Here is a 72,089-nt window from a genome sequence, read left to right on the forward strand (position 1 = left end):
CGTTTGCCATACAGCGATGGCACTGTTCGGCTGCCTCAGAGGCTTACTTTGTACTCGAAGGGCATAATACTGATTCCAGCTGTTTGTAACCAAGCCTCCAACTTCAGAAAGAAATGACACTAAGAAACAAATATCTAAAAACAATAAGTCTGCTGGGGTTGAGTACAATATTTACAGAAAACAAAAGAAAACAAAGAAAAACAGAACAAATACAAAGTTGGAAAAGACGTCAGTGAAATCAGCCACATCCTAATCATCCATAAGTCTGAATATACATGATTTAAATCCACAATTCACAGCTGTTTAGAGGCAAAAAAACTGTCCCCTGCTTTTTTTAACAGGATCAGTATGACTATCATTTCCATCATTATCATTTTACTCATCAGTGTCTCTTTTATTCTCTATTTAGTCTCGTTTACTTTATCCAAAGTAAGGGTGATCGCTTTGGAAGTTGTAGTCTGGACACACTTTCTGAACCAGCTTATAATCAATGCTGAAGAAAGAGATGAAGATGCAGATCACCTTGAAAGGTTTAGCACAAAGCCAAGCAGCGTGGGACTGGGTGTGCTCTGTGAAGCAGGTCTGAGACGGATCATACAGGCAGGGTTTGGATTTCTTGGATCTGTTGGTTTTCTCGTACTCAACCCGACAGTTTAAGGTCTTTGCCTCTTTTGGATCGATGGTGGACTGCTGTGTCTCCTGGATCTGGACGTCCTGCTGGGTGTGGGGGTGCAGATGATGCTGCTGAAGGACCTCAAACTCAACCACTTTGGTTGGTGGCACGATACTGACCGACACATTCCCCAGGCTGGAGGAGTTGTGGCGAAAATAAACAGTAAAAGTCCCATTGATGTGGTCCACAATCTTCCCTGTCACCAACAGGCTGAACTTCACGGTCTTGACATTGAAGTAGAAGTCCCCCCAGCCAAAGATTTTCTTGGTCTTCATGGCTGTCTTTAGTGCAGGTTTACGCTTGGAGCGGTAGCCTGTCTGATCCACTAGCAGGGACTGGTTCCGGGCCAGCTCATAAGGGCTATAGGAACTGTACGGGGGTGGCTTGGATTTCACCGGTATCTGATCGATCGGTGTGGAGAAGATGGTTTGGTACGGCGGCTTAACTACTCCTCCAACGGTGCCTCCGCCCATGCCGTATGGAAGAGTCTTCATCACCGCCCCCACTGGGCCCAGATCTGAGAAGTCCACTTGCCTCTCCAACCCTTGGACCTGCAGAAGAGACAAAGAACAATCAAATTTTACTGACAGTGTAACTGACAATGCTGTACTTTGCCTTTTCATGTCTTTTTCTACCAGACAGACCTTTCAAAAACACAACAGCATCCATCCATCCATCCATTTAACCCAGCTCCTACTACCATAGTTCCAAGTTTTTAGGAATTGTAATTCATTCTTACAAATGCTACTCACTCATATCTATATTTTCATGTCTCAAACTATAATGCCAAGCTCCGCATATACCGAGAATGTTTTGAGTTTTAAGTTAGATTTAGTTTTACTGCATGTTTGCCTAAAAACCAAAAACCTTTTAGCTATTCTTTGTCAAGAACAGCATCCTGTAAAATAGGACTCCATTCATATTAGATGAGTGCCAAACAGCTGATTGACTGAGAAACTGATCAAGTGTCAGGACCCCACTAAAAAATGTCAAATTGAAAGTGATTTGGAGGGGATTCAGTCTGGGAAGGATAAGTATTTACAGTCTTGGAGCAGTTATTGGATTTGGTGCATTTCTCAGAGGTATTTAATATTAAATAGTGGCTGCCACATCACTCCTGTTCCCTGTGCTGGCTAAATGCTACAATATAGAACTCTAAGTATGGAACCAACGGCTTGCAACTAGTCCTCGGCTGACTTTGTATCTTCATTTTTAAAGAGGTAAAGACAGAGATCAGAGGTGCTACAGTTTATTCTTTGTTCTGTCAAATGAAAAGTAAATACACATAATGTGATATAATTCAAATGTGTCCAATTTCAATTTGCACTCGTTGTTAAAATTATAAATATTTCAAAGGTCACTCTTTGGTAGCATTCATGTTTACCTCCCACAAGTTTTCTTTTTCTACGAGCATCCTAGTTGTTAGATGTTGCTACGTTTCATGTCCTGAATTCAAGAGAAAAAATAGATCTATTTTTGTTAACACACTTTAATTTTGTTGTCAGTGTTGCCACAGAGAGCAAAACAACTCTACATGTAAGGTAATGGATGTGAGCCTTTGTTTGTGCAGACAGCTTTCTGCCTTTAATCCACAGCCTAGGTGGTTATTCACAGGGCTGATTGACTAGAAATCTTGCTCTGCTCTCTTATATGTCTCATCAATCACATCACTGCCATGCTCCTATCCATATGCACATATGTACACACACACACACACACACACACACACACACACACACACACACACACACACACACACACAGACTTTGAGCTTGAAGCTGTCATGAAGTGACAGTGCCAAGTATTACAACTATTCAGAGGGGTTACATGCGCTTCCCCTGAGGCTGCATTTGGATGGAGTTTAAAAAACTATTCTCCCAGTTGATAAACAACACCAACCCAAAAAACAGAGGTACAGGATCACATCTTTGTGTCTAGTTAGGCTGGGACATTTTCTGTCTTCCTTCATTCGTATCCAATGCAGTGGGACCAGCAGCTTTATGCCTGCCTCATCTTTCATCAACCTCCGACCTAAAAACAACTACATATTGCTGCAGATGCAAAACAATAGCACTTATATAGATTCTGATATATTCCATGCTTGAGGCTGTTGTGATTTGGTGATATATATATAATTGAATTAAACTGAAATGAATTTAATTAACATGCCCGCAGAGCTGATTTTTAAGTAGATTGATTGAAGAGCAAATAAACGGTAGTGTATCGACTGCTCCAGGATGAACTTATAAAAGAAGAAAGCTTTAGATGAATGACCAGTGACTGGGATAATGTCTAACTGCAGATTTTCAACAGACCCCAATTCCCTCTGGTGCACTGACAGCAGGCATGTGCAGAGGTCTTGCAATTTTAAGTCTGTGAATAGATGATGTGAGCTGACTTTGGCATTGACAGGTAGAAACAAGCTACAGTTGATGGCAGAAAAACATCAGAATATGTACAGCAACAAAGCCTGTGTACAGTGCATGCAATATGGGGACTTCCTGTGAATGCGCTGTCAGCAGTGCTGTCAGCTAACTCCATGTGTTGCCATCTGTCAGGCTAACACTCTGCTGGTGCAGTCCTAATCATTACTCAAGCTTGTGGCCCAGAGTTTAAACAAGCACAATCATCATAATCCAGAAACTTCAGCGGCAACATCTCACCATGAACCTCAACCTAACCTTCAGGGTCAGCTGTACGAAGTTTTAAAGTGATTTTATTCTGGGGGGGGGGGGGTCTGAGGCTGACATAAGTCCTTCTGAAGGGGGAAAAGCAACTGTACATAGTCAGCAACTTTAACAAGTGTCGATCGAGTGAAAAAGATGAGTACAGAGAAAGGCCCTCTTCTTCTGTGGCATGAAAATAATAAAATGCCAACACAAACCAATAAATAGATGGACTTTTTATTAGCATGAATATGAAATTTTTTGTGCTTGACAGTAAATCAGTTTAAAGGGTGAGGATATGTTAGAATAAATATCAGATATTTTCAGGCTGCCGCACTCAGTGAAAGATTTGAGAAATAAACCTTCATGCTTTTCTTCCTCCTCAGTGCCTATTCAGTTAAGTTACAATGAGTCAGAAGTAACTTTTAGAGCAATAGCCAGAGGGGCACTGCTGAAGTGATGAAGAGGTGCTGAAGCTAAAAGCACACAGGTGCGCACACACAACTAAAAAGTAGTCACTCTTTCAGCTTATGATTTCGATTTGAATGGAACTTAGAGTTGTAAGTGGTAGCCAACCCTGGGTAAATTATATAGTTTGTGATTTTTTCATTGAAAAGACGTTTTTGCAAATGTTTCAGTGTCGGGAACTCACAAAATAGTTGTCAGGTCATAAGTAACTCATAAGTGAGGCCAGAGAATGGCATTATTAGCCACCTGGCAATTTTAGAACTTTGTGGGTTGACCAGGTATCAGCAAATTATGGATTTCAATGTCAGAAAAGAAAGTGAAACTCCCACAAGAAGACAATAACCCCTAGCAGACTAGAAAATTCACCAAAAATACCTCAAGAAATGCAAGCTGAAGCTTTTGAAGTGGTCGTCAGCGTCAACTGACTTAAACATGATTGAAAATCTGTGGGAAGAACTCTGTGAAAGACAGAAAAGATATCTCTTGAAACCGAGAAGATGAAAACTCCTTAAATCAAGAACTGAATGACTCTAAGCCAGTTACATATGTGTGTGTGTATCTATCTATATCTATCTATTTATATATCTATAAGTTTTGTTAATCATTCTTTAACAATTCCTTGTTAAAGATTGCCAACAATTGCAACGACAACCACCACCCAATGTAAGGGTTATGCTACAGCATCCCTAAATTAACAGTATTTGTAATTACCGAAATACAACAGTAATGGTAAATCCACCGCAATGCATGAGTTCTTTAATCCAAATTATATTTTTAATACTAGAATATAATTAGTGTGTTTAGCTTTGAATTTTCAAATGTACAGTTTTACAGAAAAAACAAAAAACCCCAGAAAAAAATAGTTATTGTTTGATTAAGATCCCAAATTACAGTCATTCACTTGGATTCCTGAACAGAAAAATTTGTTTTAGTGGTTGAATGTTATGCTTGATTAATTTCTGACTTCTCAGAGAGGTCCAGGGTGCCGACTCAAATTGGAGCACTGGAGCATATGACAGGTGGACTCGTAAATTTGTTAAGCACTGTATCTGATCAAATATAAGCTTGTATGCATGAAAAAGTGTGGCCATCTACTAAAGAGACTGACTGCCATCCCCACAGCCCCACAGCTGGCTAAAAATGAATCTAGGTGCAGCTAGCTGGGAGAACACAAAATTGTGGATGACAGCTAGTTTTACGTTGTACTTTAAAAGAAACACATGCATCACTCGTCTACCAAAGTAGCTACATAACTCCGAGGTTGTATTTCTTATTCTCACGTTATATCTGAGCCACTGTTGTCAAGAAAAAACAACTCCATTAACACACACAGTCAGACTTGGGGACTTTTACAGCTTTCCAGCAAACTTAACATGACTCAAAAGGAACATTTCCGTATAAACCTGACTCAGGGGTTGGTGTGAGTCCCCTCTTTTTCAGAGGGAAGCTTTTACACGCTTCAACATGGCATTAGTGTTTCCTCCAATTAGGGATGGGACTCCTGTTTGGTTGTATGCTGCAGGAAATCACAGCAGAGCACAGCATAAGTATTGTGGTGAGCTTATACATATGTATGATCCAGACAACTCAATAACAGCACAATCACAGAAAGAACAATCAGATTACAGCGCTCGGGAGATAAAGGGAGATAGTGAAGAAAATGTTATTAGTGGAGAAGTGAGATGAGGAGAGGAGAGAGTAAGAAGATCTTGTACATTTTCTAGGAATAGGGAACATTAATCATCTTTAAATTTCATTTGGAGGTTCATATGAGCAAAAAGCAACCCTTAGTTGCTGCGTAGATGGAAGGCCTCCAACCTACCTTAAAGTCCATACAAGAATGAAATGTAGGAATTTGTTCAATGAGGAGATTATCAATGCGGCTGAGACAAAACTGACAGACAAAGCGATGAGACACATCTACAGGCAGGTAGAGAAGGCTGTAGTGAGGGAAAGAAAGACTATGTGATGAGAGGCTTCACACTACCCTATTAAATAAGGTCAGATGAGCTCTACAGTTGACTGCTTAAACCTGTTATATTACATGTCACCACAATTAAGATCTCTTTTCATCATTAGGGAAGCTTTAGATCAATGCCAGCACTTCTCCCTCTGCTCCCCCTTTCTTTTGCACTCTCTGTCTATCGGTTATCTGATCTTCTGTCTGCAGTTTGCTCACTCTCACATTCATCCATAACTTCCACACCTTCCTGATAGCAAGAGTATTCAGAGGAAATGAACCATGCTCCCCGGCTCCTCAGCCCACACCCGACTCCCTCTCCTGCCTCACGCTCTCCCATTCTTCCCCCGAGGACAGATGTGAAGATGAGAGCTGCTTGTCTCTGAGCTCTCTCCCAGGCTTGTTCCTTTGTTTAATTGGAGTTTTATTGGTGACAATCAATTCATTTCTATCTGCGCTCCAGGCTGCATTGATCTGCTGTCACACAGGAGAGTCAAATGTACAGTTCCCCTCCCACAGCACTACAAACCACAGGCTCTGATGCCAGCTACTGATTGTTTTTTCTTAACTTTCTGTTTCAAGTGCCTTAAAAGTAGTTATCTCATTTTTCTTCAAGAAGACTTGGAAAAGCTGCAAAATGTTAACTGAGGACAATAAGATGTAAAGCTGAATGCAGATCTTTTTTTTTTTTTTAACTTTGAAGTTCCTATTTATCCTAAATGCACCTTCACCATTTCTGAAAAAGGCAAATGCCATCAATCTGTGCTTGTGGAAAGCGAAGGATCTTGCAGTAAAAAAGTTCTCTTTTTGTAGTTTCGAACTTCAAAGATGAAATTTGTAGACATTTCTGTTCATCCACCACTGCATTCTGAAATATGCCGGAAAACCCTGAAAGGGTAAGGCCTTTCATTTCTCAGATGACCCTGACATCTTTGAAACAGTTCAAGCAAAAGGAAATCTGAGTGTCAGAGTCCTGTTTAGGAAAATCTCGACAGATTATAAGCTGTTACATTAGTTTGGTTCGCTTCATCATAGCTGATGTATGAACACCTTCATCTGAAGAAGGCTGTGCCTTTAAAATGAAGGGCGGTATTTGAACTGTCCCGTTTTACTGTGCTAATGCATGCATTTAACAGTAACAAGTCCAAAGTGATCAGAGCATGCATTCTCCCAGCACCCCTGCCATTTTGTTTTCTTCCTCGCTGCGTTGCAAAGCGAGGTGAGAAAATAGCTCAGAGGTTGCAGTACTTAACAAAACAGTCGTATCGCCGCTCTCATAACTCTGAATCAGCCGAACCAAACACAGTGATGGATGGTGACAGTATCTTAGCACAAATTCTTTAGGAAGTCAAGACACACCTGAACACACAGCACAACTAAATGGAAGATGATGTGTGTGTTCTCAGCTGATACATCTGTACAATAATGACAAAAGCAGTTTAAATACTGGAGAAGAGTTTTGTACTCAGTTGATGTGATTTAATAATATTTATTTTTTAATATAGGCAACCTAAGAAATACACCTGCCTGATGCATGTATGGTGTTATTTCATACAGCTGTGCATATAAAAAGGCAGATTCACAAGCGTTTGTGCTTGTGTGATTCAATGATTACTTTAAGGTGCTTTCTTCACATAAAGAGTTATTCTTTGATTAAATTTGAAAGTTTTTGTGACTGATGGAGTAATTAAATGTCACTGACAAAACATAGGATATAACAAACTGATTTTGGACATTACTGACTTAAGGCTGACTGGATCCTTCCCTTCAACTATGCCTCCTCAGAATTATCCAGTTACTGTGATGTTTTTTTAGTGATAGATAATAATCAAAAAAACACAAATCAAAAACTGATGTGGAAAAATCCCCTCAAGGGATGTCACAATATACTGATAGTTTATGATGTTTTTGAGTGAAATGTTCTCAGCACATATGATAACATCACACATTGCAGTGTTGTGCTTTTGTCATGCATCTGAATATTTATGAATATGAACTCAGACGTTTAATTGATTTAAAAAAAAAAAAGTAAAAAAGGTTACACATGAATTCGAGTAATAACATTATTACAACTTTTTCGGATAAAAAAAATCACAAAAATGTGATGAATTCTTTTGTGCAGGTCAACTTATGTAACTGCATCTTTTCGTCCTTATTCACAGCTTGTGTTATTTTTCAGGTCATATTTGTAGCATTATTATGCCTTATTTTATAAACCAGTCTGTGGTGCAGTGTTAGATGTTGCTGCTTCTAGTAAAAGGAGCAAGATGTGGAGTCTGGGGCATTTACAGTGCGTTGAAATGACATAAAAGATGCCTGCCGGAAGACAGGAATTATAATTTGCATCTGTTATGAATATGATGCTTAGAAATATAAGATGTGGATAAAAAGAAACATCTCTGAGAACGGATGGAAGTTTGATGACAGAGTAGTAATTGAGCTACGTGTAGACTGAGAATAAAATAAAGCTGAACTGAACATATCCGATGGTGGTAGTGTGGTACTGTAGCTCAGACGTGCTCAGTTTTTAACAGCAGTCACGCTGCACTGTTTTAACAATAATCATACTACAAAAAAAGAAACTTTTTAACTTTTAGCCTCCCACTCCCTGCCCCCCCCCTCCAAAAAAATGAGAGAGCTGAAAATGACATTTAATTACAAAAAGCAAAATAAAGCCAGGAGGAAAAAAGATAAACCAGTAGGGGAAAAATGGAGCAAGAGACTGTTGAGAGAGAGAGACAGAGAGGAAGAGGGGGGAAGAAGAGGGGGAAAAAAGCAGTAAAAGCGATTTTGCAGTCCACTGGTGTCGTTGGATTATCATGAAAATGAAAGCTACTGAGTCAGGGAGTATCAGGGAGCAAGGAAATGGAGCTGAGACAGATAACACAGCAAGGGAGAAAAAGAAAAAGAATAAGAGAATGAGTGTAGAGAAAGCAGAGAGGTCTGTAAGACAATATGAGGCGAAAGTGCAAAGAGAGAAAAGGTAAAAAGACAATATATATACGACACAGAGTGAGATTATGAGTGCAATAAGACAAAAATGAGAAACACTTCACCCCATAGAGATAATCAGAGGTTTCTTGAGAAGTAATATCTGTAATATTGTTTCAAGAAGACCAGCTCAGTTCTGAAAAAAATCACTTGAAGAAGAAATAAAGTATTTTTCCATATTTCAGACTAAATTTAATAAGCATTTTAGTTCATCATCAGCTTTAAAGAATCTGTATTTTTTAGTGTGTAGAAAATAAGGTAAATAAAAACAAGGTTTAGTTTCAAGGAAGAAAGAAAGAGATGCTACTCTACCATTTGATGTCTATATTAGAGGATTTATGAGGGTATTGAATGCTGGCTTAAGTGTAATATGCCGACAATATTGCAAAATATTGCAGATGTGCTAAAATTAGACTAAGGGGGAAATGTAGAAAACTACAATGTCTCACAGTTATGGGAATTTCAGGTTTGTTTTATTGTCTTGGCACAACAAGGCAACTTTAGAACTTCCAACTGTTGTATATTGAGACATATTTTTACACAATTAATTAACATTTTAATTTAACCAAGTCAGCCAGCGTGAGTGGGAGTTCAATTGCTTGAAAAACTGGCCAGTCATTTTTTTTTCACCAAGCAAGCAGAAGATCTACAACAAAAACCCAGCGGTGAAAGAAAGGTCATTAGAGGTCAGGCAGCTTGTTAGACAACACATCCATGTGTCTGCATGTACTTTTCTTTACAAAAAAAAGCATAAAAACAAACAGAGAAAATAAAAAAATATAAACAGAACATCAAATATCTTGCAGTGGACCCATCATGTACAAATATGTGCATGTATTCAAGCAAATGAAACATTATTTGGAAAGAAATTGCTGTATTTTTGGTTTTTGAAGACTGAGATTACAAGGCCAAACATATTCTCATATTTTTGCAGTAAATAAGAGGCTCCATTTGGCTTACGATCCTTTTGACTATTACTCGTTCAATACAGTTAAACATTACACCTGCAACAGCAAAGCCTCACCTGAAGCTTCTTTATTTGCATCATAATCTAAATCCACCTGTCACTCTTATCTGTGTATTCCAAAGATAAATATTGCTGTCCAGTGATTTATAAATTCAGCAAGGCCGGCTACAACGACAAACTGAAATAATTATGTTCTTCTTACATTTGGAACGACATACCTCTTGTTATAGCACATGGGACTAAAAATAGCCTTTGCAACCACAGAGATTACCACATTAAATAAACAACGTTGCTCTTGTTAACACAGTCTTTTGCAAAACGCATTATGGTACTATATTAAATCAGGAGACTCCACAGTGACTGGCTAAGTATCAGCCACTGCCAAATAAACATACAATGCTAACAAAACACTGGGCATCGCTGCCAGCATTGTATGTAAGTGCTTTCATTCAAGTATGTTTAAGCAGTGCTGCTACAGCCAAATCGGTTTTAGTTGTTTTTCAGTTGCATTTAATCTTCATCACGTAACTACTCCCACAGGAAACAGAATCTATGTGCTGCTGTAGACCTCCAGAAAACCTTTGTTTTATTTATTACCCCCGCCAAGGAGGTTATGTTTTTGGTAGCGTTTGTGTGCGTTCCTGCGTGCCTGTCAATCTGTCTGTAAACACAATAGCTCAAAAAGTTTTGAATGAATTCTGATAAAACTTTGTAGGGGTGTAGAGTTGCGTTAACAATCTACCAAAATTTGACTTACATCCTCCAAGGTCTTAAAGGTCAACTTAATGATTTAGAATAATCCTTTAATTGTGCCACAAGGGGAAATTTGGGTGTACAAGCAGCAAGAAAGACACGTATACAAACAAACAGTACACAAGACACACAACAGAAACCTACGCAATTTTTACATATTTACATCAAGGACAATTATTGGTTGAAAACAAAAAGTCTTACAACTTAGAATCATGATTGTTTCAAGTGTAGTGTGTATTGTCAGGATATAGAAAGTAGATTTCACATAACAGCAAATATGACCTCTGACCTCTCCTTCAAGGTCGATAGATTGACCTGAAGGTCAAAGTGATAATAATGCTATATAGAACTATTTAAAACTATGTATGGGATCCTAAATAATACGTTACTTTGTCCTGCTCGCCTCTTCTTTAAGGTCGAATAAGGTCAAACTTTCATAAAATGTCTTTCATCCTTAAAACTATGTTTAAAATTCTACTGCCTTTGTTTGTCTTGGCAACATTTAGGAAATGATTTAGGTACATTCAGGCATATAGCAATTCTAAATGTCCCATTATAGTTTGCATCCAAATATCATGTTACATTTGACCTCTGCTCTCACTTTTACATTTTACACCTGCCTCTCTTTTAAGTTAACCCAAAAAATGCATTCTTTTTTACCACACTATAAACTTCTTAAAGTACATTTAAAAAGAAGAAAGAAAACAAATTGAATCTGTACAAAATATGATACTGCTCCCTTAAGCGTAAACACTGCCCAGAGAGTGAGTTGCCTTGGCAGAGCTTTGTGCTCTCTCTGTGGTTAGTTAAGATTAGCTAATACAACTATAATATTAAAAGTTTTGTGGATACGTAAATTACTTTCAAGTGCTCAGAAACTCAGAAAATCATCCACATATATAATTACAAACATGAAAAACTAAAAAGTAACCAGGGGTCTGTAAAGGAGGAGTTAGGAAAATGAAAGTTAAAAGTTTGAAAAACTCAGAGGCAATTGTTCATTCCATGCACTAATGTCTTATCTCTGTGGTCTTCCTCTTCACCTCCTGCTTGGAAGTTTGTTATTAAGCCAGTAAGGTATAGGTAAGTCAAATTTTATTTATATAGCACCTTTCATAATAAATATCACAAAGTACATCACAACAAAAATGGAAAGAAATAACAAAATTCAAGATCTTTTGTCTGATATATCCACTAACCTTACACCTCAGAAAGGTCAGGAACTTTCCTGAACAAAAGATAACTAATTGTACTTTTCTTAACTTCACTATATGCCGAAACCACGTCAACCTTGTCTCTCTAACTTATTTTCCAAAACGTGTGACCTGAGCTGTCCTGCTGATGCACTCATTTTTAATCCTGTTCCTCCTGGGCAATCCCAGTGAAGACCTTTACATCTTCAACTCTGCCACCTTCAACTCGACCTGCTGTGCAAGCAGCAGAAACATTTCAAAAACGTTTGCTTAACTTATCATTTTTATCTTACATCCAAGTAGCAACAGTTTAAGATGAATGCTGTGTCTCAAGTCCACACTTAGTACTTTTTGAGTGCACAAAAAGGGAAAAACCTGCGGCTAAATGAAGCTCATTGGATGGTGTACTCATAATGGTAAAAACAAACAAAAAAACTGCCATTTCTTACCATCTATGGTTGTCATCTTGGCTACAGAGAGGAAGCAGAGAGGCCACCAAACAATTTCCAGACAGTAAGAGAAGAATTCACTCTTGATTCCTATGATAGCTAGCATGCTAACTGACAGTGGCAGTTAGCATAAAGCACACATGCTACATACAGAATGTTGTAGCACTGTTTTTTTAAACTTTTTCTTTTTTAATCTTATGTGTTAAAATAGTCATCATCACCGCAGAAGGACTTAGCACGGTGTGGTCCGAGGATTGACAAGTCAGAGCAACGCTCACGGTCAAATCTCTATTTCATCTTGCTGTGTTCAATTTTTGGCAGCACGAACATGTCAAAAAGCATTTAGCGCACTATGGGAAACGTCCAAATAGAGAGACTAGCAAGTTCAAACAACTATCAAATCTTTTTAAGAAAAGACTAAAAAGATTTGGTGAAATTTTACTCTAACTTGAAGGGATTTGAAAGCATTACAGCTGTATTATTATTTATTATTAATAAAATTAATTTGATTTGCTTCAAAGGGCAGTTTATATGTTTTAATGTGCAGTTTTCCTTTTATTAACAGAAGAAGTAGAAATTAAAAATATTGGAAGTATTGAACAAAAAGAAATATCAGCTGTGGTTACTTCTTTCTACACAGTCTGTTGGACAATGATGACGAATTTTAGTGAGGTTAAGGTCACTCATTGTGTTTAAACCTTCCTTGGTCAATGCATAAGAATCGTTACAAAACAACTAAAATATAGATTAGTTAGAAAAGACCTAAGACAGCAAAAACAAACTTTACTGGACAAAGATAACTAATTGTGATTTCTTAAAATCTTTCCTTTTTGCAATTTACCACAAGCTTACAATACCTTTAAAACTAACTTACAAAACAGGATGCTGAAAACACTGCTAATGTCCCATTTGTTGCATTCAGTATATTTACAGTATTGCTCTACGAAGTTTACCAAAAGTTAAAATGCAGGAAGATGACACGAAACACAATTTATCTATGAAGCCATTAGAAAACTTCCCACTGAAGGGCCAGACTTCAGGAGTCATATTTGTCCACTTTTGTTCCCTCTATCTTACTGATCACATCAGATCAACATGCTGAAGTGTTTTTGTCTGGCTTGCTGGGTGGGCACACTCCCTTCATGTCTCCACTGATGCAACCGCACCACCTGATCAATCACCCAAAGCAGGTCTTTGGGGACACATCTTAAAGGAAGGGGGGGGGGACAGAAGAGCATGGTGTCATCAGCAGAGAAGGGGTGCCTTGTTTGCATGCAAGATGCTGGGTAATGCATCAAAAGATGACAGCTTCCCCATTCTTCCTTAAATAAGAATGGTGAGACTCTTGCTGGCTGTGGTTTAACTTTAATCATTCATCTAAATAACTGTTGCAGAAGTCTGCTGCAGGAGGGGCTGCATCGCCAAGCAGGCTGCCATGGGCGTGGAGAATATGAGAACTGACGTTGTACTCCTGGATTTCTCATTTGTAAATGTGTAAACATATATTTGACTCAGATTGGAAAAGCACTAAAGTTCCCCCCCCCCCCCCACGCTCCTCCCCTCCCTTGCAGATTTATGTATTGGAAGAGTTTGAAATTCATCGAGATTAGGTTCGGAGGAGGGCTCTGTCGCAACGAGCGACATGTTGAGCAGCTAAGTGACAGTGATTGATGCCCTCTGTGTTTCACAACTTATCAAGCGCATATACACACACTCTCTGCAAACAGATAAACAGCAAAAACACCGGAGATAAATAAAGAATCAAACGAACACAGGGGACTGGCAAAGAAAAAAAACCCCAACTTATCTGCATAATGAATAGACGAGATGGAGGAAAACAGAGAGAAGAGCGGCAGAGATTCCCAGCGGGTGAAACTGAGCTTGGGAGATGTCAGTTGGGAAGAGGTACAGGGACACATGGGCTTGTGACGACTCCGACAAGTCACCCAGGCGGCAAAATAAAGCCCGGCTTCCTCAGATTTGTTTCCAATGCTCATCAGTAGGAGAGCTGGATGACGGATGGACTGGCACTGGGCGCAACGCGAGCGTGTCAAAGTTACTCACCATAATAAAGACCTGCTCTTTTTCCTTTCCATTCGCCTTCCCTTTTTTTCTCCCCTCAATCCCTTTGCAGTCCTGCTGCCTACAACCAATTTCATTTCATTTTAAGCTGCCTTCATTTGTGTCTTATGCTTGTTCTATGTGCTTTTCCACTAATTTGCAGCATTTCGGGTATTGAAGTTGGTACATTCGCATGGTTGCTAATAAATATAATGCCACAATCATTTCCTCCCTTCTTTTGTTCTTATTCTTTTTTATCCATTACCTTCTACCTGCTTCCTTTCTTTCATTTATACCTGGATGGATCTTAATTTCTGTTATGCCATCTTTCTGCTAGCTACAGTTTCATTTTTTGGTTGTTTTTCTATCTGAAAAAAATTCCTTTGTTACCTCAATATTTAAAGAAAATCATAAAATTAAAATTTCTTTAGCATATGTCTCTAGTTTTGATTTGATTCTTTAGTTTCTAGTTTTTTCTTTAGTTCCTTTAGTCATTTTATCTTTGATTCAAACCTTGTTCATGTCACCGTTTGCCTTGTTTTACCACCAGCCCACAGTCCTCTCATATTCCTTGATTTCCTTTTTCCCTTATCCTTACACTGCTGCTTTCCTTCTTTGACAGTTCATCATTTACATCCATCTATCCATGATGAGATTATGAAAGTCTTCTGGTACTGTACTTTATTTTTCCTTTTTTTTCCACTTCTATCCTTAATGTTTTCCTTGCCACTTTTTTTGCCCTCACTTTCTTCTTTTTCCTTATCACACCCTCTATCTTTTCATCCAATCACTCATCATTAAGCTCATGATCAGATCTGTGAATTATCCTTAATTTCCTTAAGCTCTCGCCTTTTTTCCATCCATTCATTCCTCCTAAAGTTCCTCATTCCATTCTCCATAACTGCTTTTTTCCCAATACATTTCCACTTATCATCGACTACAAATGAACACAATCCTTGCTCAGTTCCATCTTTCCATCCTGCTCCTTTTCTTTTTCTCATCCCTCGATTTGAACATTACCTTTTGACTCAAAATGGTGATCAATGAATGTACTGCTAAAGATCACTCAACCTGAAGTATATTTAAAGTATTGAATAAAACAAACGTATTACAAAATATGATGGAAATTCTTTCTGTGATTTGAACAATGTTAAATTACAGCACGGATTCATAATCATAAAATCATGCTCACCATGACGATTTCTACGGATTCTGTTACAAAATGACAGCAACAGAAGGAGCTGCTGATAAAAAAATACTTCATGTTAAAAAAGGAGCTACAGTCCTTTTCAAACATTGTGCATAAGTGCAAATAACTACTACAGGAGTTTGAGCGATAAAAATAAATAAATCAAATAAACAAAACAAAAGTTTATCGAACAGACCATTTTACTCAGCTGGAATAGATTTGCAAGTCAAACAAGTACCAAAGCAGTTTGTTAAATGAACAAAACTGAATCAACCAAGCAAAGATGATGGTTTACACAACATGGAAGATCTGATTCAGATACCATTTGGTCATGTTTATTTTTTAACAAAAAAAAAAGTTAAATAAATATGGCAGTCTCTTAATTAACAACAAGGTAAATTTCACAATATTCCAATTTCTTTAATTTTTTTTTTACCTTGATCTCTTTTCCTTTTATTCCAGCACCTCCTGCTTTCCGACATCTACACCCCATGGCGAGAACACAGCTAACTATTGATCTATTTATCCATTTAACTTAATTACTTCCACTCTTTCTCCATAAATCTGTCCTTTCTTCTCTCCTATGTTTCCTCACACTTCGATTCTTTTATCCTCTATTCTTTCACACTTCTGAGACCCATTTCGGAACTGCTGGCAAAAGGGAATACTAATACATATCTGGACGTTCCCTGGTGTGAAGGATGCTCTCCATGCATTTGGGACCTAAGCTGAGTGGGGACGAGTGGGGCCAAAGCTCAGACCTGTGGGGGGATACATGGCTCTCGCGCTTGGGGCAGACTCTCTTCACCAAGGGTGATGGCAGACTTAATTGGAGAGAAAACAGTGGGAGGTGCCAGTGAATAAAACTCCTCAGAAACGCTGAGGTTCAAGTGAGGTTCACTTGAAGGTTAAGCACACACACACACACACACACACACACACACACACACACACACACACACACACACACACACACACACACACATACACCTGCGTCAGAGCATGAAGTGACAAGGATCCTGTAGCATTATTAGCACAAAGAGTGCAAAGGTATGAAATATATCAAATATGATTGTGAATATAAAGAACTAAAAAAACTCCCATATCAGAAAAGATAATTAAACATACGATCCAGCACATCCTTATACTATCACACAATGTATAGGAGTTTTCTCCTTAGTTGCCTTTTAGATGCCTTTGCCAGTGTATAAATCACCCAGCTTCAAGGACGTAGCATTGGGACCCCTAACTGGGATCTTTCACATCTACCATCTGGATGCAGAAAACCAGAGTGCTGACCAGCGGCCCTGCTCTCATTCTGTTCCTCAGGAAGAGATGGGGGGTGGGTGTACACTGTAGCTAGAAACCTAATCAATCCAACAACTGCTCATATAAAATCCTTTCTAAAGATGTAGAGAAGTCGAATTGTGCAGTAATGATATTTTGAGAGCGAATGAGAAAGAGAGAGACAGGGGCCAGAACAGAAAAAAAGAAAGAAAACCTGTCAGTGTCTGCTCATCCAGAACTGTCCGAAGCATTCGTTCACACGCTCGCTTTTTCTTTTTCCCCCTCTTTGCTCGCCCTCCTCCAGAAACCCCGGTCTTCCATCATTCAAGTTAGTTTCACACTCTGAGGCTCAATATCAAAGTAGATATGAAGCAGAGAAACACAGGATTGTCTTTCCACAGACAATTGTGTCCACTGCGTTTATTTGTGTCATGGTATCCAATGGTGTAAGTAGGCCTATATGTGAGCCACCTGTCTGCTGTCTTTCCATCAGGCTGAAAATAACTGAGCTCCCTCCACCCCCCAACAAAAGACAGTCGCTAGGGAGTATCTGTCAGTCAACACACGCGTCGAAGCTATTATCAGTTAGGGTTGCACTAATGACACTGTCTCTAGTTACAATACAATACCGATACCTGAGGTTTGGTTATATGTAGCATTAAAAATATTAAAAGACTCTGAAGAAGAGACTGGGAATCATCTTTTCTATGTGTGTAAGTTAAACCACACTTAAGTTAAACATTCTTTTCCAAACTTTGCAAAATAAAATGTAACAAATGAAAATAATTTTGCAACGTGATCAATACGGTGACCATAAATATTACCCATTCTCCGGCTCGCTGTAAAATCACAGAGCACCTAAGGACAGATGAAGTGTAATATTATTAATTGAACTGATGATTATATGTTAGTGTAAGTGCAATAAAATCTTCCCAACAATGTGACGAGTGACAGCAAAGATGAGAGAGAGAGAGAGAGGGAGGGAGTAAGAGAAAGAGAGCAGCTGACAGGGAAAGCACTGTCGTCATCAATGAGCTCGTCATTTGTCTCAGCTTACTTTGACCACAGTCTGTGGTGAAGTACAACGCTTTTGCAAACATACAAATAAAAGATGCTGGCGTCTTAGCCACGAAATGCCTTCAAAATGCTAAACGATTTCTGTTAGCTTCCTTCATACTGTACTAGGTCTAATGCTAGCAGCTTGCGCACTGCTGATGTGTGGTATTGAATACAATGCAACCTTGTTATTCTTCAGCAGCTGCACATTATTATCACACAATAAAAAATATAAAATATAATTTAATAACAAAATATTTTCAAGATCTAACCACAACAGTAATTTGCATCCACCTTTGCTCTTCTTGTCATGTGAGGTGCAGTTAGCCAGAGCTCCAGTGATGCTCGATTGAGTCTACATTTGAGTCACACATCACCAGCTGTTAGCACTTCTTCTTTCACAGCCTGTTTGTGCTCAGTAGTGTGTTTTTACCTCACTGGGGAAGTAAAAACACAGGTTGGTTTTCACCTCAAGTGGGAACAGTTTTTTTGCATAGTTTACAAAGTACTGTATTTTTGTTCTTTAAATTTTATTAAATTACAAGTTAAAATTAAACTTTGTATTTTTTAAAATGCTGTATTTCATTGGAGGTTATTGGTGAAATTCCCCTTTTAGAAACTAAATTGTTATTGGAGGCTCACTCCTGGCTCTTGTTCTCAGACATTCCTGGCCTTTTCTTGTTATAGACCTCACTAGGAAATGTAAATACAAAGATATTGCGATATGACATTTTTATATCATGTAAAACAGCGGTCCCCAACCTTTTTTGCACCACGGACCGGTTTATGCCCGACAATATTTTCACGGACCGGCCTTTAAGGTGTCGCGGAAAAATACAACAAAATAAAACTAGTACCGGTACCGAAAAAATGAAGATTTATTCATAACACACGTGAAAAGATCCAGGAAAACCGAGTTAACGATAAAAATGATAACAAAATAACACTGAAAACCAAAAAAAACCCCTAAAAACCATACATTTCACACCTGAGCCTCTACTCTTGCGGCCTGGTACCAAACGACTCACGGACCAGTACCGGTTCCGAGGCCCGGGGGTTGGGGACCGCTGATGTAAAATGTATGCGGTATTATCACAGGTGATATACTATGGCACTAGCCTAAACAAAATATCAATATATAAGAGATTTGAAAAGCAGTGTAATTGGAATAAAGAAGTGCAAGAGAACAAAACACATGAGAAGCCTGGTTATTTATCTCTGAAACTTGCTACCAACAAATTAACCTAGCTTAAAATTGATCCAAAAAGATGGTTTACAAACTATATTGGAACCTAATTACTCACCGATTTCATTTATTTGTGATGCTTATTTTGGTGTTTAACTATGTTCTCTAAACAAAACCTATAAAAAGTTAACATTTGGCTAACTGTGATAGCTGCATTTGTATTACTGACCAGCCTATTCACTTCACTCATGTGGATTCAAGAGTGGCTATAGACAGAACAAGTCTTGTGACTAATAGTCTAGCAGGATCTGTGGTTCAATTACACTGTGGACCAGCTCTTCTCTGTCCCTGGGCTAGATGCTTCACTGGAATAACTAACACACATACAAACATATACAGAAGCACACACCAGAGTGCAAAAACACACAGACTTTATAAATGTGATGTCACTGACCAAAGGACAGCAGCGCTGATACATTTCTCTCGTTTCTTCCTTAAAGATATGTCCAAAAGAAACATACTGGAAGATTGGATATTGGCACTATCTAAATGAATGTTTTCAGGCCCCGGGGAGGCAAAGGCTCACTGCACCGTCTGGGTCTTTAAAAATCAGGGGACAGATGATGAAAAGCTTGGCCGATGCAGTTTATCCACAATGTGAGAAAACACAGGAAATGAACAGTGACCTATGCCGCCGAATTCCTGCCGTTTCACAGAACTCGTTCAGATTTAGCAGATGGAATTCTTGACTGTTGTTTCAAGCGAATTCATCCTTTCACTCAGCTACTCGCCGGGCTTTTGTAATTTTGAATCCAAGGACTCGTGATATTTCGCATCTTGAACAAACAAACCTGATTAACTGAAAAATTTCAGTGATGTTGCGATCCGTGTAGCACAGCCTCACTTTGAACAGTATATTCTTAAAAAGCAAAAGAGCCTATAAAGCCATTTCGGCCTTGGCATTTACAGAAGAAAAACTGATGGTCGCTACAAAGCATGACTAGAATTTTCTTGAGCTTCCCTACTGGTCCGACCAGTTGAAGAATGACAAAAACTGAGCCGACTGACACGCCCACACGCACAAACACCCACATGGCACAAACACAAGACAGGTCTAAAGATCTGGTGTCTTTCCAGAGCAGATGGGTGGGTTGGGTGAGGGGTATGGGGTGGGCCTGGTGGGTGGGGGGTGCAGGAGAGCGTCAATCTGTCATTACTAACAAGCCAGGAGACTCGGAGCCAGGGCAGGTCACACACACATACACACACGCTCGTCGTCCTTACGCAGGCATCACATTCCAACTGTGGCATTCCTGCTAATTAGAACACAAATTAATGATCCAAGCAAGTGAGACAGGCTGGCTCTCCCTCCCTCTAGTCAACATTTAGCCTTCCTCTGAGTTCCCACTTCCTCTGTGCTGCCTCCCTCCATTTTATTTTGCAATTCACCCTTTCGCTTTTATTTTTTTTCTTTCATAATGTTCCATATTGCCTCGCTGTGCTCCTTTTTCGTTTCTCTGTAACAGGTGAGTGGAAACAAGCTGTTTCTAATCAGTTAAGTAAAGCAGACTTTGTGTGATTATTTACAGACACTCTGTGATCTTTCACTGGGAGATTATTGACAAAATCAGGTGGAAGATGGCTGTAGAACTTCTTCTGCTAATGTTTAAACAAGTAAATATGTAAACAAGGTAAATTGGTAGCTTTGATATTAAATCTCATCCAATGTTATTATATTTCTTATACACCTGAGTTTCTTTCAGGTTTTGCGTCGTTATCGGCTGTGCCATCAACAAAAAAAAAACAAACAACTACAACAAATCTGTTTATTAGCATTATGGAAAAGCTTGTTAAACATAGGAGGCGAGTGGCCAATCTTGCAAGCTTATATTTTTTGCTGTATATCCCAGTGTTGTTTGCTTCTTATTTATGATAAATGGTCGTTTTCTTCTTCTCATAATGGAAGAAATCTGACTATGCAAAGGCATACATGAAACCTGAACATACGATCCCTGCTGTGTTCAACTATCTCCTCCACGCAACACTTTAATGCATGTTTTTAGTCATTTTAAATTCCCATCCGCTATTATTATACCAAATGGAGCTGGTTTCAGTATGTGGATAAAAGGGTTCACTTTAGCAGCAGCAGCACTTGAAAGCTTGAATTGCCTATACATTTAGAGATTTTTTTCTTTTTTGACGCTGCCAGATAAAAAGAAAGTTTTAATAAAGCTTGTCACACGTTAAAATCAAAATCTTCCCCCATCTCTGAATCCTGCAGCTTTTCTCTCTCTTACATTAATTTTCCACTTGCATTATTGTGAAATAATCAGCGCATAACTTGAAGCCACAGTGAAAAATGGTCTGTAAACTTGCCAAAGAATTGCTGCTAGTTCCCTCAGAGCTCCACCGCTGAATAGATTGCTTGTTCTTTGATTGTATCTGTTTGTATTCCTTCAGGAAGAACAGTGATAAATTCTGGGGCAAAGTCACAGTCAACCACAACAACAGCTATACAGACTCAATCCGGCAGCAGTCTTTGGCGTCCAGGACACCTTGCCTATGATGCATCAGTGGAGACTGACCTTGAGCTCTTGGTATTAAGGTCAGGAAGCATCATTAGTTCTGTTTCCCCACTGCAGGGCTAAGAATAGGAACGTGAACACAATCACTCAGTCATCATCTTTGTTTTTTCACACAGTTCTCTTCTTCTTTTTTAGATCAGGGTTTGCTGGAGCGACTAAAACAATTAAACATCTTGCTGTACCTCATATGAGCATAAGTGGGATTAAATCAGAATTAGACCATAAAGCTCTGATTAAGCGTAGTTAAACTATTAATATTATCTGTACAGCCAGCCCAATATGGAATCAGTATGTCTTTAATGTCTGTATTTTTTCTGATGATCAAATCTAATCAAATTCCTTTTCTCCTTTTTTTTAATCTTTTTTTTTCAGTTTTCAGTTCAGTTCATTTTTATTTCAAACATATACATTCACCAACATGTCATAAAAATCTTTCCATGCAGTTGTTTGAAAAGGAGTAGGCAGAAGCATATACTTATTTAGCCCTTACATGAACAGAGCATGGACATGTTGCTACATGCACACACACCTGTTATTACGGTTAAATCTCCCTAAGGTAGTGTTTCAGGCCCTGAAGTTCCAACGGCTTTGATTTAAATTAATAAATGATCCATTCTCTGCTTTAGAGTAAAGTACGCTGGAAAATATCACCATATACAGAACTGAGGGAAAGAGTTTCTTTTGTTTTGTTTTTTAATAAATACAAATCACCTGCAGTTGACAGCTCACACCTTCCATCTCTGTTTCCTTCAGTCCCGGTTGGGGCTCTGGCTCACAATCAATACCTTTCACAGCTAAGCCAATCTGCAATAATAAAAGCATTACAGACAGGGAAAAATAACATCAAATCTTATTAAATATGGGAGATAGTCTCTTCCTTTCTACTGCATGTCTTCCTGTCTCTTGTTGCCTAGGTGATCAGGAAACCACTACGTTGGACAGATCATTGCTGTTGGCATGATCCCTTAATGTTCCTGGGTGATCAACAGGCTCAGGCTCAGGGCCTGTGTTGTGGGTTACAGGTTTGAAGCTTAGCATTCTGCTCATCTCTCCTGCCAGCCATGTATATTTCGCAGGATTGTCTTTTATATTCAGTCTGTGGCTCAGTGGAGCACTCATCTTTATTTCATTTTGTGGCATTTTTTAATTTTAGCCAGAGTTTTTTGCACTCTCCTCCTCCTCCTCTCCCTCCATCCTTCCTGACAACCCCCTCTGCTGACTGAATCAGTAATGGCATAATGCATCTTGCACTATAAAACTTTCACCAAAACAAACAGTAACTTTCAGCAATTCAATTTCTGCCCTTACTGCACCTAGACTGGAAAAGGGTGAGATCTGCACTGTACTCATATTAAGGTTTTTTTTGTCTGGCTCAGTGTTACAACTTTATCACATTAATGTACAGTTACAATAGATTAATTTCATTCTAATGGAAAATTCACGTGAATCTATTATGGACATTTATAGAATCATCTTTTTATTCTGTCATCGCTAAGAAAAAGTCTAAGAAAAAAATCCTTCCTTCAGTGCTGGGTTTTTCCAGAAAGCCTGATCCTTTCAAGATGCTGAAGCATCTTCTTCTCCATATCTGAGCTCCTGCATCGATGTGCCATTGGTAGTAAAGACTAAGTCACTTGTCACCAACCTGATTTCTCCAACCCAGCTGTGCCAAACTGATACATAGCGTGACACACACGGGCCCTCACTAATGGTGATGACAACAGCAAGCATAAACTGGCCATGACCCAACTCTGACTGGCTGTTCGTTGCAAACATGTGGGAGGGGCTTCTGAGCTCAGTGCTCACACCCAGGTGTGTAGCATGCTGAGGCGATTGCCACTCTGTGAGCACATACAGATCCAGAAGAAAAAACCCAAACCAAAACAACTGACCAACCAATCAAATGAAAAAACAAACAAACGTAAACATATATATATATTTTTTGTACATAGTTTAATCCCGCAGATAATTTTAGTTTCATTTTCTTAAACTTAGAGATTTCCGGGAGTGAGGTGTCCTCAGTTAACCCTTTAAAGCCGGTCGGAGCGGCACGCTCCGTTTTGCATAACTTTTGTAAAATCCCGGTAGCACTGCAACCACGTAAGCTAGCACAATAATTTTTTTTGCATATGAAATCGGAGGAGTCGTACTTACATCCATACATACATGTGCCATCAGCTTGTCCTAGGTCACAGTTTCCTTCCACATATAGCTTTGCAAAAACTGCATAAAAAGCACTTGCAGCAACAAAAACATAATATTCCAGAAACACGCTTTGCCAATCCGATCAGCTGTTTGTAACACTTCCTACGTTCATCAGCGCGAACTATCGCATGTCTGCCATGTCCTGCCCGAAACCGAAAGTGATTTCATTTTGCGGAAATGTAGTTTTTTACCATCAGGGCCTTATGAGCTTATACTGGTGTTTTTAAAAGTTATGTTTGACTTTATGACTTTCTGTGTCGTTTCTGGGATGCTTAGGACTCATATTGCACTGCTGGAAATAGTTTATTTTGATGCATATGCTGTTTTTTTTGCAAATTTGCATTATAATATTTATTTTTGTTTTTCCTGCAGTATATAAAAATTGGTGTATTTCAAAAATGAAACTATGAAGACACTCAAAATAAATTTCCTGTGGTGGGAAACTATTTTGTGCAACTTTTTTGTATTTACAGTTTTGAGGGATAAGCCTCTTAAATTTCTCTAACTAGAAATATATGTTAAAAAAACAAAAACGATTTAAAATTTTTTTGTAGTTTATTGCACTTTTTTGCAATTTATGTAATTACTATGCACTTAATGCAGACATATTATTAAAATTTGGGCTATAATGGTTGTATTGATGTATAAACTTTTGCACTGTCCACTTCCTGCTGTGACAAAACAAATTTCCCACGTGTGGGACTAATAAAGGTTATCTTATCTTATCTTATCTTATCTTATCTTATCTTATCTTATCTTATATCAACTTGAAATGCTCCCAAAAACGGCTCCACAGCATGTAAAAATATAATATAAGCTCTGGCGCACTTGGTTCTGTAGGTCTTAAAGGGTTAATTGAGACAAAGGAAATGAGTGAAATTAAGATTGACATGCTTACACTGTGAAGAAAATACAAAGGTGAATTTTTCAAAATCAATGCTGCAGTTTCTATTTCCTTCGCTGACAAGAGCCATCCTCCAGGTTATATTTTTAAGCCTTTATTACAGACATCCAGAAATGATAAGAAGAAAGAAAGATGCAACACAGGAGTCCAACCAGACTCAAAGTGGGCATGGTGAAAAATGTAAGACTAGTCAAAGAACTCTTATGATTCCTTATTTATATGACAGTGAGCATTGCACTAAATAAAGGTACCTGCAAGGGAAGCAAGCTTTATTACTATACAATGGAAACTTTCTGCTGATCTCATTTATAAATGGATAATTTCACTTGTTTAGAATAAACTTTATTCATTTGTTCTCAGTTTTTAAATCAGCAATGTGTAATGTTGTTAGTAAGTACTTCCACTTAAATTCAGTGAGGCACAAAAACAAACTAGTATAAATACTTAAGTAAAGTAGGTAAAAGTACAAAGTGAAATCAGACATGAAGACTATATTTTTCTCTCTCTTGCGTAAACTTCACCTGTAATAAGAATTAATGTCTTCTCCCCAGTGCAGATATGGACTATCTTGTACAATTCCTAGCTATAAACCTTTACAGTGTCCTTGGAACAGCTCTAAAAGGCAACAACAATTTTAAGATTGTCTCATTTCAGTTGGTTTGATGTCAAGGGAGCGTTTAACCCACAAACAAACCAATCTAACACAGTCTGTTAGCTTTGCCAATACATCCTCAAGTCAATACAGCCCGCCAGCCGTTCTTTATTTACACATTTGTTTGTGGTCTTGGTAAAGCTGTTCGCATCCCTGTTGGGCCATCCCAATTAACTGGTAATGGGAAACTAGACTGAAAGTGAGCCTTCTTGAGAGTGCTAGAATTATAATAAATCCAGATCAATTTAAATGACAACAAAAGTGGAGCCAACTTAAATTCATACAGTGGTGTTTACAAACTGCTGCATGGATCATACCAGAATAGTGTGAAGCAGTGAGAATTCTTCAAAATAAAATTGAGTGTGGAGAGTTTTTTTTTTCTAACAGGGAACACTACTGCTGGTGCACCATCTCAACCTTTTTCTTTGATGCAAAAAAATATGTCAAACTTGAACCTGCTTCTTTTTCTCGCTTTTTGAAGTATATACTTTGATTTTAAGTTCTTCTAAAATTTGTGTGTTAAAATAAGATCTAGTAATTAACTGTCAGTAGGAAGTAATGCTATCTATGATTATGGTTACTTTTTTCCCTCTCCTGTAAGGGAATAGTTACACTGTAAAAAGTAAAGCAAAGCCTCAGTTACGCTGACTTTAACGTCATAATAACAAAGACAAAAAAGAAAAAAGTTCCAGGAAAGGTTTCCTTTAACAATTTGTATTTTTTTAATATTTCAAATTAGATGAAGACGATAAATGGCATACATTTTTCAACCTTGTGATTTAAAATATATTTAAATATATACAGTCACCGCTACCTGTTTTACACCTTGGTACAGTAATACCTCTATTGCCTTCAGAATTGCCTTAATTCTTCATGGCAGGGATTGAAGAAGGCGCTGAAAACATTGTCAGAGTTTTTGATCCATATTGACATGACAACATGACAGGGCTGCTGTAGATTTGCTGGCTGTACATCCATGATGTGAATGATGTGAATCTCCCATTCCACCAAAGGCTCCACAAGATGCTTTATTGGATTTAGATCTGTGGAGACCATTCAAGTACAATTGATTCATTTTGAGAAACAAGTTTGAGATGATCTGAGATTTGTGATATGTTGTGTTATCTTGCTGGAAGCAGCCATCAGGAGATGTGTGTGTTACAGGGATTGACATGGCCAACTACAATCCTCATGTAGACTGTAGCTCCACCTGAGGGGCTCAGGGGGCAAAAAGAAAACATCTCCCACACAAATACACCAGCGCAGCAGTCTCAACTGTTGATACAGGGCAGGACGGATCCATGCTGTCATGTGGTTTATGCCACACGGCCAATCTCACAGCAGAAATCGAGACTTACCAAACCAAGTAACATTTTTCCAATCTTCTATTGTCCAATTTAATGAACCTGTGCAAACTGTAGCCTCAGATTTCAGTTCTTAGCTGACAGAAATTGTGCCAGAAAATCCTAGAAAAATCAACATTTTCTGAATTCAGACCAGCTTGTCTAGCAGCACCATGTTCTGAGTCACTTAAATCACCTTTTTTCCCCATTCTGAGGCTCAATTTGAACTTCAGCAGGGGTCTTGGCAATTTGCGAATTCACCAAGTTGCTGCGGTGTGATTAGCTGATTAGATATTTTTGTTAACGAGCGGTTGAACAGGTGTGCCTAATAAAGTGGCAGGTGAGTGTATATTTCTTCATGACTCATTCGGAGGGCACAAAGCAAATAGCATCAATAAAACAAAGTACAGTCATGAGGAATACAGAGAAAAAGACTGAATTTAAATTAAAGACACGTATCACAGATAAAACCGTCAGCAAAGTGAGTCACTGCCGATCAACTGAGAACCAGTAATTTTTATACAGAGGATTTTATCTAAGCAGCACCACAGAGACTTTGAATAAAGCAATGAGGAGGTTGATATTTAACAGCATCTCTACTCATTTTAAAAGCTTCCAACAAAATAAAACACATTCTTTTTGCAAATATTGAAACAAAAAAACAAACAAAAAACCCTCAAATAGGTAGGTTATTGGGGAAGAGTTTCATAACAATTTAACAAATTACATTATGAACGGGGGTTCACCCATTTCTATGTTTTTTATGTTTCCACGCATCAACACATCTTATTTTAACTCTAATCAGATGGATTTCTCCAAAGTAGTGGAACTCTTTTCATTTGATCAGCTGAACGACAAATAATTTCCTAGCTTGTGGTAAAAGAAGGAAGAAAATATAAATATGAATAAATAGCACAGCACACATTCAATGTTGGTTGGACATACAATACTAAGACTTTAAGAATTGACATCTCTTTATCTGACATGACATTCAATCTGATCTATAAAACAAGTATGAAATTATTTGGCAACAGAATGTAATCTCTGCAACACGGGAAATGTGAATGGAAAGGAGACAGTGGGGTCTGATATCTCAATAAAGAAACAAGAATGAAATCATTAACTAAACCGTTTGGCAACAGAATCTAATCTTTGCTACATCAGACGTTCTAAATGAAAATAGGAGGGTGGGTAGATATCTCAACAAAGAACATTTGTTATCACAGATGAAAATCAATTCTTGCAAAAATAGAAATCACTGTGCATGCAATCAGCGTAAAGGCAGCAGAGGCGTTTAGTTAGGTGCTGCGGAAAAATGTTAACATGGTCTACAACACACGGATTATTTAAGAACGCATAAAATTTTAATGCCGCACCCTGTGAAAGATCATAACTAGACCTGGGAGTGCATCTGGTATAAAAATGGAAAAAAGATGGGGGAGGAATGTGATTTATACAATTGAAATGGTGGTGCAGCAGGGGCTAGCGAGAAGCACTGACCTCATGGATTAAACATCCGAGGAAATTACACAAAAACATTCATCAACAGCATTCATTTGTAAATCTCATTTTAATCTCTATTTAGTGGATGTTGCTATCTTCAAATAATGTCCATCTAGTTCAACAGAAATTGCTTTGCCTGATGAGATTTTGTTAGATGTTATAAACCTTGAGGTGCACAATTACACCAGAGCAAAATTTGTGGATGTGTCATTTTTGATGTTACTTTAAGGTTAAGTCCTCATCATAAGAATGATGTTCATCTACTGAACCCCGTTGTAAATTGTGGTGCTCCAGAAGTCAGGGTTTTACTCATTCAAGGTCTCACACAGCACTTTTTGATACCAGACTACTGCACAGGTACGTATATGAAATACTATGTTTTTTTTCCCTTTCTTTTTTTTAATGTACACTTTGCTTTACAAGGCAACAGGGCAGTCAATCTCTCACAGATATCTTTTTAATCAATTTCTTTCTGTCCTTGTGTGTGCATGCGTGTGATTTATGTGGTTCAGCAGGCCATCAGGGCACACTGCTGGCCTCACAGTACTTTGGTGTCTGATGTAGCAAGACATGAGTTCACCCTGGCCTCCTTATCTCTAGTGTGCAAAAACATCCTAGCACAGAGTGACAGAGAAAAAAATGTAAAGGAAATGAATACCTACAAAACGAGTAGAGTTGGGATGACACCGAAGTTGAGAGGAGGAGGTAAGAGAAGTGGTAAAGGACAGCAGGGATACATGAGACCGCATGTTTATGCAGCGCTGCTCTGACCTAAATAAGGTTTCAATTTTTTTTTTAAATATTCACTAATGGATACTAAAAAATTGTAACAGTATCGATGCCAACAATACATGCCTCCTCCAGCTGATGCACAACTTCACACAACCCTCACTAGCGGGATAACAAATGAATTGGAGCAGATTCAGAACCCCGAACAACATTTCATGAGGAATTTTGAGAGTTTGGTTTATGTATTAAAGAGTTAATATGAATATTAACCCATCTACCACATTAATGCCAGCAACATCCACTATCTGTTAAGTTATTGTTTAGGTAGCAGCTAGCACGAATGACTAATAGTAAAAGAATATTGTTAATACAGGAGCTAGATAGCAAACATTATCCATCCTGCCCATCTTTAATGTTAATAGACAGCATTAGTTTGACTAAAGAGCCCAGTCATTTGTTTCTAACAAGTGTTACGTTCCAGATTAAGGTTGAGAAAACTCTGCCAACAATTAAACAAAACAGTTGCCGTTTAGCTTGCCAACTCTGTTTGATCAGCAATGAACTGTAGTATAAAACACTCCCTCAGTCAACCTACAAATATTGCATTTTAACACTATCTCTGGGAAAAATTCACTTATTTAGTTATCTTAATCTATAATATTGCCCTGCTTCAGACAAGTTAAAAGTAGTTTTGTTCTTAATGTTATTGTTTGTATTGCCATTGTCTTTTAATGGTATTGAAAATGGTATCGAGTATAGGTACTGAGTTTGAAATTCTAATAGTGTAACAACCTTAGACTTACGCTGGTCTATGATTGACCTCAATCTGAACCAAATCAGGCGTACAATGTAAGTTTGAGCTAAAAATGTCACATAGCCGTTTAAGCTTCGTATTGTCAATGTGGCAAGGCACTATAGATGTCTGTATGTGCTAACAACTAGCTGTGATATGACTGTAGATTCTCGAACAGTCTTTGAACACAGCAGCTTCTTCGTGTATTTACTTTTGTCGTTCCCGCAGTGACGCAGTTTGGTTCGCTTGGATTTCACTTCACAACCAAACCACAAGGAAAAGCTACAAGTTTACAAACACTTAAACTGATTTGGACCAAAGAAAACAACCTACAGGTGTGAAAACACCCTCAGAAACCAAGGCCATGCTGTTGCTGTCGTTAGCCAAACTAATCAGACATCGTGTGTTTGCAATGTTACTCATGGCGCAAGTTTGTGCATGTTTCAGCAACACTTGATTAACGTGTAGCATGATTACCAATTTCATATAGCTCCTAAATATTTGTCTGGCCAGTGTTGAACATTGTCCATTTGAAGTGTGCTCAGTGTTAAATGTTTTCTGAGGTGTTTCTGTCTTTCAGACGAGGCCTAGCCTAATTTTGTCTCTCTCGTTTAAACAGCCAGTAGCCAGAAACATCCCTAGCTGTGACACCGCTTTTGGTGTGGACCGCCGATCTCAAGGGCGACAGTGGCAAATCTCACACAATCTCACCCACTCAAATCTCAAAAATCTTGCTAATTACACACCTAAAGAGACAACTTGAAAACGTGTGGGGTGTAGCTGTCGATCAGAAGTGTTGATTAAAGACTAGTAAAATAACATTCGCTGTTTGAAAATGTAATCAAGCAGAAGACTTGTGTTATCAAGCTGGACGTGACTTTGCTGTGTTCACCATGTTAAAGAGGGTTACATTAAATACATTTCCAGTCTGACACACTGGCATGCTTCTTCAGTATCACTTTCTGGGTGTTTTACAGTGGAATGGTTGGTGAAAACAAGGGTGGGGAACAATATGAATGTTCATAGACCTGTGCATGCTTAAGGTAAAGGTGTGCAGTGCCATCCAATCCATTTTAAGGCACGAGGAGTTTATATTGGCCAGAAAAAAAACTTGTTCATGAACAGTGATGAATGAGCTGAACAGAGGTGTTTAAGCAAAGCTTTCAAAGCTATTTATATCTTCTTATTTTTAAAAATGGGTTGCTATTTCATGTGAGAAATTTTCTTTGTGCAAATGCAGTCGTCTTATAATTTGTTATGTAGACTACCTGATGGAGGTCGGCAGCTATTCAGTTAATAAATATGAATAATAAATAAATATGAATTCATCCATCCATTCGCGTCCGCTTATCCTTTTCAGGGTCGCGGGGGGCGCTGGAGCCTATCCCAGCTGTCATAGGGCGAGAGGCGGAGTACACCCTGGACAGGTCGCCAGTCTGTCGCAGAGCCAACACACAGAGACAGACAACCATTCGCGCTCACATTCACTCGCACATTCACACCTATGGGCAATTTGGATTAACCAATTAACCTATCCCCACTAAGTGCATGTCTTTGGACAGTGGGAGGAAGCCGGAGTACCCGGAGAGAACCCACGCAAATATGAATTCCAAAGTCTAAAGTCCTGCACTGAAAACAGGATGGACCAGCTGCATCAAAGAACTTGCATATTAGCTCAGCTCACCCATGACTGTGTTTTCATCCCTAAACTCTAGTCAGTTGCACTTCATGCATTCTATGATGCAACATATTTCCCTACAGCAGACATGCACTAGGAGTTTAAGGTTATGCTGTTTGCAACTTATTTTCCCAAAGTCAGAGGCAGAGAAAGAAGAGTATGGTCAGCAATCTCCTGCTCGGTCCTTCAGGGATAGCATCCTGCTGTTGTTCTCCTTGTTGTTGCTGCATCGTATTGTTCATGCTCTCCTCAGCTGAACTTATTGAAGCACAGCTCTCTGCAGAGAGATGCCCAGCCTCTCACTGGTGGGACATATGATTCTGTTTCTTCATTTGTCTCTCTATCACTTCCTAGAACTCATTCTCTGTCTGTCTGGTTCTCTAGGTGCCATATTATGTCACTGTCACTGACTGGTCATGTCCCTACAAGCAGGTTGGGGTTTGTCCAAGTGTTTGCTGAGGGGAGGGTGACATCTGCTGAGCAGAGTGAACTGAGGCTTTAGGAAACTGGTTCCATCTGCACCTTTTTGATCAGGAAACAGAAGAAACGAGATTTTCTTTATGAGTGGTTTTGCTCCAGCTGTGAGTGATGGGTGCTGCAGTCCCACTTGCTTCCATTAATGCCAGAATCTGAGGTTCCCTCTACTGAATCTAAATCTAAAGTGTTGTGTTTGTTGTCACCTAATTGGTTCTAGTGTTAAAGCAGACATATCAAGCTGTTTCAGCATGTCAAATGTCTGCAGTGTTACAAAGCACAAAGTCCATGCAGTTATTCTCTCCCACAGAAAACACCTACAGTAAACGTTTTGGCAGGCCAGAGATTCCTCTCATTGCTTATCTACGTCACCGTGTAAAACATTTAGCATAAGTCCTGCCAAGCTGGCCTAAAACAAAGCATGTGTATTTATATCTACTTCCTAGAGCTGCTTCGGTTAACTTCACAATGTCTCATTGATGAGTCAAGTGCACCAAATTATCTCTTACTGGCTGCACAAGTGAGCAAAAGTGTCAAAGCTCTGCTAAACATAAATAAAGTGTGTTCATTTTTTTATAGCAACATTCCTATGACAACAGGAAAGCACATTAGCAAGTTGCACAGCTAATGTGGACAACAATAGCATTGCTGTTATTCTTAATATATCACTTATGTGTTAGGTTTGGTAAGTTTATATGCTCAGACACTTGATTACTGATGGGGAACAATTGTGATTTTGTAGGAACTAATTGATTATGATGAAAAACCAGTCTCCCTGCAAGTTGATAACTGTCCTGGAACATTTATTCCCATTAGGAGCTTTATCCATGTTTGTTTAAATATACTGACCTTTTGTGGTTATACAAAAGGTTGCTTTTAATATTACAGTGTAAAGCATGGATATTTTAAGTGCTTATCAACCAGCGTAGTCTGGTGTAATACGACTGGACAGTTTCCTATATAAGCCTTTAAACATCACAAAGATTTAAAGGATTTACATGAAAGATAATCTGCTAAAACATTTACGACTCAGCAAAATTTAAATAACATCTCTTATTACCTTAGAACTTAGAGCTGTACCCAGAGGCCCACGTTTACAAACACAGAACTATTATTTGATTTTGACGGAACATTTCTATTTTTTTCATATTTACAGTAGAGTTATTTTAATTGGTGCAGTGTTTTCCTTTTTCTTTATTGTTGTCATTGTAATGTATGTACACAGAAGAGCCACTGAATAGGAATCGGAGAAACTTTATTAATCCCAGAGAGAAACTGAGTTGTCATAGCAGCAAATATACAACAAACATCAAACACTCATATAAACTGAGTGTAGAAAAAGAGATATTGATAGATAAATATTAAGATAAATAAATATAGAGATAAACGTATAAATATAAATATACATAAATATAAAAGGACATGAATGATATTCCAGACATTTGTTTGAGAAAATTTTCTCTGACTGGATCTACTTAAATTAGATTGAATACCCCTGCTTTAGAAATACCAGTCCATTGTTATTCTGTAAAGTAAAGCAGTTTTGTCAAAGCTGCCGGCGTGGTTCATTTATTCATAAGAGGTCCAGTTTTTTTCTCAAACCCAACCAATTAGTTCTTAGTGCCTAAAACTAACCGGCAAATGGAAGCCAAAGCACAAAGGGAAAAAAATGGAGTGACATTAGAAGGTAAAATTTTTAAATATATATATATATATATATATATATATATATAAATTAAAAAAAACCACATTAAAACATGATAAAAAACATCTGTTTCCTGGTTGACAAACCTCCTACTTATGCCAGTACCTTCCCTCCAACATCCAAAGGTGAACTTTGCAGGTCTTTAAAATAGAACCATTATCTCTGGCCACTAATATTGCAGTGGGCTGTGTGTCTAAGCATCAATGCCAAAGGACATTTTGCACATAACAGAGGGGACAGGACAGCAATATATTACAGCCCGGGATGAAAATGTGTAGGAACCGCTAAAGAAGTCAAAAGGCACGCACTATAAATCTGATGCCCATGCAATTTTTCCTGGAAAAAAAAATCTAGCGATCATTCCAGATACACAAATTCAAGATGTCTGCAATTAACTTCAGATTAATGAAGAAATAATCGCAGCCTACTGTGTCAGGCATTTCTCCTCTCAGGCATTTTTAAAAGTGGATTTTATTCTTACCAAGAAAATGTTGCACCCCAGCTAATAGCGAAAACAAACATACCACAAGCTTTATGAGAACAATATGTGCTGACTGGTTCTACGAGGTTACTTCCTCACTCAGAGCTACATTATGCATCGTTCTCTCGTTCAGAACCTATAATAGCATTAAAAGCACAGAGTGGTAAAATGCATGTCAAGGTCCTCCAACACATGCTGACAGTTAAGCTCTGCATAAGGAGTATATTACAATTTTGTGAGGGCAGTTAAGATGTGAGATGTTTTTCTGATGTTTCCTTCTGCCCACACAGCCTCAAGTTCAGTTTGCTCTTCACTCCTCTCCTTCTTTACCCCTGACCTAGACTCCCTCCACAGCAGCCTCCTTTGGGCCAACTTGGACTAAGTTAAAGGAGGGAAAGTCTACCCTCGCCGCCTCCACACAGACCATTTCTTTCCTCTTGCCATCAATCTCCCCGTGCCCCCTGCTTCTTCGTTGCTCGGGCTAATTAACTAAAAACCAAGCAGAGATTTTATATAATTCAGCAGCAAGAACTGCCACGTCTCGATCCAGAAACACACAGAGAAAAAAGTGGTGACTGAAGCCAAAAACCACCAGGAGAGGAAAAAGGAAAAAGTAAAGGCCAAATTTTGTCTCCCTAGCACAAAAATATCAGAACACGAGAACCTGGAAGCCAAAACTATGAAATTCTCTCGACATATTTTATTTCTTCCATGGCTACGTTTTAATCAGACACACTGGGAAAATTAGTCGCAGGCCGGGCATGACCAGTATCAAGGTGTTGGAGCAGGGAAGACAAGGAAGTGGAAAGAGCTTGCAAGAGGAGAAATGGCACAATGAAGTGGAAGATAGAAGCTCAATTGTGAAGGTTTTGACAGGTGCAGGTGAGAGAGCTGTAAGATGAAAGACAGCCAGAGCGAAAGACAGGGAAATGGACTGTGCGAGGCGCGAGGGATCTGTGACCAAATGGTCTTTGCGGCGTGCTCGCTTCTCCACTGAAATCTCCTGACCACCCTCCATTAAGCTTGAGTCCAGGGAACAATATATAAAGAAAGTTTTGACATGGGAGAACAATGTGCAGGAAACAAATAAAAATAAAAACCCCAAAGAACAAAAAACAAACAAAAACGTGAAAGTGTATCGAATAATACATCCTGTGTAGCTTCTGAAATCCTGCACAGACTAAAAAAAGAATGCAAGATGACAAGACTATATTATTACACATCTGCTTAAAAAACATAACATGAAACCCTTCATATGTCCGCTGCGTGATCTTTTATTTATTAAGATACTGTGAGTCTCGATGCATACTGAGGCTTACCAAAAGAGTCACCAATCCAGCTGGGTTACCTATGTCTTTTTCCCCCATCTCATCCTCCCTCCCTTCTCCAATAAATTCAATGCTTGTCTGAATTAATGCATTACAAGCTGTGCTTGCGATATTAAAAAATGATAAAAAACGAATCCCTCCTCCACGGTCTCATGTGAGGCAGGGTCCTCACACTGAGCTGACCCTGAGCATTCTCTGCCATCTGCACCATGAGTTATGATATTTGGTGTCGCTTGGATTACGCTTTAATATTTCATTACAAAATCCTATTCTATATATCTCCCCCAGGTGTGTTACTATTAATCATAAGATGCTGTGAATACCCAGGGCTCAATCATACCACCTAACTGCTACAGGTGCGTGATATTCATAAACAAATATTTTGCACATGTATAAAAAAAGGTGGAAAAATAAGGTGCACACTTTGCGAGCACTCAGCTGCATTATATAGATATTTTGTTCACTTCACAAGAGATTGCAAGAGGAGCAAACTATACGCAATACTTTTCAATGAAAGTCCACGTCCACCCTTTATGACCTTAATAATAAGCACAACCTAGAATTATCACGTTTCTGAAAATGTACAAGACCTGATTGTAAACTGTCATTGCATAATGCAGCACAGGTGTTCCCACTAAAGTGCTTGTTTAGTGTATTAATAAAGGTAGTTGGAAATTGTGCATGCAAACCGCCACACAATGACACACACACACTTGCACAATCTGTCATCGTCTTAAGATTCTGCGTGTTGTCTCACTGCTCCGTGTGAGCTCGGGTTCAGTTCACATGGTTGTTTCTCGCACCAGTAAACACACGTGAACACACACTGCTGTATCAAATAGCAAAATTATGAAGCACAGCATGTGTTTTCTGTCACGATCCTGGGTCTTAGGACCCAGTGTTTTGAGTTTTAGTTCATTTTGATGTTTATAGTATGTTTAGCTCATTAGGCCTCCTATGTTGATTTGCTTATTAGTTCCCCCTTGTGTTTCAACCCATGTTAAGTCTCCCCTGCCCTTCATGTCTCTCTGTGCCCCCTCTGTTCTGTTTATGGTGTGTCTTTGCATGTTTGAGTTTCTTGTTTTCTGTCACCCTGCATTGTGCATTATGTTCTCATGGTTGGTCTTTTGTTACTCCCTCTAGTCTAGTCTCTTGTGTTCAAAGCTGAGTATTTCCCTCTGTGTATTTTGGTTCTTAGACCTCTGCCTTATGGTTTGTCTCTGTTTCTTAGTTGCTGTCTCCACTGTGTCTAGTTCGCATCTCTGTGTGATACTTCCTGTTTTACTTTGAAGGTCCATGCCTCATGTGAGTGTTTCTAGTTTTGCGTCTCTGTCTCGTCCAAGCCTGATTTCTCCCAGCTGTGCCCTCCTTCTGTGTCTCATTCCCTCGTTATCCCTCTGTGTATTTAAGCCCTGTGTTTCTCTTTGTCAGTGTCGTAGTCTCCATCATAGCTGTGTGATTTTTCCCTGTGGCTCCTTGTGCTTTAGTTTTCCCAGTTTAGTTTATTTTGTATTGTTTTTCGTGTCCCACTCCACGCCAGCAATAAAGCTGTGTTTTTTGAGTTTACCTTTTGTCTCTGTGAGTTTGCGTTTGGGTCCTACTTTTGCCTGCACACAGCCGTACTGTGACAGAAGACTACGACCATTACATGGACCCAGCAAACCGCTCTCAGCTGCGTGAGCGTCAGGATGCTGCCTTTGCTGAGCTAGAGGAGGAGCTCCGCTTGAGGCCGTGGCGCACTCCTGACTACGGGCGGATTTTCCGAGGAACGCGGCTGGCTCTCGGTGGTCCCCGGAGCTGCCGAAAGCCCCCACCTGCCGCTTCACCTGCACCCAAGCCGCGGCCGCTTCAGGTGGGAATTCTCCGTGTCCCTTCAATTGCCCACGCTCCAGCCTCCGTGTCGCCGTTCTGCACGCCGGAGGCTCGGCTATTCTCTCCGCCCGCTTCCCCTCCCCGTAGGAAGCGGCGCACACGCCGCAATAAGATGGACCATGTTAAGCAACTCCCGGTGGTGAGTAACACTGATTATCCTTCTTCCGCTTCTCTGGACATTAAGAACAATAGACACACTCCTGATCCTGTCGATGTGTCCCTGATGGACGATGACATAGACTGGGAGAAGTTTTTTCATTTTGCTCCCTCTGAACAGGGAGAAATCACAGACAATAAGCACTCGCCAAAGGCTGTAAATGCTGTTAAAGAGAAAACTGTGAACCACTCTACCAGGTCAAACACACTCAGTTCCGGTTCCGTCTGTTCGGGTTTTGTCAGGTCCGGTTCAGTCATCCCCAAGTCAGCTCACTCTACAACTGTCAACCCAAGGATTTCAAAAACTATTAAAACAAGGACTGCTAATACTAAGACTGCAAAACATGAAGTGGACGGCGGGTTCATTTTTGATAGATCTGTTTTTGTCGACCCTGAGCCTGCTGTTTCTAAGACTGTTTTTTCTGAGCCTGCTCCTTTTCCTGCTCGTGTTTCTCCTCCCGGGGCAGCTCGGGCCCAGCGTACCTCTGCACCCGTACCAGTTCCTCGGGTGGGGGAGGCTGAGGCCCAGTTGGTCCCCGCTCTGGTTTCCAGGCCGGCTGAGGCTCTGTCCCTTTCTGCACCCGTACCAGCTCCTCGGGTGGGAAGGGCAGTTGCCCAGCCGTTGCCGGTGCCTGTTCCGGTCCCCAGGGTGAGGTCAGCCAGGATACAGCCCGTCTCCGCACCCGTACCTACTCCTCGGGTGGGAGTGGCTAGTGTCCGGCATGTGCCTGCGCCCGTCCCTGTTTCTACTAAGGGCTCAGGAGAATTCGGTCTGCAATCCACACCGCCATCACTACTGCATGCCTTTCAGTCTTTAGCGCTGTTAGCCACCCAGTCCATAGTACGCTTTCCCGTGCTTCCGTTAGCTCAGCCCTTAGCCCACTGTGCAGCTCAGCCAGCTCCCCATTGTTCAGCTCAGTCATCTGTTCCGTCACCCACTCAGCCTTCTGTTCAGCCGGTGGTCTCTGCACCTACTGGTCATGCCACGTCAGCTGGTGGTTCCGGAGAACCACACCAGCCTCATGCCTCGTCCGCTGGAGGGCCCGAGGAGCCCGTCCAGCCTCATGCCTCGTCAGCTGGAGGGTCCGAGGGGCCCGTTCAGCCTCCTGTCTCCGCTGGAGGGTCCGAGGGGCCCGTTCAGCCTCACGCCGCATCAGCTGGAGGGCCCGAGGAGCCTGTCCAGCCGCCACCTGCGACCGCCTCGTCGTCGCCTGGTCCGGCTGCATCCGAGTCTTCGTCAACGCCTGGGCCAGCCTCTGCCTGTGCTTCTGCTACGCCTGGGCCAGCCTCTGCCTCAGCGTCGCCTGGTCCTGTGCCCTCCAAGCCTCGGCCGGTACGCCTGACACTTGGGCGCCGCCGCTGCCTTCCGCGCGGCCAGCCCCCGGATCGCCATCGCCTGAGTCGCCGCCGTCGCCTTCCGCACGGCCGGCCCCCTGATCGCCATCGCCTGAGTCGCCGCCGTCGCCTTCCGCACGGCCGGCCCCCTGATCGCCATCGCCTGAGTCGCCGCCGGCGCCTTCCGCACGGCCGGCCCCCTGACCTGTTTCCACGCCGTCGCCTTCCGCACGGCCGGCCCCCTGACCTGTTTCCACGTCACCGCCGTCGAGGTCGGCCCCCTGAACCGTTTCCGTGTCGCCGCCGTTGCCGTCCGCACGGACGGCCCCCTGATCAAATGAACTATGGACTTCTGAACCGTCACCCTCCGGGTCGGCCCCCTGAGGAGTTGTGAACTGTTCCCTGCGCTCCTGTGTTTTTGATGGACATTGTGTTTTTGTGGCTTGGTTTCTGTGTGCAGGCATTTTCTCCCAGGGGGAGCTGAGCGTTATGCCATAACTGGTGGCCCCCGCCGAGAGCTGAGCTACTCATCATGCATGTATGAAACAAACACAGTGCCCATCATCAGGAGCCAAGCGTCCCTTCTGATGTGATCTATTTCCAAAGCTCGACTCTGCTCCTTGCAGCCAGGAAAAAGAGAGCGAGGGAGAGAGAGATTAACACGCTGCTCACATCACAAAGATGGCTGGGGACCTCTCAAAGTGGAGCAACGCGAGTAGACCAATCCAAAGTAGGGCTGACCACTTCACCTAGAATCTCCCTCTGCTGCTTTATTTTATTAAGTCACGCAAAAGAGGGCAACAACAACTAAACCCCAGCGGAGATTCAGGAAAAACAACAGCAGAATACATTACAGCAAACAAACAAAAATATGCATCAATCACTAATAAACTCATCAGCAAAGCGTTTAGTGAGGTCATTGACTGAAAGAACTAAGGGTCGTTTTCCTGTAGCTTTCTTTACAACCAAGCATCTTTTTGCAACCAGTAGAGTCGCCCCCTGCTGACCATTAAAAAGAACGTTTCCGATTTAAATCCATCTTTTGTATCTATGGGTTTAACTTATAAAATACAACAATAAGATTATGATGCTTCAAAGCTAAAATATTGACTATTTCCATGTTAGAATATTAGCAACATGCTTTTTCTCACTATAAATACAAGACACAGTTGGGACTAGTTTCACCTGGTCATAATTCAAAGCGTTGATCAAAATAACTTATTGACCTGATGTGGAGCTTTAAAGGACGTTATATAGTCACCAAAGTGATAATATTTCATCTTTATAATGATATTAGTGTGTGTCTTTCATGGTAATCCATCCTATAGTTGAGATATTGCATTAAAAAGGAAAATGTCAGCCTCATGACAATGCTTAAAGAAAGGTCAGGGGATCAACAAAGTCTTTAAGATACATCCTATCGGGACCACAAATGTCTGTACGAAATGTCATAGCAATCCATCTAATAGTTGCTGAGATATTTTAGTTTGCAGCAAAGTGGTGGATTGACTGCTAGCATGGCTAAAAACAAGCAAGACAAACAAAGACTTTGTCTTTATAACCCGTCATAAAACTGGGAGATGTTTTAAACTGCGAAATAATTAGAATATATACCTGACCAGACAGCATGTTTAAAGTGCACCAGAAAAAAAAGCAACTCCTAAATAAATCAACCTGAATATTTAAAAGAATGCACTCAAACGTTTGGGTCTCACTCTGAATTAAAGTTGCCATTAGAAAAAAAGGAGGTGATGGATAAAGTGATGGAGTTCCAGCTGCCCTTCTCCTCTGGTCAGGACACCACGCAGTGATGGATGTCTGCCCTCTTGGCAGATGCGTTACAGGGTCACGACACACCCAGCTGTAGTGTCCCTTTATCGGCGTCAGCTAAGTGTTCATTTTCTCCTCCCTGCCATCATAGCTGTAACACCTCAGTGGTAATTGCTGTGTGATAAATAAGCTTTGTGTAAGCCCACGTTGGTGATGACAACACGGAACAATCACGAAGCCTTATTCCCTGCATTCCTTAATTTCATCTCTCAGCTGTAAATGCGAGTGTTTGGGGATAATTCATTTTATCGCAGGTCCATTCTTTGCACGCACGTCTGTGTCGCACATATTTACAGCCAACAGATTACGAGGCATATTTTCAAATTGATGTTATCAGCTCCTCAGAACCCCCACCCCCCACCCCCTTTTTTCTAAGCTACCAACAAACTCCTCTGGAGGAGCAATTTTCCACTGTTGCTCTATATGACTTGGTGAGTCATACACAGTACTATTGTAATAATGGTAGACCTTCCATTGAGATAGGCGGGGATGCATTAAAATGCTGTGTGAGTATGTGTTCTGCAGTGTGCCTAGAGATCAGTTCAAGACAGTTCAGGTGTGGTTATCTTGACCCGGACCTCCATATGTGCTTTGCCCGCTCTGCCCTGATCCTTCTCACCTTCACTCGAGAGATACAGACCAAACAAACTTTGAGCCACTATAAAAGGCTGTGAGAAAACAAAAATGATAATGACAGAAAATAGAACAAGAAACACAGTTTCATACCAAAAACCTCTAGCTATCTCCATTATTGCCACATCCTCCACCACTCAAGCTGGCAGTTACACAAAGATCAGCATCGGAGGCTGGACGGTAGCTTGGGCCGGGAGACGTGAGACCCTCTTGAGGCTAAGGCAGCAGCTGTCCACAGGCCTTCTTTTCCAGATTATCCTGGCAGTGAAACCTGGGTCGCATGGTCTGATGTGCAGCCCAGTGTTCTGCCTCTCTCTGTTTGGCCGCGTTTTCACTGAAGCTCAAGAACTCACTTTTCCAGCAACAGGTCAGGGATGTTTTGTGCTAATTTTAAAGCTTACACTGTGACATGTTGGTTGGAACACTTACTGGCTTGCTGTGTGTTTGTCTCACCAGGGTCTGAATGAATAAAGGAATGCCTTTGCTACTCTAATCCATGTTATATGTCAACCTTCATTTTGGATATAGTTAGAATGCAAGTACACATACCACTCTGAATCAATGGATGCGCCAGTCTAACCTATATGTAAAGTATATGTACTGCACTGAACTTGTAATTTGACACATTAAAACCGCTTGTGTCCTGCTGTGTCTATTAAATTTATGAGGTAGCAAAAATCATCTCTATAGCATTTTATTTTAAAATGACAGCCTATTTAAAAACCAACTAAAACTCATCTTATTAAGCTTTGTTTTAAAGTATTTTTGCTATTTTTCCCTTAAATATGCAATATAAATAACATTTTATTAATTTTCATTTTTCAACCTATTTTAACTTCATGTTTTTTTACTAGTAACTGAATGGTCGTGTGTGTGTGTGTGTGTGTTTTACATAAATACACCCTACAACACAGTTTCTATAATTTAAGGACAGTATTTTTAACAACTGTGTTAATTTGCAGATTATGATGTTATATACAAAAGAATGATGTGAATCATTAGTGAATAAACTCCCCAAACTCCCCATTAGTGTTTTATGAAAGAGAAAACTGTACATGCAATCAGCAGCACTAAAGCCTTTTTCAGTTATTAAACTCTCATTTGCTGAATTCAGATTGACACAGGAACACAGTAAGATATGTTTCATTGAGCCAGTAAAGATGAATCACCAAACATTAAACCAATGAAAACACATTTTGCCATATCTCCCATGATGCTTTAAACTGTTACCAAACAAAAGACATTGTGTTTACCATTTTCTATTAACTTGAGCTTCCTGAAGCACCAATAGAGACCAGACGAGACACGAAAAGGGGAATTTATTCAAGTTGTCTGCTTCTGCCGCTCTGATTTCCATGTGTTTTTTTCCAACATAAAAGCTTCAACCGATTGCCAGTGTTATTTGCAGTAATGTGAAAGCCCACCATCTGGCACTCACAGCCCAGTCAGTCTAAACCAAAGCAAGACTCCTCTGACAGCTGCGGGCTAGTTTGCAAAATTCAACAGAGATACTGGCTTATTTCATGCAAAACTGCTTTTGTTTCTTACTATAAGTAGCTTGTCCTAGTTAATTTAATTAAAATTTTGTTTTTCTGGAATATTTATAGAAAACAGCAGACATGGAATAAACACTAAGAGTTAAGTTAAATTTCATCTGATCCTTTACAGGGGATGGTACTGTTAAAAGGGTGAACCGATGATTTTAGCGAGTTTACACGTGCAGTTGTTGCACAAGCCCTCAATTTGATACAAGAACACACAAACAGCCCAACTAACGTCACTGCATCAGCATGAATTAGTCTTATAAACGTTCAAATATTTCAGGTGATGGGTTCTGGATTTTCACTTTGCTGGTATTTTTAGCTTTAAGGAAACCGGTCAGCCTAATACGCCAGCATTTGGTTCAAGATGCAGCATATAAAATGTACATTTTTCAGCTCATTTTATGTGTTTTTAATTGTTTTTTTATTTATTAACTTATCAATTTGTTAAAATATGACTGAAAATGTGTTCCACTTTATTAATAATTAAAGTTTAGCTTTATTTGTATTTAATTACCAATACCTACATGCTATATTATTTTCTTCCTCTCTCTTTTCTGCAGAGAAAAGCTAACAGTGCTAACAGAATTAGCACCATCAATGCAGTAAAGTGATACACGACTGCATGGTACTGATCATTTTACTGATAATGATGAGGCAAAATTTTTTAAATGTTTCACCTACAATAGAAAAAATGAGCAACAACTAAACAAAAAGGAAAATTGTTTCACGTTTCATTCAAATAGCACTCCAACGTATTCACAGTTTTTCACTCTTAATGACTAAACCTTTTTACCTTGTTACTGATCGTTGAACAGATTGTACTATGATGGTGTCAATCAGAGTGAGAGTTTAATAACTATTAAAAAAAACTGTGAATTTTGAAAATGTGTTTAATTCACAAAGTAACACAAATATAGTTTGGTTTTAAGTAGGTGTAAAACAGGACATGTAAAAGAGGACTGACACATGCAAAATATTCATATTTAAAATTTATTTAAAAATAGTTTTTAGAACTTTAAGGGAACCCTGAATTTTGCTTCCCTGATATTTCTCTTCAACTGAAAAAGTCTGTTTGCATGTTCTGCTTCAGACTGGCAGAATGAAGTAAGGAAATGAGCTGACGTGCCAGTTACAGCCCAATATACATCAACAACAGCTTCCATACTAGATTTTTTCACACTTACACAAAACCTGGGCTTTTTAAGACCCGTGCTTTTGTTGTATATATGAATTTAAGGAAATTCACCTGGATCAGTTCCCCCTGGTGTTTTTATTCTTGGGTAACTTTGAGCGTTTAGAAATAGCATCAACTACTAGCAGCATGACCATACTTTTATCCTCAGAATTAAAACTGGCAGAAAATATAGAACCAGCAAAATTAATTAAGTCTTAGAAATCTTGTATTACAAAGTTTGAATGCAAATTCACCAGCTGTGATGACACTACCATTACATGAAGCAACACAAAAATAGAAATTGTGAAGTAAAATCAGAATTACATGAAAATAAACCCTTGTGATAGTGATATATAACTGAGTATTTTCACTTCAGGGCTGTTCTGTGATTCACTTGCACTGTAGTATTTCCATTTTTTGCAACTTGCTTGATTATAAATAACTTACAGCTGTAGTTACTTTAAAGTTGGAGGCTACAACTGATCAGTTAATAAAGATAGGATTAACTGATACTGATTAAACTAACTGATTGTATAGATTAAACTGGTTTGGCCAAAAGTAAAATCCTGCTTAAATACTAATGCATGCGCAACAATAATCTAGTAGAATAATATAAAAAAGATTGGGATCCTTTTTCGTTTTTATGAGCACTTTTAGTGAATACTTTATTTGAAGCTCATTACATGCATGCATGACTGTTGTCAGTATCACAACTCTTACTTAAGCAACTGAACATATAGAATAGAATAGAATAGAATAGAATTCAACTTTATTGTCATTGCACATGTCACAGGTACAAGGCAACGAAATGCAGTTTGCATCCATTTCCCTATAACTAATAATTATCAGCATTGAGAGTTGAATATTATATTAAAGATTGTGTTATGCTTTGGCTTCAAAGGTTGCAAGCACGTCGAGGTAGCTGTTGTTATAATTTTTGCATTATATAAAGAAAATTGGATTAAACTACATAAAACTTTGGAAAAATAAATTCACAGTGCATGAAAGGTAACTGAAAGCCTGACCCAGGGTCATCTTTTCTATCTGCATGTCAAACAGAAACTGAAAGCTCTGACAGGGAAAGAAGCAAACACCCGCAAAGGCCTGTTCAGCCGTGAGAAGAGCAGCAGCTCTTTCCAGAATCTGCAGCATGTTCTGGCTTTCTCTTTCCATGCATCTTAAAAATAATACCATGCTTCCTTTCTTGCAACTCCACATGTATCTGAGCTGTCTGCCAAACAGAGGGTTGTACACTTTGTTTGTAATTAAATTTTGGCACCATTATAGTGATTTTCTGCCTGCTGCTTGCCTCCATTTGTTATAAGTGGATCATCTAGAGTTTTCATAACACTAGTGGGATTTTAAGGTTGTTAGTACCCAACTTTACCTCTGCAAAATTTTAAAAACAGTGCAATAATTCAATGATCAAAATACAATCAAGCTTGCATTTACTGTCTTACGTGCACTCCAACAACTAAACAATGATGATTGTGGTTTTATGCAAAGCAGAATCTATGTAATGTTTTATTTTACATCAATCTTCGCACATTTAAATTCCCTCTCCTTAAGGCTAATACAAAGCCTGAGGTGTTCACTGCATCAAGCAAGGGATGACTCATTTCACAAGTAATGGTTTGTCAAAAATGGGGCATGGTGCTGTCGAAAAAGGAGAAATCAAATTAAATAAAATGGATCATTGGTTGACCTTAAGCAAACTGTCTTAGAACTGAAATTAAAAAAAATTAAAATACAGTATGAATCTGTGCTATTTTTGTAGGTTAATTCTTTGATCTCAGGGAATAATTTCAGAGGCAAAACATACAGCAGTAATGTGATTGCTTCAGTCATCATGTTTTATCAGATTACATATCTAATCGCTTTGTAAATGGAGAGTATAATTTGTGCAGATTACAGGCCAGTGGTGGCTCCTGTCTGCTTGACAGTTCACATGATCCGCAGACAGCCAGAAGGATGGGCAAAAAGACAGCAAGTGGGAAGGAAACCACCAACCACCTGCTTTAATCCCTGATGGAAAATCATCTGATCCTGCTGTTTCTGATAGCCCAGATTTTTTCCCCCACAATGGCGCGAATAAGTGAATAATATGTAGGCACGCACTTGAGGCATGGAAACATACTCGGCTGCATTTCTCACACACGTTTACGGAGACTATGGAAACGCAAAGCTATGCAGAATACATGAGACATGATTGCAAAGGAAGTAGGACTATATATAATGAAATTAAAGCAACTCAGTTTCTGAAATATCCCTGGGGTATATAGCTAGTTGTTTTATGGGGGGAGATAAGAGGATTTTGTCAGGCTGAGATGCTGGCTAATGCTATTGTTTCTACAGGGAGCATAAAACAGCAAAGAAGCTTTTCACACGTCTTTCCTTCTTTTGTAGTACTGTTACTGTAGCTATCATTTCAAAGCACAAGGTGGAAAAAATTATAATATCGCAGCAGAGGACATATTATGAAGGAAGTGCAACTGTTTTATTAGGTTTCTCTCTTCTTCTTTTTTTGCATGAATATGAAAACCACCCATTCAAATACATTAAAGCAAATTCATTTTAAAGATATTATGGAAATGATCTACAAAATAGGTTTTACATTTTAAATGCTGTCAAAAACCATAAAATGAGTTTAAGGTATCCTGCGAGAATTCCGATTCTCTCTCGCTCTGTCTCCCCGTCTTCCCTTGCAAACTCACTTATGCACTTACACGTGTACTTAAACAGCCCTTTAAGTTACTCTAATAGACCATTAAAGGTGGTCAAATTAAGTTAGAGGTGTGGTTAGCGTAGCCCTCTCTTTCCTTCTGCTGACTTGTCTTTTCCCTCATGCCTCCTCGCTGTTTACCCAATTTTTCACCTGCCTTCACTTCTTCACTGCCTCCTTTAGCTCGTCACTCCTTAATCCCTCAACCTAATAGTGCTCCCAAGGAGGCAACTTGTCATATTATGCCAGCCAAATCACTGTATCATCTACACGGCATAGTTGGTGAAAACAAACAAGATTCTGTCCTCCTTCATCTCTATCGCAACAATTTCAAATGGCACATTACAGAAAAGCATGGTTGATTCAATCTATTACCAAGTCAATCCTAATACTTGAATCTAGTGGCACTCTCACGATGAGCCTTAGCGGTCCTACTTGGCAGGTGAAATGATTTGCATTCAATCTTCAAAAAAAGTGCAGGGGCTTTTACCTGTCACAATACAACCTAACCCCAATCTGCCAGCAGCAAAAAGTCTTTAAAAAAATTGCAAAACAGACAAGTCATTTTTGAGTCACTTTTTGTTTTTTTGCTTGGAGAGAATATTGGTTTTTGTCGGCCACGAGGCAAATCTGTTGGAACTCAAGGTTTTTCGCCCAGCTGCCATCTTTTCATACACTTTGTCACTTAAATCAAGCAGCATTTGCTTGTTAATAAGACTTCACAGTCTTCACTTTAAAAAAAAAAAAAGCAAATTAAAATGTTTTGTCAAAATTCAAGAATTATTAAACAGTTTCACAGTTTTTTATTTTAAAAAAACCCCCAAAACTCTATTTGCAGACACATTAAACGGCGTATTATAGTGATAAAGAGATCTAAACTGGAGAAAAACTAAATTGAGCAAAGATGAAGAGGAAGATGAAGGAGTCACAGGTACGGAAAAGGGAGAAGAGGAAGAATATGGTGAAAGGTCATGTTTTTATTCTCTTTTATTTAGCTAAGGCCAAAGACACACTGAGCACAGATGCTGTGTATCTGCTGGGACAGCCAGCCTTCTATTGTATTCTGTTGTACTGTATTGTACTCTGTCATGTGTGGAAGTCTGTGCATTATTACAGTCAGTGTAAAGAATAAAAAAGAAGAAACTCTAATATAATGTGCACAGCCGACTGAGCACGCGTGTGCGTGCACGCGCATATTCATCCACACACAGCAGCAGCTGAAGCAGCCAAACTAGGCGCACAAACTCTTTGCCATAGCGATGACGAGATAATAAAAGAAGCCACGGGCGCGTTTAACTTCAGAAGGAAAATTAGAGGAAGTTGCTAAGAGCACAAATAGATAACTAGATAAGGAGGGGGCTTCTTAATAGGGGAAATGCTCAGACAGCAGAAATCTGCGCCTTTTGGAGACGGGCAAAAGTCACCATACCCTTTCTGCAGTCAAATAAAGCAAAATTAAGCCTCCAAACAGGCGTGTTGTTGTCTGTTTCGTGGTTAAACTGGTGTTTTGAAGATATAACTTTAAGCCAAGTTAGACTAATTGGAGGATTTACGCAGTTAAAATGCGATTTCTTACGAGGAAATAGTAAAAGGTTATTGCCTGCATCATTTTCTCAGGTGAGTGATCTCTAGGAAACTAAACCTCTAAAGGAAGAAGGAAGACGATTCTCTACGAAATCATCCAAATCTCCGTGGACCAACACACATTTAATTCCCTTTTCTCGATATGACAGTTAACTCACCTTCCGTAGGATCCACTGGCTCAGGAGAACTATGGTCCAGCTGAGAACCTGCATGTCACCTTCCTTTTAGCGGACCACGCCGAAAAGCTACGCGTCTCCCCAGCTGAACATATAAAGACACACCGCGGAATCCAAGCAATCCCAAGTGGCAGGCGACAAGTGATGTTTTTGAGAAAAACACGGATAAAGTTGTTTGTTTGTTTAGTCGGAGTCACAGTGATTTCTACAGACAAACTTTGAGCGGTGGTTTCAGTTTCTCCGGTCCGCCTCATGTGGCACATCCATGGTGTTTGCCTCCGCTCATGCTGGACGTCTGACGGAAGTTTGGTGCGAAAGTCAGTTTGGAAGGTGGAGGCAAACAGCGGAACGTTTGAAGATCACCTGCGCTTCTTGTGTTTTGTGATACTAACTGGCTGATTTTGAGAGATGAGATCTGTCGCGCGCCCTATCTCTCCTTCTCCTCCCCCCACCCCCTCTGTCTTTCTCTCCCTGTTTTCGCGCGGGCGTCACGGCGCACAGCTGCTTCTCCTTTATTGGAAACCGCACTGACCACAACTGCATGTAGATTATGTTGTCCAGTCAGTGTTTACACCGAGAGGTGACTGCTGACACTATCTGACGCTCTGTTCGTCAAACAGGATGCTTTTGTTGGATATTTATTTATACTGGACTGATTTTTAAGCGTAACGTCTCTTTTTTAAGTTTCCAAAGTTGTTTTTCCCCTTTCTTTGTTATATGCGACAGCAAATTGAATATTTTTGACTCATTAGTTGGACAAATCAGTCAGTTTGAAAAAACGTCCCCCGTTGCTTTGACTGCTTTTGTTTTTGACGTTAGTTGAGGAGATATGTTATACACTAATCAACACATAGATTGCAGGGAATTTTAGCACAAGTCTTGTGTGATACTTCCTCCTATATGACATCTTCATATAGTTTGTTCTTAGTTTGTTTGGCTGTAATGCAGGATTTATTAACATGGATGGAATCAACTTGCATTTTAATAGATAGATAGACAGACAGACAGACACTGTCTAACACTAATGTATGCCATTGTCTCCTTTTTGTGACTGCTAAACAATCATTATCTTACACAAAAATCTCAAACCTCCACTGCTACATTTAGGTGACTGTGTGTGATGGAGGGCAACAACCCGAGCTAGCCAGACTATAAATTCCCAGAAAAACAATTTTGAAATATTAATGTTGCATGGATATATTGGGGCAGCGCGGCCCCACATTTCTCCCTGATGGCCAGTCCCAGCTGCCGCTTGCCTGATTGTGCCACCTTTAAAATGAGCTGATCTGGGATGCACAGTGTTTACTTGCCTGTCTTGCAAGTTTGTGCAGAGATCAGTGTGTTGGCCTGCTGAATTGTTTCTGTCTGCGTGGCATTATATACTGCTGTCAGCGACTGAGCGACGGGCTCTTCAGTATAAGCATAATGGCTGTCTTGACTTTCTGTCGGCGTATGATGAAGCATGTCCCTCCTGTATAACTGTCTGTCTGAATGACTGACCAGCTGTCTATTTTTCTGTGTCTGATTTGTTGTTTTTCAACCTGTTTTTCTGTCAGTAGCTTGACCCAATATTTACAACATTTATACTATGAGGTTCTTATCCAGTATACCAACTTTTCTTTTTCCCTGTGTCTCCCAAAAGAAATTACTGATGTTCTTCTCTGATCTTCTCTCCACATTCCTCATCTGCAATATTGCAGATTTTATTTTCTGCACATGAAGAGAAACAACAGCCGGGGATATAAGTCTGCAGATCAACTACTTTCTTCTTCAGATACAGCATATTTCACCTGTAGCATGCCATTATACTTCTAGTCTTGTGCTGACAAGGCCAGCTACTGGGACCGCTTCAGCAGCCATGTTGATGGGCTCAGAGGTTGCAAAGTAGGGCTGGTCGGTCACAGATGGAGAGGAGGTGCTCTGTAAAAATTTGGAGCTTTGTGATTATCTGTGAGTTTATATATTGTACATTAGCAATCTGTTGTCAGTCTTTGGGATGCAGGCTCTTTTCAGCCTGATTGTAGCTCCCATCAATGTGTGAATAACACAGCACTGCCTCCCTGCGAAGGAAAGCGTCACTGCACACTGGGGGCAAACACTGAAATCAGCTGAGAAGACACAAACAGTGATGAGGAAATGCAGTGGCACAACGATTATAATGACTGCTAATCATTTCAACAGTACAATCCTGGAAACTAGAACAAAAATCAAGACCAAATATTCTATTATTAAAAAATCTTGTTCAGTCATCTGTGGGTTACCAACAGATAATGCCAGGGGAAGTGACACTTTAAAATTACAGTGATCTACAGCTAAATATATCATAACACAGTAAATTGAGAGTATTTTAAAACAATATCAGTTTGGAAATGTAATTTTTACAATAAAATGTTTATTGTGGATTTATCTCCATGTTTTTGCTGCCAACTGTTACTTTAAACAATATCTGCTGCGGAACTGAAGCTAAATCCAGCTTGTTTTTGGAATTTAGGAAACTCAGAATTTCAGTACATTTTGGGAAATCCAACCACTTGCTGTGTGCTTTCTCTAGTAGTATCAAACTGAATAGAAAATTCTTTTTTCAAACCAAAGTTTTTGTTGCATGCACCCAAGTGCACACAGGCACTGAGGACGCAAGCACAAAGTCAAAGTCAGTGTCAAAGTTATGGACGCTGGGCACCGATCATCCAACCTGACTAACTTTTTCATAAAATATATTGTAAAAACATTTATTTCTCTCAAAATATACAAATAAATATTGCATGATGTTTGGCTAAACAATTTGGGACATAATGAAACTGCACTTCTACTTCGTAATTCATCGATTTTAAAGAATAAACTACTTCCAGCAGACTAAGTTTCTCTTATGGCTTCTGTCAGTGTTACGGCTGCTGTAAATCAGTGTGTTACACCCATTGCTTCATCTTCAGCAGACCATGAAACGCTGTCTATCAAACACAGCGGGTCTCAAAGAATGTGACCATTTCCCATTTCCATCACTGCCCCCATTCAATCTACTGTCTGTGATTTGTATGGCTACAGCATGCTCTGTCCTTCTGTTTCCCTTAATTTTTTTCTTCCCACTGCTGGAGAAGAACTTGCTGGTGTGAGTGCAATTTCTGATCCACATTGGAAGTGGCAGGTGAATTTCGCCCAGCTGCTCCCCTTCTCTGTTCCACTTAGCAGCGACACTACTATTCCGAGTCACTCAGTCGCTGCATGGTTATAGTAAATGAATGAACATGCTCCGAGCAAGAGCCGAGTGCATCTACTTTCACAAATATCATCCCCGCATCATTATTCCTCTTTTGCCTCCCAAGATGTCAGGAGAAAGTTTCATCATTTCTAAAACTGCACACTTAAAGGCTGCTCGTGTTTATCATCGCCGCGTTCGCAAACAAATTAACAAACACGTATCATTAAAGAAAACAGATTACAGTGAAGACTTAAGAGTAGGAAAATGGTCACGTTTTATCGTTAAAGCTCTTTGATGGATTGAGCTTAAGCCAGGTGGAGGATGAGAGAAGGTGGTAAAGAGGGATAAGAGAGGAGGACAATGGTGCGAGTATGACGGAGGAGGAGAAAGCAGGTAGTGGAAGCAGGATTAGAAGCCAAGGAAAAGCAGAAGTGGAAGGCCAAGAAGAATAGGCAGTGGTGGGGAAAAGGGACAGAGGGAAAGATGGACAACAGGGAGGAGGAGGAGCAGAGGGTGGGAAGGAAGGATGCAATATCTCAAGGAAGAGGAAGGGATGAAGCTAAGAAAAAAAAGCTGGATTTATATTAGAGGGAATCTTGTTGTAGAATGGGTAAATTCATGTGTTAAAGTGTACACTGGATTAATGTATTGCATGTTACTTATTTGCTCTTATTAGACTTTTTTTTAGCATTTAATGAGCACAAGAAAATGGATGGATGATGGATGATGAATCAATGGCTGGATGGGATTTCCTTTGTCATGAAAAGAGACAGTGTACTAGTACGCACACAGTGTGAACGCACATACATCATTTTTCCTTCTGATTTATAATCCTCTGATTGAAGATTCTGTTTACATTTAAACAGGTGATCCGGCACATTTAATCGTAACAGTGTGACATGCAAAATAGTGATGAAAATGTCATTCATTTGTCTTTAACAGCTATCAGCTACCTGATTATGGTTATCTATCGTCTCTTCAGCACAGTAGCTACCATCATGTGTTGTTCTCCAGTCTTTAAGAGCACCGGTTCAACTTTGAAGCTGCCATTTTTGGAAAATTGTTTATGAAAATGTTTATTTCACCTCTCTGAATCTGCTTGGTCGATTTTGGCCTGATTGAGGTGTTTATATGGAGTGCTTTTAATCCTCTTTGGGGCTTTAAACCAATTCTAATCAGAATACCAGGCTCAGTTGAATTGCCTACAATGTATTTTACCTCACCTCATTACTGACACCCCTGTTTCAGAGAAATTACACTTATTTGCTTTGGCTCCAAACACCACGGGACACTAGTTTCGTGAGAAATAACTGTTTCTAAACAATGAATGTGTTGCAGTTATTTCTTTTACTGAGAACATGATAATTCTGATGAGCAAATTGACAACACATGTATTATTATTGACACTGAGTCTTTCAGCAGCTTGGTGCATGACATCTCCATTATCAACAATCTCCATTAGAGTGGGAACCTAGAAGGTGGAACCCAATCTGGCAGAAATCTTCCTGTGGTATCTCCTCAGCCACTGCAACCCCGATGGGTAGTTACAATTTCCAGGAAATCTACGTCACGTAATGAATATAGCTTTTTATGATTCACAGTTTACGATCATTCTAATAATCTTTAGTGTATAAAACAGACTGGTTTGAGCTCTCCTCCAACATGTTTTAATGCCAACTTTCTTCTGATTGGCTGCCCCTCGTATGCAGAGGTATGAACAACAGGTAGGTGAGATTTCTGTAATCTCAGGCAGAGCTGTGTACTTGAGATTACCATATTTGGGATAGCTGCTTTTACATCATGCATTAAGACCAAGAGTTATAAGCAGAAAGCCTGAGCTTTTGGCCCACAGGGATTACTTGAACATACTCTGACTTACTATTTGAATTTTTTAAACTTTAAACATGCATAATGTGAATATGAATGTATAATATACAGTGGGTGGATGCTAATACTGTCCTTAATGTACATTATAAATCCACTTAGACTTGGAGGACAATCGAAGAAAAACAAAGATAGTGAAGCTGTAACAGAGGAAGAAATGGGGATAAATGTGGGGAACAGAAAGAAAAATATGCTGCAAAAGAATTAATCAGTATTGTTACAATACATCTATTAAATCTTTGTGTGTATTCACAGATACCAAGATTACTTGTTTATATGTTAATGCACACAGAGGCAGTGGGTTGTGGAAGCACTTCAATAATTTGTCCATTGTGGATATACAGAATAAAGTGTCTTAACTACCAATAGGATGTTTTTTTCCTAAATAATTGCACCTATGTTTCAATGGACAAAGGAAAATATAATTAGCACTGCCTCTGGCACCTTTTTTTTTAAAGCTGGAAGTCTTACGACTAAAAATAGAAGGCCACGCAGTCATTGCAAACATGACAGCAAAAAGAGGGTGAGGAAAAAAAACCTGAGGATGAATGACAGGATGAATTCCTCCTCACTGCATGAGGAGCTCTGGTACAGACACAATTACATCGCTCAGTCACACATAAACACACACAAACACGCCTGCCAACACACACACCGACGTGCCGATTCTGGGGTGTCTAACTCGGAGGTTAAGGAACACAATGACGAGAGGTCACCTGGCAGTAATGGAGCCTTTTGTGTGTGGAAATAGTCATTTCCCTGTGTAGTCTCGGGGTATCACAGCAGTGATATGAAACCCTGTCATTTTGTTTTCCTTTCTATCGATTTCAGAAAGGAGAACGTGTGGAAAGGAGAGAGGGTGAGAGAGGCATAGGAGAAGAGCAGGAGCACTGTGTCTGTCGCTGGTGTTTGGACTATGCCATTGTCATTCAAATGTTTTGTTGCAGGAAGGGAAATTGAGAGGAGAATGGGAGATGAGCACTAATGGGGAGCAAAGGGAGAAGTGGAATAATTGGATTTGATTACGTCTGTCTGTCAGAACAGGGCAGCACATAATATGTGACAGGAATTATTTGGACAGTGACACAATGTGCACAACTTCTGGTGAAGTTGGTCTGATGTGAAGAACTTTTGGATCGAGAACAGCTCAGTTCGACTCTTATCCGAGATTTTTAGACCCACTGGCAGTGTGACTCTAGGCACAGCAATGTCTATCAGTCAGTCAGTCAGTCAGTCACCCTTTATTCTTTGCAGTCCTTTCGGTTTCAGGGTGTCAGTGTAGGGATGGTGGACTTTTTACTGAGGCGTAGTGCCATATGCTGCAATTCTAACCTGCCACATTATGTTTGGGAGAAGAGTCTGGTCATGGCATAACCATTAAAGGTAAGTCTAAGTTTAAGAAGTCTGAGAACTCTGAAGCAGAATCCAACACAAGACAAAACACATGTTTTCTTACATTCATTAATCAGCAAAGACCCAGGAATGACGAAGAAACTTGCAACTGCAATCACAGTTTGGATGAGTAACTCTGTGAGACAGGAGAAGGAAATTAGTCCAGGCAGGTTTTGCAGCAGACACTGGATTATTACTGGAGTGTTTTCTCACTCGAAGAATCATGAGAGAACCTAAGGGCTTGACTGGTCAAAGATCCCAGTTCTTTCAAGGACAGGGTAAGTGAGTCTTGTTGGTAATAAGAAGACAAAAAGACAAGAAACCAAAGATGGAAAACACAAGATCCACAGAGCAGCTGGATTACCAATCAGTTTTTTAACAATCAATAGTTTTTATGTGACATCAGAGCTACTGGGGTATGGAAGGACAAAACAGTACTGTGGTCCTTTGCCCTTTAGCCAAAATGCCACATAGTTTCAATTCAATTCAATTCAATTCAATTCAATAAAACTTTATTGATCCTGAAGGTTGACCCCCGAAGGAAATTGGGTTAAGGCTGCCGACCTTTGCCAGCACCATCTCACCCTTCTGACCATACATACATGACACAAACATCACATGGGGAAGACAGGTCAGAGAGGTATAACAATGGAAAATGCAAAACATGAGGAAAGATAAGGAGAAAAAAATAACTCCCCCCAGACTGAGCTCCAACAGGGAGATCAGTTTGAGAACAGAAAAAAACACCTCTGCACAAAGCACATGAAAAAAACTCTTAATACACCAAAGAAACACATGACAAGCAACAGGGGTGGGTAAAGGGTGAGAGACAGCCAGTGTAGACAGTGCATCCGGGCCTGCAGCATAAGCGCTGGTCTCCTTGATCCACCGTCAGCATCGGAGGGGAATAAGCGTCGAAGGCGTTTGGAGGGGAAGGGGGGATGAGTGTACATCTGCATGTGTATATATGTCTGTGTTTGTGTGTGTGTTTATGTGTCCAGAGTTCAGCTGAGACAGTGGGCCCGTTCTTCGTACCTCGCTAAGTAAGTTAGCCGGATTTGACTGTTGACGATTTCGCGTGATCCTGGATCGTTCGGTTCTTCGAAGCCCATCCGGGACTTGCTATCATAGCAACAGAGCCGTAAGCGTAAACCTGCTCGGGAGCAGGTTTACTTTATGTAAACAGGATTAGATCGCGGCCACTCAGGTATTTCCGCTTCATGTATACGAAAGCAACAGCGATATTTTACCACTGTTGTACCATAAATAAATATTATCAATGTAACTAAAGATAATGCAGCACTTGATCCTTTTATTGATGTCACACAGATACATACAGGTCATTTCCTAAAAAAGGGAAATGTACTATTAACATTCTATTACATGTATGTGATTATTACAGATGTAATTCATATTTCAGAGTAGTAATTGTAAATTACTTCGTGTAATCAAGATGAGAGACCACGGCTATAAAAGCGAAGGTGGATTTGGGAAGCCTGTTGCAGCCATGTCCTGTCCGTATACGCGACCAACCCATTGCGGAAGGTGCAAGATTGATAAGGAGAGTCCTCAGAATCCAGCATATATTGCGGGACAGACAGGATCCTTTAGCTCAGCGCGACAGTGTGCTCATAGAGAGATATCGATTTTCCCGTGAGGGTATTATTCACTTAACCAACTTGTTGACGAGGGGGTGCAGGACCACCACCTGTCTTTTTTTGCGCTGCCCCTTTTCTTGGTTGCTGTTATAAACAAACAAACAGATTATTTCAGGGTCTCTGTCCAAGAGACGAAAAGCAATATAAGTGATCAATATTACCATTCTGTAGAATATTCTTATATTTCACTTTTACTTGTTCCCATGTTCTAGTGGGTCCTGTTGTGGCTCTAATGTGAAAGGGGATATAATATAACATAATGTAATATAATATAATGTAATATAATATTGGATAATATAGTGTGATATGATAAATCTACCCTACCACCTACTGGTGTTGGCCAGAGGGGCCGATGGCGCGATATGGCAGCCTGGCTTCTGTCAGTCTGCCCCAGGGCAGCTGTGACAGCTACCAGTGTGTGAATGTGAGAGTGACTGAATAGTGGCATTGTAAAACGCTTTGGGTGCCTTGAAGAGCGCTATATAGATCCACTCCATTATTATTGTTATTATTAAATTACTTACGAGTTTAATTTGTCAGCAACTTTCTGCCAGCCCTCTCTCCTTGCTTTTGCAGCCTTTGCAGTGTTCCCTTGCGTTTTAATTAGACTCTGAAACTCCTGAAATCCCTCACTCAAGAGTTCTTGCTCTGCTGCCGAAAAATACCGAGCGCGCTCCTTCGACATTTTCGCCGACCAATCAAAGGGTTGCCGATCAATGTTTCTACTATCGATGCGTAGCCCCTGTTGGGCCACCCAGTGATCTCACATTACTTCATCCAGCTATACTAATCGTCAACAACAGGTGTGTTCGGGGAACCGGAATAGCGAGCTCAGAGTTAGCGCGATGATTTGATCTTGGATGTGTCATTTGATCTTGGATGTAGTAAGCGACGTACGAAGAACGGGCCCAGTGTCCTTCGCCCTGCCAGGCTAAGTAAACAGTCTTCCAGCCAACCCAGGTGGCCTTGCATAGAATGGGAAGAACAGTCTAAACACAGTCGTTATCAGGGTGTTGTTGTTCAGCTCCAGCCTTGAGACCGCAGCTGGCGCAGAAGGGGTATCCGCATGAAGTGATGGTGGATTTTACTTTAGTGCAAACAACTCATGAGAATTTCAAAGCTGTTCTAACAGTTCGACACTGGTCTCTCAATCTCCCGTTGGAGAGCCGTGAGCTTCTCCATGATGTTATCAAACATACGCTCCGTGATGTTGTCATTCTTGTGCTCAAAGAGCCGATTCTGAGAACTCACGTCCGCAGTGAGCTTCTCCAAGATGTAATCCAGTGTGCGCTCAGAGGTGTTATTCTGAGCGAGCCCCTCCAAGATGTAATCCAGTTGGCACTCAGAGGTCTTGTTCTGAGTATTCACGGCAGCCGTAAGCTTCTCCAAGATCTTATCCGTGCTGCACTCAATGAGCCCATTTTGAGAAACTCACGCCTCGTTCCATCGTTTCAATCCCAGCGGGCAGCCTTGTGGGGGTTTGAACAGCCGGTTCCGCTTTCTTGATTCTTCGATAAGTCAGGGCCAAGCCAGCTCAGATCAGCAAGAACCCTGTTATCATTGTTCCGAATAGGTAGATATCTTCAGCACTCAGGCTCACCCGAGCCCAGACTTCTCGTTGAGAAAAGGGTGTCAATTGCATTTAGGGACCAGCTGATCAAATCCATAATTCCTCTTTAGGTTTTAGAAAACAGACTGTGAGAGAGTGTTCCAGGGAAAAGTAATACAAAAAACACGAGACTAGACAAGGACACAAGAGGCTAAGCAGGGAAGCCAAGGGAGAGGAGGAGTTTCTGTGCTATTGATACATTAACCAACATTTATTGACATCAGCCAGAAGGGCTTTTAATATGGCACCAACTTGTGAACACACCTCTCCTAACCCTGCTTTACAGGCCAAATTGCACCAATCACTGCTTCTCCACAGCAACCCTGGCTGTCAGCCAGAACTGTCCTGGCCATAAACTGTAAAAGTCCAAGTCAACAAAACACAAGATTTACATGTGGTAGTTCGTTTAAGCTAGCTATGTACTACTTTCTTTTCCTTTAACGATGAATAATTGCTTGTTTTTCACTTGCCACAAACTGGCAGTGTAAGGTGAGGGGTTCTCTATAAGACACCGCTAGATATCACTGAAAAGACGTCACCACTTTGAGGGATTCAAATAAAGATGAAAGGCAGAATATGGATTACAAGTCCCCAATACTTGTAGTCTCTCTTCATATCTTTGTTTTTGCTCTATAGATAAATGATCCAAGTAGTCTTGGCTCAAGACAGATACAACCCCCTCTCCACTATTGACCATCACAATGGAGTGATGCTTTGCCTGCCAGAATAGTGACGTGACTGAAAACTATAGATTGAAGACAATCTGGTGGAGAGTGGATGCTTACACTGGTCTTTTAGTGATGGCCTTGAGGAACAGGTGAGGCGGCTGAAGAGTGGGAACAGGAGACTCTGCCTGCAGGAGAGCAGTCTTAATAAATAGCACAGGGGAAAAAAACCTTGACCAGTACAGGACCATGACAGACCAATCATTTCTCTTGAAAATAATGTTACCATTCTTGGAAGATTAAGGTCATTCTGGTGCACAGACAGTAAGGGAGTCTATAGATTACCTTTCTCCTGACAAGTGTCAATAAAAAATGTATAATTTTTAGAATCAACTTCATGCATTGTCCTTTTCCCCTGCTGGGAAAATCTTTTCATTGGTTTATAACCATTAGTATAGTGATAGAACTATAAAAACACAGTTAAGTACATTTACTGGTTTGAATTATGTTTTAATATTTGTTCCCTTGTTAATCTTTAGCAACACCTTAATTTAATGGAATATAATTACAGTCAAAACATTCTTTTGTAATGGTGGGGTCACGATACGTATAAGTCTATACCTAATGCAGTTGGCATTTTCTTTTGTTTGCAGAAACAGAATAAAGCTTTCTGGCAAAGGCTCAAGGTGCATGGAGGAGAGGAAATATCTGAAGAGATGAAAGGTGCAGAAACACTTGTAATATGAAGAACAACTTTATTACTTGACCAATAGGTTCCAGCCCTTGTCAGGGCCATCAGAAAATATACTGCATACAGCATTTTAAATAGCATAGATGTTTAAGCAGGACAAAATGTTTCTAGCAGGGAAAATTTTGATTTAAGGTGACACATCCACCGGAGAGATTTCTCTCCACAACTGCAAAATGCATGCAATTTCAAATCACAGTCCACAGTCCATGCTTGTAGACATGTTTGTGACTGGTCATATGATTAATCTATTAATCATGATAAGGGCAACTCTGGGTTTTCTGTTCAGGAGGAAGAGCCAACTTTTCGCGGGTCAGTTACCGGTTTGATAGACTGTTTTATTTCCTGATTCATGCATTCAGTATAAAAGCACATAAATGTACACTTTGACAAATTCACCTTTCAAAAAAGCATTACGGTATGTGTAGATAATAGTTCAATACCAAAGGGCTGTCTTTAACCTGCAAACTTTTATGATTGATTTGTAATCGGTGTAGGAAACAGACAAGAATTGCTGAAAATTGTTCAATTCTCAGGTCAGAATTAAACCTATAATTTGTCTTTCTTTGTAACAATGTGAGCAAACTGCCAACCAGTTTGCCTGCATTGAGACATTTTCTGTACATTAGTCATCACATTTTTCAATAAAATGTACCTGTGTGCAGCTTTAGAGACATCAGCCAATCTTCAGAGCTCAATCATTTGTCGTGTTTTGATTTTTTTTTTTTTTTTTTTGCCTTAAGGAAAAAGTTCTGTTGCATTTGGTATCAATTTGAAGATTATGTGAATATTTCTGATTATCATGCAGCTAAAATGATTTTAAGGTTGTAAAACTGGACTAAATTTAGTTTAAAAGTGTGGTTTTGAATGGAGGGTGCAGATCTGAATGCGTTTTAATGTTAGCCTTTGCAAGATTTTATTAAAAAATAAGTCATTCTTTCATTTATCTTCAGCTGAATCACATTCTCATGAGCTTCAGATGTGCTCAATGTTATGGATGAGAAAAAAAAGCCCCTGTTTTGAAAATCCAGTTTGAATAACAGATCGAAGAAATTGAAGGCGTATCAGAAAGCATCACAAATCACTGAGGTGCCATTTAATCCTATTGCATTGCAAACAGTAGAAATCCATGACTGGGAGCTGATATTGCTCTACTGACATCTTTTTGGAAAGTCTTTCTCTCTCTTCTTGAAATCTCACTGAGCATTCTGTGTTGTGCTTTTGGAGTCATCCACTTCTAAGGTGAATGACCACAGTACTTAATCATCTCCATATATAGATTTTACAGTTTGTCCCACTGTAGACAGATCAATATCTAAACTTTGACATGACTTTGTAACCCTTTCCAGCTTTATGTAAATCAACTCATCAATTCTTGACCCCAAGTCTTCAGAGGTACTCTTTTTTTTCCAGGCATAATTAACATCAGCAGATGCCTGTTGTGATAAGACAACTTGAAATGTTTATTTTTGTACAGGTCAAATGAGCTCTGACCCACACTTTCAATCTTGTTTCACTGATTAGACCTCATGTTTGCTAACTTGTGACTTCAGTTAATGTTTGTTGATGTGATTTTCCCAGGGATTTATACTTTTCTAGCCTACAAGGTAAATGCAAATGTGGTATTCAGCATAGAGAAAAATAATATGAGAATGTGTGTGTATTATTAGCATTTGATCATAAGATGAATATCTCTGCATGTTTTAATTTATGAATAAATACAGATAAATCTTAATATTCTTCATTTTTGGAACACTGGTGGGTTTTAAAAAAAATTGACATGAAGCCAGGAGAGTTGGTGGCAAAACCTGCAATTCGAATTTACTTTATTTACCACTGATACTATCCAAGATTATATAAACAACCTCAGGATGGCCATGGATGATGAAGGCTGATGCATAGGCCGCTGACCAGACTTGGACACAAGCTGGGAACTGATCGATTTATGCCTCGAGGCATGGGTGAGTGTGTCTAATGTTGAAAAGACCCTAAACACTCTCCGTGACCTTAGATCACATAGTTGATGTAGCCAATCGCATCAGAGGCTGCACATTCAGCTCAATGACAACACGCACATAATCTAGTCTAATAAATTTAAAATTCTCGTTGATCAAACATAAATGCATTCCCATCTGATTCAGCAACATTTCAGCTTCTACTGTGTTCCTGTGTGTGATCCTAACTGTTTAACAGGTGCATGTTTTGCTAAAAATAAAGCGCTAGACTCACAGGTACTGCTGTGTCCTGGTATCTATTGAATCTTCTTGTGATTCCTGCTGTGCTTCTCATGCCTCTTTTAATTAACTTTCGAAAAATCATTACAGTCCGTCTTATTTTGAAAGGTCCTTTCCTTATGAGTTATTTTGCATTTTATTTCCGGACTTCATTCTTTGGTTTCCCTCTCTTTTGTTTGCACACTCTCATTAACATGTGAGTGTATTTGCAGTTTTCCCTGTCACCTTTCCTGGTCAAATTTATCTGCTTACCGCCTCTTCCCTCACATGTCCATTTTCATGTGTAGGTCTTTAGGTGTTTTTTTGGATTGGTTTTCATTGCCTGTTTTGTTTTTTCTTCATTTGTGTCCTCTTTTTGAATGAAACAGTGGGACCTATCTTTTTTCATTTTTACAAGCAAGCTGCGCAACATGAGCTCATCTCATCTGACTCATTTCACCATTTGAATCAAAAGCCATATTTTTGAATTACACATGCACATGTGTGAGAGTTCTGTATAGCTCAAAAAATTGTCTGCAATTTCCATCATTTGGGAACTTCTCATCAGCAGTGCTGGCAAATTGTTTTTTTGTCAGGCCGGCCCCAGTCAACTTGAGTTCTGACTGGTATAAAAAAAGAAATGTACACACACATTTTCACACGTTCACATCACAGTTTGGTTGACCATCATAACTCAATGGAGATATTATCTATAATAACTTTTGCTACAATAACCATCCATAGTTTTTACGTGACATCAGAGCTACTAGGACATGCGCACCTGGAGGGCAAAAACAAAGCTGCAGCCCTTTGCCCTCCAACCGAGTTTATCTTAGCCAAAATACTACATAGTTGCTGTGCTATCGGACCCACTAATCAACATTTATTGGCAGCTGCCAGAAGGGCGTTCAATTCAATTCATCCATCCATTCGCTACCGCTTATCCTTTTCAGGGTCGTGGGGGGTGCTGGAGCCAATCCCAGCTGTCATAGGGCGAGAGGCAGGGTACACTCTGGACAGGTCGCCAGTCTGTCGCAGGGCTAACACACAAGGACAGACAACCATTCACACCTAGTGGCAATTTGGATTATCCAATTAACCTATCCCCACAAACTGCATGTCTTTGGACGGTGGGAGGAAGCCGGAGTACCCGGAGGGAACCCACACAAACACGGGGAGAACATGCAAACTCCACACAGAAAGACCCCGGCCTGATGGTGGAATTGAACTCAGGACCTTCTTGCTGTGCGGCAACAGTGCTCACCACCGTGCCACCGTGCTGCCAGTTCAATTCAATTCAATTCAATTCAATTCAATTCAATTCAATTTTATTTATACAGCGCCAAATCACAACATCTGTCACCTCAAGGCGCTCTATATTGTAAGGTAGACCCTACAACAATACATACAGAGAAAAACCCAACAATGATATGACCCCCTATGAGAAAGCACTTTGGCGACAGTGGGAAGGAGAAACTCCCTTTTAACAGGAAGAAACCTCCGGCAGAACCAGGCTCAGGGAGGGGCGGGGCCATCTGCTGCGACCGGTTTTAGTTTACGACTGATTTGTAAGGATATTGTGTTCGTCCTCGTATTGCTGCCTTACAAACCAGTCGTAACATAACCAGCACTCATAAATATTATTTTGTTCAGAAGAAGCGTCATATGATGAGTGAAACACCCCTTTTTATACGAGAGAACAAGGAGCTTAAAGCAGAACCTAACAGAAAAAGTTGATACTAATTATCTCCAATTGGGATTTCAGGTTTTGCCGAGCCAGCTAACATAAAGAAAGCCTGGCTTTGCTGAACTTCCTTTGTTGTATACTCCTCCATGCTTCTTTTGGATTTTTAATTAAATGACTCACCCTTTGTTGACTCGTTCTGTCTCCTGTGCTTCAACAATTGGATTCTAATTCTGCACTCTAAGAATTATGCAGAAATGTCACAGCACTTCTAGACTAAAAAACATGATATGTTCTATATAAGACCAAACATTGAAAAAAAAAACTTATTCAGTCTAAGAAAAATCTGTTAGGATGCCAATCATTTATAGATTTATGTCAAATACTTGTGCTCTGCTCCCTTTGAGCTCCCACACAATCCATTGGTAAATTACAAGATGACCGTTAAACATATGTTTACTGTAATTGATAAAATATCATTTGTGTGAGTGCTATTACAACCTAAAATGTGCTCAGACATTGGTATTTTCCGCTGGAGTGAAAGTGAACCTGGAGCTTTAATATTGTAAAAGACGGCATTTTAAGAGCCCAACCAGTAAAACCAAATAAAAACAAAGGGGGAAAAAGTAAAGGCCAAATTGAAAAGAGATCCCGAATGGGATTCAGACTTCGTTCTCTTTGTTGAATGGGAGTTTTAAAAACCTGCACCTCATGTGTCTCCTAATGCAGATTTTGTTGGTTCTTTTAAGGGAACCGTTCCCATTCGTTGTATCAAAAACACTCGCATTAAGTGCGTTGCACTGTATCGCTTAGTCAGAGTCATTTTTAGAAATAAATTCTCAGTTACCAAAACCTTTGCGAATAGGTAGTGGGGATGCTGAAGGAGCCAGTAAAACTGACTCATGCATGAAGAAGCCGATGTGTGAGCTCACTGCTGTGCTTGAGATAACACTAGGCTCCATACAATAAACATCAGTGATTCCAAATAAACAAGCCATTTTTCAGAAACTCAAGAGGTTATGGTATCTGGCCTCCATGTTCTGTGTTCACATAAAGTATAGTACATTTTCAGACTCTTTTTTTTTTTATCTGCACACCTTCTCACAAACACTCATCTCCATGAGTGAGTGTATTCGAATCCTCAGTGCTGTCTTACATATATATAAATACAAAAAAAGAACCACACAAATGCTCAAACACACAAAAAAAGACAAGAACACAGAAATAACCGCAGATCCATTCTGCAGGAGCCACTTCCATTGCTATTATTGAGGTTTTGTGGTATCAGTAACCCTTGAATATAAAAGTCCCTTTAAGCAACAATGGTTATAAATTACCAAAAATAATCTGGCAGCCAGGAAGCATAGAGGGCCTGTCAGCACTCTGCTACTCCCCATCTGTCACACACATACACAGATGCATACACAAACACAACACACATACTGTAACAGCAGCATGCATCTGCTCCCACCTCCTCTTCATCCCCACCTTATTAAGATTCATATCCCTGAAAGGTGACTTAGTCGGGCACGCTGACAACTCCCCACCCCTCACCGCACTGCCCCACAAGCTGCCTGGAGGTATAGGCACAGTGACAGGTAGATTTTCGGTCCCCTGGGCCCTGGGCAGAGGTGCAGAGGTGGAGGTGTATGTGTGTGTGTGCTCAGGGTTCAGGGCGGTATAGGTGACGAAGAACAGGATTATCAAGTCAAAGATGCCCCCTGCAGATAAGAAGTCTCTGGGGACAAGTGTCTGTCAGAGAGCTCTGGGAACTGAAGCCTCTCTTTCCCTCTCACTTGTCCTCTTACTAGCAGTGTTGCTTTCTGTCTGTCTGTCTCTCTTTTCTCTCCAGGCTTACCTACCTCTCACCTCCTACGGCTTGCCAGTCTCTTTATCCTATGAGACTGATTCTCCCTCCTCCTCTCTCTGTGGCACTCGTAACTCTGAGCACTCCCTCAGCACTCCAACAAATGAATCCAGCCACTTGACTTCTGATCCACCATGCTGTTAAAGCAAATACACAGCTCCCCACGGCAGCCATATGTGGGGGCAAAGATTGCACTTATTCTCATTCCCCTTTAGATTGTACCGTTTTGTAAGAGGTTGAAAGTTCCCTGTTTGTTTGTCTTCCACAGGAGCTTGGCGGCCATTCTGTTTGCTCTCTTCTGTCCAGCAATATTCACTGGGAAGCATTTAATCATATAAAGTCACTTTTTCTTCGTCCAGAATATTTATTCTCCCATGTAGCTTTTCATTATTCCTCCAGAAGAGAACATAAAAGAAAAATATGCCTTTAATAACTAATTATGCACCCTGCATGCAGTGGGACAGAGATTCCTTTGTGTACTTACCTAATAGAAATAATACAATGTAGTCAGAAAGTATCACAGCAGTGATGTTTTTTCTTGGGCTGCTTATCCACCACAGTCTTGCTTGTGTGCGTTATTTCACATTTTGGGCTTTTGTTGGTTTTGATATTATTTGAAACTTTGTAACAATGAACATGATAGCTGATGTAAAGAATAGGTGCTGTCAACCCAACAGAGAGTGTGTCTGGGTCTGCTTCATTGTCCACTCAAAGAGAAATCATATTTCTCCCATATAAGCTCCTCTTCATTGGCTCCCAGTGAAATCCAGAATTTTAGAATCCTTGTCCTCACAGTCCTGAATGACCAGACCCCATCATATTTTAATATTATCCTAATATAGCACTTTGACCTCAGACTACAGGCTTGTGGATCCTAGAGCTTCTAAAAGCAAAACAGACTCTTCTAGTGTGGAACCAGTTCCAAGTTTGGGTCGAGAAGACAGAGATCCTCTCTGCTTTTGAAAATCGCCTTTAAAATTTCTGCAACAGGCGGTCCTGAACCAAGTACAGGTTAGTTTGCTGGGAGACTTTTTGTCCTTGTCTCCCAGTTTTAGTTTAAACATCAACAACATGGATAATTTTCAGATCTGACTTATGCAACACACCACAGTGTGTACTGCAATCCAAAAATAATTTCAGTTCTGGTTCTTTTTAGTCACTTTATTTCAAATCTGCTTCAAAAGTCCAACATTTTCCCCAGTAAGACTTGGACAACCATCAGTTTTAACCCCTACCAGTTTGTCTCATTGTCTCATATATTGTAAGACAGACCTGTCTTACAATATAAAATGCCTTGAGGCAACTGTTGTTGTAAATTGCTGGTATAAAACTGAACAGAAAATTTGGCAAGCTTAAATCAGAAGTGTAAATTCATGTTAATGAGTGTGTTAAAGTGTTATCAACCTTTGCATTAACGCTATGCTCCATTTTTTATATTCTAAACTAAAGATGCAGCTGAAGTTAAATTTATACTTTCTCACTACTCGTGAGGAATGTGCTGTCCTGTTGCAAACAGTGGTTCCTTGGGACCAGAGAGTTTGTGAATGGTGAGAGACTTTCAAAAAAAGTGAAAGGCCAAGCTAAAAGACTTAAGATAAGAATCTGGTTGGTGGTACCCATCAGGTGAGGTGTTTAATGAGGCAGTCCAAGTGCACAGGCAAGGCTAATACCTTCACACCAGGCTGATTAGTGTGAACTTCCCCTAGGCTGGCAACTAGGAACAGGTCTAGGTGCCACCCTGGCCCTCATTATTACATGTCAAGAGAAGAAAAGAGTCAGTGTTTTTTTAACCCCCTTTTTTTTCATTCTACAATTTAAACGTACTACTTATATGCTGTATCTTTTCTTGGAAGGGATAGAAATTTATGATAAAATCGTGTTATATATACTGTGACTTTGCATGCCATATGCAGAAGGAAATTAATTCAGCGGCCAGATGGTTATCATACATAAAATACATGGTCTAACATTTCTGGTTCCCCAGGAAGTGCTAAGTGTGATGTTGCCATTTCCTTTAAGATCTGAAAAAGGGATACTGTTACCAAAACATCAGCTGAAGGACTACAGACTGTGCTGCAGATGTGTTATTCTACCATACACATGGTATACTTATTTTCTACCTAGAGTTTATATGTTTCACAGTAGAGCACACTTTAAAAAACAAAGAAAATGGGGCTCTACTTTTCCTGAAAGAGAGCACAGCTACAAACACAAGCAAGGAAAATCTCAGGTCACAATCACAAATAAATGTTACCAGTACGTTTTTGCAATTTTGCTGACTGCAGGTGGTGATGCAAACCTGGTGGAGCTGGGCATAATTTGAAAGAGAAACTGCACATAATATTAGTGGAAAGGATCAGCAGGTGGAGTGGTGGAGTTTCAATAATCACAAATCACACACGCTTTCCTTAAAACACGTTTGAAAGCAGCAACAAGTGAAATGGGGATGCTAGATTCTAGTCTTTGAGGAAAAGAACAAACAAAAGAACATATTTAAAAAATAAATAATATCCTAAATGTTAACATCCACTACTCCAGTGATGTAAATGGAACAATGAACACAAATAGTATGTTGCTGGCTCAGCTGCAAGAACAAGTCCCCCTGCCAGAGGCTTGACCAATGCTGATGCCAGTTTTTGGGAGGTAAAAAATTATTTTCAATTATTTCAAAAAAATATTTATGACAAGTGAAGCAGTGAAACATAATAGATAAAGTTGATGCAGAGTGTTCAATTTGTATTTTACGGCTTTTTACTGTAATTTTACATATGGTGCACAAAGATGTGTCAGTGCAAGCAAGGGAGGCCGTTATCAGGCTGAACAAAAGAAAAACAGCATAACTTTTATGAGTGGACAAATTAAGAACCTGGTAAATTATTGCTTAGATGAAAGCAAACTAAACAAATCGTATGCAATGTATCTATTTATCTTTAATATAGATTTGGGATCTTGAACTGTAGGGACATAACAATACATTTGTTGTGTGAAAAAGTAAATAAATAAAATACAAATATTTTAAAAAACAATTTAAACAATTTAAACAACATATAAAACATAGATGTCTAATGTTATTTACTTTTTAGGTGTCCCATTTTCTTTTTAATGTTATACATCATGTTATACATCAATTGTAATTTCGTGACTGAAGGTAGTGCACTTTTTGATGCTACACGGGTTGATCTAGGATTTCCCTGAACAACCATCTTTAGGGTTTATGAAGAATGATCAAAAAATCAGAAAATTCCAGGTGAGCAGCAGTTCTCTGGGCAAAAATGTCCTGCTGATGTCAAAGGTCAAAGAAGAATGACCAGACTGCTTTAACCCGATAAGAAGGCAACAATAACTTGCATACTGTACCCACTTCTTACAACCAAGGTATGCATAAGAGCATCTCTGAACACACAGCTCATCAGTGATTGAACCAGATGGGCTACAGTCTCAATTTCTATTGAAAGATTCACATGGTAGGATCAGCATTTTTTGCAAACAATATAAAAAGCATCAGTTGACTTGTTTGAAGACTGACGTGTAGTCAAACGCAATAATCCAGCGTCGGTGGAAGCTCCATCGCTCATCTAAATACACTCAACAAAAATATAAACGCAACACCTTTGTTACTGCTCCCATTCCCCATGGGATGGACGTAGAGACCTAAAATTCATTCCAGATACACAATATAACCATCCCTCCCAAACAGTGGTCACAAATCAGTCCAAATGTGTGGTAAGATAAGATAAGATAAGATAAGATAACCTTTATTAGTCCCACACGTGGGAAATTTGTTTTGTCACAGCAGGAAGTGGACAGTGCAAAAGTTATGAGGCAAAAATTAGGATACAATAAGAATAAATACAGTACACAACTGTACAGAATAGAATAAAATAAAATACTATATACAGTAGAATAAAATAAAATAAATATACAATAAGATAAAAATAGAATACAAATACAAATGCTATATACAACTGAGTAAAAATACAACGATGACAGAAAGGATTATTGCACTTAGTATTATTGCATATGTATGGATGTGTGTGTTTGATCAGTTAAAGTCTTTATTATGGAGTCTGACAGCAGTGGGGAGGAAAGACCTGCGAAATCTCTCCGTCCCACACCGTGGGTGCCGCAGTCTCCCACTGAAGGAGCTGCTCAGTGCTGTCACAGTCTGCTGCATGGGGTGGGAGATGTTGTCCAACAGTGATGACAGCTTAGCCACCATTCTCCTGTCACTCACCACCTCCACTGGGTCCAGAGGACATCCTAGAACAGAGCTGGCCCTTCGGATCACCCTGTTCAGTCTCTTCCTGTCCCCAGCAGAGATGCTGCCGCCCCAGCAGACCACACCATAAAAGATAGCAGAAGCCACAACAGAGTCATAGAAGGTCTTCAGGAGTGGGCCCTCCACTCCAAATGACCTGAGTCTCCGCAGCAGGTACAGCCTGCTCTGCCCTTTCCTGTAGAGGGCGTCTGAGTTATGAGTCCAGTCCAGTCTATTGTTCAGATGAACACCAAGGTATCTGTAGCTGTCCACAGCCTCAATGTCCGTAGTGGGCACATCTGCTATATTGAGATAATCCATCCCACCTCACAGGTGTGCCACATCAGGATGCTGATCTGACATCATGAGTAGTGCACAGGTGTACCTCAGACTGCCCACAACAAAAGGCCACCCTGGAATGTGCAGTTTTTTGCGCTATTGGGGGTCTGGGGACCCAGAACCGGTCAGTATCTGGTGTGACCACCATTTGCCTCATGCAGTGCAACACATCGTCGCATGGAGTCTATCAGATTGTCAATTGTGGCCTGTGGAATGTTGGTCCACTCCACTTCAATGGCTGTGCGAGGTTGTTGGATATTCGTGGGAACTGGTACACGCTGTCGTATACGCCGGTCAAGCACATCCCGAACATGCTCAATGGGTGACATGTCCGGTGAGTATGCTGGCCATGCAAGAACTGGGACATTCTCAGCTGCCATCTGCCCTGAACAATGTGAACCATGATTCATCCGTGAAGTGCACACCTCTCCAACGTGCCAGACGCCATCGATGTGAGCATTTGCCCACACAAGTCTGTTACGGCGACGAACTGGAGTCAGGTCAAGACCCCGATGAGGACGACGGGCATGCAGTTGCATGTTCCAGCAGCTGTCTGGGTGGCTGGTCTCAGACGATCTTGGAGGTGAACCTGCTGGATGTGGAGGTCCTGGGCTGCTGTGGTTACACGAGGTCTGCGGTTGTGAGGCCGGTTGGATGTGCTGCCATATTCTCTGAAACGCCTGTGGAGACGGCTTATGGTTGAGAAATGAACATTCAATGCACGGGCGACAGATCTGGTTGACATTCCTGCTGTCAGCATGCCAATTGCACGCTCCCTCATTGCTTGTGGCATCTGTGGCTTTTTGCTGTGAGACAAAACTGCACATTCCAGGGTGGCCTTTTGTTGTGGGCAGTCTGAGGTACACCTGTGCACTACTCATGATGTCAGATCAGCATCCTGATGTGGCACACCTGTGAGGTGGGATGGATTATCTCAATATAGCAGATGTGCCCACTACCACACATTTGGACTGATTTGTGACCACTGTTTGGGAGGGATGGTTATATTGTGTATCTGGAATGAATTTTAGGTCTCTACGTCCATCCCATGGGGAATGGGAGCAGTAACAAAGGTGTTGCGTTTATATTTTTGTTGAGTGTAGCTCCCCCGACGAGCCCAGATGAGGAGCAGGTGTGCGGCCAGGACTTCGGGTGTGGCCAGCCCTCAAGTTAGACCACGCCCCCAGGGCTGAAGGTGCCTGTAACTTGGCCACAGCAGAAAGGCAAAACACACACACGCACATACCTGCCTACATAAAGATGTGCATAGGGGCAGTGCAGACAACACACCAAATAATAATAATAATAATAATAATAACAACAATAACAATAATAGTCACAGTCCCCACTGCCCACGGACCCCGAGTCCCCAGAGCCGGGTCCGTGACAGTGATGGTGTGGTGGATCATTGCTGACCATGCCAACCCCTTTATGATCCCAGTGCACCCATCTTCTGATTGTTGCATCTAGCAATATAAAGTGTGACAAAACTCAGAGAATCTGAAACGGGTTTCTTGAACATGTCATTCTGGTCAAATGACTGTCATGAGATCATAATCCAGTATAGCACCTTCATGCTGTCCTGCACCAACTGTGATGCTGTCATGTCAATATGGACCAAAATCTCTTATAAATATTTCTTTCTTATCTATGTAACTGATTACCAAAGCAGTTTTGAAGATAAATCGATACCTAAGTCTTCCCCTATGAACTAGTGTGAGCAAAAGAAAATTCAAGGAAAAATATTATATGAAGTGGATGGGCGGTATCGTCCAGCATTGTCCTTATCTTGGACAACATCATGCCATGCTATGACATGATAAATTTCTGCATCTATGATAATCCATAATAATAGTTGGTCTGAGAAGGTTTTAATACTAACCCAAAATGGCTAATTGCCTCAGCTGCAATTTGCCCTCAATCATATCATTAAAACAGATATTTGATGTCAGGAAATTACCATAAAGGTGCAAGTGCAAAAAAATAGGCCAAGAAAAAAACACATAAGAAAACTGCCTTTGTTCTTTTTTTGTTACTTTTAGACTGAACACCTTTTTTGATGCTCCAATTAGAAGTGGCCCAAATTCTGACAATAAATTGAATGCTCACTGACCACAACCTCACATCGAATTTGCTGTACAAAAATCATTGTGTTTTAAAGAGATAATAAGGATTTGGAACACTCTGGGACTAAAGTTACAAATTTACATTAGAATACTTGGGCACACTATCATCAGCGTGACTGCCTACTGGCTGTAAGGTCCACATGAT

General features: G+C 40.1%; 1 protein-coding gene across 1 annotated transcript; it reads right to left on the minus strand.

The window, feature by feature from the left end:
* Positions 1-420: 420 nt before the first annotated feature.
* Positions 421-48,341, minus strand: nxph4 (neurexophilin 4). The gene is made up of 2 exons (XM_085354694.1): positions 48,288-48,341; positions 421-1,224 (listed from the first exon to the last, which is right to left on the minus strand). Exons 1-2 carry the CDS (start codon positions 48,339-48,341, stop codon positions 421-423), a joined length of 858 nt encoding a protein of 285 aa, XP_085210820.1.
* Between the last annotated feature and the right edge of the window lie 23,748 nt (positions 48,342-72,089).

This window comes from Diplotaxodon limnothrissa, linkage group LG5 (assembly GCF_057381915.1).
Source record: "Diplotaxodon limnothrissa isolate DT_005_m linkage group LG5, D_limnothrissa_male_GT1.1, whole genome shotgun sequence".
NCBI classification, from domain to species: domain Eukaryota; kingdom Metazoa; phylum Chordata; class Actinopteri; order Cichliformes; family Cichlidae; genus Diplotaxodon; species Diplotaxodon limnothrissa.

What these genes read in the sequence shown, in the direction of transcription:
- nxph4 (XM_085354694.1), bottom strand. Translation starts at nt 48,341, where the DNA reads ATGCAGGTTCTCAGCTGGACCATAGTTCTCCTGAGCCAGTGGATCCTA. An exon ending in GCCAGTGGATCCTACGGAAG is followed by an intron (nt 1,225 to 48,287) that starts GTGAGTTAACTG and finishes TCTCTTCTGCAG; the next exon opens with GTCCAAGGGTTGGAGAGGCA.